The sequence below is a fragment of the Aegilops tauschii genome, chromosome 5, assembly GCF_002575655.3.
Source record: "Aegilops tauschii subsp. strangulata cultivar AL8/78 chromosome 5, Aet v6.0, whole genome shotgun sequence".
In the NCBI taxonomy this organism is placed as follows: Eukaryota; Viridiplantae; Streptophyta; class Magnoliopsida; order Poales; family Poaceae; genus Aegilops; species Aegilops tauschii.
The window spans coordinates 394,143,910-394,214,767 of NC_053039.3; the positions used below are offsets into that span (position 1 = coordinate 394,143,910).

The following is a 70,858-nucleotide window of genomic DNA, read 5'->3' on the forward strand; positions in this document are numbered from 1 at the left end:
TGTACTGTATGTTATACATTTTTCATATACGTTAGGAACATTCAGCGAGCCGGGCATACATCTTACTGTAAGCGAGATATAGCCCTGGCGCAAAAGAACCGGTTAGGCTATAGCGTTTTTACTTTTCGCGGCCCAGGCCCAAATTGAAATCACGCGCGGTCCAGTGCCTCCTAACCCTACCCCCATCCTGAAATTTTGCTCAGGAAAAAAACCATCCCGAAATCCACCACACAGGACAATGGCAATGGCGGCTGGCGTCGGCGGCTACGCAGGGACAGCGATGGCGGCCTGACGTGCCCCCCTTATCCCGGCGACACCCTTCTCCCCGAAACGCCCCTTCTCCGGCGGCCTCCCTCCCGGACAACTTCGACAAGGAAGGCAAGGATCGCACAGCTCACGGCCAAGGGCGGCGTCTTCGTCCTCCGGCAGACACCCGAAGCACTGAGCTACCGGCCGCCACTCCCGGCTCGGCATCTCCATGCCCACCATGAGCCAGCTGACTCAATCGCCAGGCAAGCTCTCTGTCGGGATCTCACTTTGTTTGTTCCTTTCATCGCTGTCTGTAATAATCACAGACCCGGTTGAAAGTATTTTTGGGCACAGGGCAATGTAAAATAATTGTTTTTCATACTAAACTTTTATACTTATTTTAAATTATGTGTACCACATTATAGTTGTAATTAATATTTTTTTCTATTACTTAGCCACATAAGAATGTATTTAAATAATAGTTATATTATTCATTGGTATTCAGTTGTAATGTGTTATACCATGAAAATTTTATCATGTACCAAAAGTTTTTCTTTATTGTTAAAATAATTTTCTGAATTATTTTCTAATATTGCATAAACAATGTAGTGTATACATATTTGCATATCTATGCTGTGTTCATATATATTTTAATATTATTGAATATTATGGTATAGATTTCTAAATTATATACACGCTAACAAATATTTTAATAGTGGTTTCTAGTTATATTAGACAGTCATATTCCTGGAAACTTCTAGGACATAGGAATTGTGACCTGCAATTTGGGTTCGATAATAGAATCATCGAAGAACTAAAAATGGTGTTGATTATACTTCTACATATGACTCGATTAACTAACATGTTCGTCCAGACTCACAAGGTTTGATTTGATGCAAATGACATATCCTACATGTTTATCGAATTAAAGATTGTGCATTGGTTTAAACATTGAGATCTAGTTATCATAATTTTTATTATGATATTAAGACATCCATCATAAAGAGAGACTAGTGCATTTGAATTCAACTCCGCCAGTCAGATTGGTTTGCATATGCGTGGTACAACTTATTAGTATGTGGTGTGAACTTAAGTTTTTGCGTATAGTGCTTACTAGTATAAGTTTTAGTTGGGGCCCTCCCCTGTTGGGGCCCGGGGCGGTCGCCCCTTTTGCCCGGCTTATGGGCCGGCCCTGACTAATCATAAAACTGATGTGTTGCAGAAGGATGGAACGCTGCTTCATCGTTATCTGAAAGAGACAGCCCACCCTGCCGATAGGATGTTAATTCCCATGGCAGCAAAGAAGCAAGATATCTGGATCCAGTCCTTCCAGAGGTATCTTCTGATATTGCCGCGAGGCTTCTATCAGTAGAATAGCTGCAAGCTTTGCTCTGTTCTGTTGTAGTTAACTTCAGCAGGAAAACTGTTACATTGATGTGAACTCCGAATTCAACATTGTTTAGGGAGCTGTGTTATTTGTTTTATTATATTGATGACGTGAACTCCGAATTTAACATTGTTTTTCCTTGTGCTTATGCCTACAAGAACATTTTGCAACTTGTTCCTAACCTTGGCTGAATCTTGCTGATTATGGCATCCTTTCCCATCTTTTACCTCTAATTCTCATGGTGCTTCTCTGCTCTTGCACGCAGGACATATGTTGTCGTATATATTCCTTCCTACAGATGCAAGATGCTGCCCGTGCTGCCTGCGTTTCTCGCTCCTTCCTAGGCTACTGGAGATGCCATCCCAATCTCACCTTCACCAAGAAACGATGTGCCCCAAAGAAAATTTGAAGACAGCGGGATCAAATGCTATTATAAGAGACTACAACACCAAAATTGACCGTGTTCCGACGAACCGCTCGGGCGCTGCCACCGTGACGGAACTCAGGCTTGACTACCATGTTCCTCCTGATGGTGCTGAATTGTATCATCGTCTCGATAGCTGGCTTCAGATGGCTGTTACGCTGAGGACCAAAGAACTCGAGCTTCAAGTATGGTCGAAAGAGGCGAGGTTTGATTTCCCATGCACACTACTATCTGACAGGTGTGGGGACTCGATTCAGAAGCTTTTCCTTTTCAGATGCGCCTTGCGTCCCACATTTCAACTTGGTTTGAGAAGCCTGAAAACACTGCATCTGCGCGATGTGCGTGTTACGGGGGAGGAGTTAGGGTGCCTTCTGTCCAGTTCCACTGCTTTGGAACACCTGGAGCTTGTATATTGCGATGATATTGTTCGCCTCGAGATACCTTGCCTGCTGCTGCGGCTCAGCTTTCTGGAGGTGGCTGGATGCATGAATATTAAGTGATAGAGAACAAAGCTCCAAATCTGTCCAGATTTTACCTTGAAGCAGGTGAACTGGTGCAAGTCTCGTTTGGAGAGTCGAAAGTGAAGAAAGTGCAGTTAATGCAGAGTCGTGCCATCAGTTATGCTACTGAAAACCTTCCTTCACGTGTGACAAATCTCGAGACTCTTACCATATATTCTACTCTCTCCGTCCGGAAATACTTGTCGACAAATGGATGTATCTAGATGTATTTTAGTTGTAGTTACATTCATTTTTATCCATTTCTCCGACAAGTAATTTGGGACGGAGGGAGTACTTGTGAGGTATGGTCTTACTCTTAAGTTGGCAAACATCCATATAAAGGTATCCAAGTGTTGGAATAATTGTCCTGAGACATCTTTATGCAGATAGTCAATTCTCCAATGGCATCCAGCAAATTCCTCCACCTCAAGTTCTTGAGTATTCTTCTTATGAGTGGATCTAATTTTGCCAAGGACTACGATTATTTATTGTTGGTTCCTGTTTTCCAAGCATCTCCTTCCCTGGAAACGTTTCGCTTGTTTGTAAGTTCGCCGTTCACCCTTTCCTCAAAAAAGGGGAAAAAAGCCACTGCATCCTGCAATGATTATCTGCTAACCATGTTTGGATCATCAATTAAATACCTTGGCTTTTGATCTTCAGGTATGGGAGCACTCCATGTATCACTGGTTTAAGGGAGATCCTGCCTCTCTGAGGCGACTGCCACAACACTGCCATGGGAACCTCAAGAGTGTGAAGATCATTGGTTTCTTCCCGCAAAAGAGCATGATTGAGCTGGCATGTCATCTTCTCGAGAATGCAACGTCACTTGAGTCCCTTACAGTGGATGCTAGTCCTGCTGATTACTGTTGTTCTGGCAGTAAACCGGGCAGGAAATGCTGTCCCCGGAAAGCTACAGCTATAGTGAAGGCACGTAAATCAGTCTTGGCTGTGAAAAATACATTGAGGGGAATGTTCCCTCTACAGTCAAGTTAAATGTTCCAGAGCCTTGCCGACGATGCCATCGCTTTGAGTAATTCAGGTGTCAAATTATTGTAGCTACCTGATTACTATTTAATGGTGATATGTTTTAGTTGTCTTGTGCTATGTTACATTCAAGTCACCAGATCTGTTTAGGAGTCTGTGATATTACCTTCCCGATAACTTTGTTTACCAGACTGTCCAATGTACTTAATATTACTATTGTCCATTAAATATTGTTGTGAACTTGTATTGTATAAAATTATATTTGCCATACTTTCTATATCTTGGAATGGTAATAGTGTAATACACAATTCATCTTTGCCTTGACCTGTATGCTACTGCAAGTGTGATCATTTGTAGCAGTCATGTTTCTGCTTGACCCTGACTGAACATACAAGAAATGTAAACAAGACAGATGAAGTGATGCAAATAAGTGTTAAACATATGCATCAAGGGAGAGCACCGTCTTTTCTAAAAAAGGGTAAAGCATCTTTGTTTGTACTTATATCAGTTTAAATGTGCAAAGGCCTTAGGGTTCCCCAGGCGCCACCCTTTTGGCGTGCCTCGGCAAAAGGGACACTTCTCCCCACCTTTCATTATTAATCTTCTCATGGAGAATTATGTGCTGGACTGAAAAATGGGAGTTCTAAACCTGCTATACTGCACTCGACACCTGCTTCGGTTTGCTGTACGGAACTGTATTCTTGCATTGTATTTCTGAAAGTTCTGATGCCAAGACACTGGTTGATTTGCTGTACCGAACTATATTCTGCGCTGCATTTCTTAAAGTTCTATTGCCGAGAGCAATGCAATGTACTCCCTCCGTTGCTAAATATAAGTCTTTGTAGAGATTCCACTATGAACCACATATGGATGTATATAGATGCATTTTAGAGTGTAAATTCATTCATTTTGCTCTGTATGTGGTCCATAGTGAAATCTCTCCAAAGACTTATATTTAGGAACGGAGGGAGTATGATGCAGCAGTTCATACTAGGCTTGTAAGATGCTGACATTTGGACCTAATTTGAATTCCATGTGTACATGGCCTGCTACCTCGTACATTGCACTTCTGAAACTGTTTAGACTGTTTTTGATTTACCAGATATTATCAGAACCAAACATCTTAGGCATCTGTGATGCTCAGTAATATTGGTGTTCTATAATTGATTTACAAGTGAAATACACACTTGCAGTATTGCAGTAAAGGGTCTCGCTTGATCACATCCCATCTAAAATCACATAAACATTCTTTGGTTTCTTTGTTTCTTTTCTCGGTTTTCACCGGGTATTTTTCCTTTTCTTTTTTTGTTTTTTTATTTCCTTTTTGGTTTTCTTCATTCTGGCTTCATTTTTTGTTTTCGTTGTTTTCATTATTTTTGCATTGGTTTTCATCGTTTTTATTTTTATTTTCTTTGTTTTATTTGTTATTTTTTGGCTTTCGTTGGTTTTCTTTGTTTCTTTTTGGATTTCATCACTTAATTTCTTTTCAACACGTGTCTACTTTTTTCAGTGTACATGTGAAACATCTTTGTTGACAAACGTTGAACATTTTTCAAATACACAATGTACATTTTTTTTTCTTAAATACAAGTTTTGAACACTTTTTTTAATAGCTGGTCAACATTTTTCAAATATACCGCGACAATTTTTAATTGCAATAACCATTTTGCACACACAATATACATTTTCCGTATATACATCTGGAACATTTTTATATGCATGTTTAATATTTTATAAATACAGAATTATTTTTTAAAATATATGTTTTTTATGTCTACTTTTTATTTGATCTATGTTGTACATTTTTCATATATATTAGAAACTTTTTTTTTGAGGATTATACATTAGGAACAATTCAGCGAGCCGGGCATAACCCTGGCGCAAAAGAACTGGAGCGCTAAATCCTGTGACCTCGTTTAGCTATGGGAAAAGCTTACCTTCAACCGGTTGATGCGTGCGTGAGGGTCCGCCGCTTGTGTAGCCGTTGGATTAATCCTGATCAAGCAGCCATGCTGGCCACAAGGCAGCCCCGCGCGACGAGTTGTTTTCTTGCAATAATGGTCTTGTTTCAGTTGATTTCTGCAACACAGGACTAGTTTCAGAAAGAAAGAAAAAACGATTCGATGATGGATGTTCTTTTTTCTGCAACTGGGGTCTTGTTTCAAAAGATTTCTGCAACATGTCTTTTGTTTCAGAAAGAAAAATGTTTCGGTTGTGAAGTTTTTTCTGCAACAAGGATCATGTTTTAGAAACATACCCCGAGTTGCAGTGCCACAGGAGCACCCGACATTAGAGAGTGAGTGGTCAGACATTGCAACGTGAGGCATGTTTCAGAAACATAGCTCCGGTTGCAAAAAAACGCCGAAAAAGCATCAGGCGTGAGAGGTCGCCCCCATCGTGCTCGATTGGAGCTAGCAGCTGCTCGCGGGGCTGAGACGGAGGAGGAGGAGCAACTCCGGCGAGCATGGCAAGGACTAGTTCCCCGGCGCGCCGGCGGCAGCGATTTTGCGATGGTGGCGACTGCCGCCGCACTCGGCAGAGCTGTGGCAAGGACGACGGTGAGGGGATTCTGTTTCCGAAACTGAGCGGCTGTTGCAGGAAGTAGGAAGGTGGTCACGCGTGTGCGGTGGTTAGATCAGGCGGCTGTCACACGCTCATCCAACGATGCTCCATGCGATAGATGTTTCTAATACATCCGCCGGAAGACGCGTAGCAGCGCCCTTTAGCTATAGCGTTTATTTTTCGCGGCCCGGGCCCAAATTGAAATCGCGCGCGGTCCAGTGCCTCCTAACCCTACCCCCATCCCGAAATCTTGCTCAGAAAAAAACCATCCCGAAATCCACCACACAGGACGACGGCGATGGCGGCAGGCGTCGGCGGCTATGCAGGGACGGCGATGGCGGGTTGACGCGCCCCCTTCTCCCGGCGCCCCTCCTTCTCCGGCGACACCCTTCTCCCCGGGACGCCCCTTCTCCGGCGCCCTCTCTCCCAGACAACTTCGACAAGGAAGGCAAGGACCGCACAGCTCATGGCCAAGGGCGGCGTCTTCGTCCTCCGGCAGACGCACCGGCCGCCACTCCCGGCTCGGCCTCCACATCCTCCATGCCCACCATGAGCTAGCAGGCTCAATCGCCAGTCAAGCTCTCTGTCGGACTCGGATCTCACTTTGTTTTGAACCTGCTTGTTCCTTTCATTGCTCTCTATACTGATCATAAAACCGATGTGTTGCAGGAAGATGGAATGCTGCTTCATCGGTATCTAGAAGAGACAGCCCACCCTGCCCACAGGATGTCAGCTCCCATGGCAGCAAAGGAGCAAGATATCTGGATCCAGTCCTTCCAGAGGTATGCTCTGATATTGCCACGAGGCTTCTGTCAGTAGAATAGCTGCAAGCTTTGCTTTGTTCTGCTGCAGTTAACTCCAGCAGAAAAACTGCTACAAATTTTATTACGGACTAGACTTTCTCCTTACTTGGTTAGGGACTAGATCTACTAGAACACTTTTCTGTGCGAGCTGTGTTGTTTGTTTTATTATATTGACGTGAACTCCGAATTTAACATTGTTTTTCCTTGTGTTTATGCCTACAAGAACATTTTGCAACTTGTTCCTAACCTTGGCTGGCTGAATCTTGCTGATTATGACATCCTTTCCCAGCTTTTACCTCTAATACTCATGGTGCTTCTCTGCTTTTGCACGCAGGACATATGGTGTCGTATATATTCCTTACTACAGATGCAAGATGCTGCACGGGCCGCCTGTGTTTCTCGCTCCTCCCTAGGCTACTGGAGATGCCATCCCAATCTCACCTTCACCAATGAAACGATGTGCCCGAAAGAAAATTTGAATACACCAGGATCAGACGCTATTATAAGAGACTACAACAACAATATCGACCGTGTTCTGACAAACTGCTCGGGAGCTGCCTCCGTGACGAAACTCAGGCTTGACTACCATGTTCCTCATGATGGCACTGAATCGTATCATCGTCTTGATAGCTGGCTTCAGATGGCTGTTACACCGAGAACCGAAGAACTCGAGCTTCTAGTATGGTTGAAAGAGGCGAGCTTTGATTTCACAGGTGTGGGGGCTCAATTCAGAAGCTTCTCCTTTTTAGATGCGCCTTGCGTCCCACATTTCAACTTGGTTTGAGAAGCCTGAAAACACCGCATCTGCGCGATGTGCGTGTTACGGGGGAGGAGTTAGGGTGCCTTCTGTCCAGTTCCACTGCTTTGGAACACCTGAAGCTTGTATACTGCGATGATATTGTTCGCCTCGAGATACCTTGCCTGCTACTGCGGCTCAGCTTTCTGGAGGTGGCTGGATGCATGAATCTTCAAGTGATAGAGAACGAAGCTCCAAATCTCTCCAGATTTTACCTTGAAGCAGGTGAACTGGTGCAAGTCTAGTTTGGAGAGTCGAAAGTGAAGAAAGTGCAGTTAATGCAGAGTTGTGCCATCAGTTATGCTATTGACAACCTTCCTTCCCGTGCGCAGAATCTTGAGACTCTTACCATATATTCTACTTGTGAGGTATGCTCTTACTCTTAAGTTGGCAAAAGTCCATATAAATAGTAGCCAAGTGTTGGAATAATTAACTTGAGACATCTTTATGCAGAGAGTCAATGCACCAATGGCATCCATCAAATTCCTCCACCTCAAGTTCTTGAGTATTCTTCTTGTTAGTGGATCTAATTTTGACCGGGACTATGATTATTTATCATTGCTTCCTTTTTTCGATGCTTCTCCTTCCCTGGAGACGTTTCGCTTGTTTGTAAGTTCACCGTTCATCCCTTCCTCAAACAAGGAAAAACTCACTTCATCCTGCAAAGATTATCTGATAACCATGTTTGGATCATCATTTTAAATACCTTGGCTTTTGATCTCCAGGTAGCGGAGCAATCCATGTCTGACTGGTTTGAGGGAGATCGCTCGTCTCTGAGGAGAATGCCACAACACTGCCATGGGAACCCCAAGAGTGTGAAGATCGTCGGTTTCTTTCCCCAAAAGAGCATGGTTGAGCTAACATGTCATATTCTTGAGAATGCAACGTCACTTGAGTCCCTTACAGTGGATGCTAGTCCTGCTAATTACCGGTGTTCTGGTAGGGGCAGGAAATGCTGTCCCCTGGAAGCTACAGCTATAGTGAAGGCACGTAAACCAGTCTTGGCTGTGAAAAAATACATCGAGGGGAATGTTTCCTCTACAGTCAAGTTAAATGTTCGGGAGCCTTGCAGACGATGCCATCGTTTGGTAAAATCAGGTGTCAAGCCATTCTATCTGATGTTTAATGATTAGATGTTTTAGTTGCCATGTTACTTTCAAGAGCTGTCCAACGTTTAGGGGTCTGTGATATTACATTCTTGTAAACTTTGTTTACCAGACTGTCCAATGTACTTAATATTGCTGTATCAGGTGCCCTTAAACATTTTATTAATCTTTATAGTTTCTTACATTTGGTATACTGTCTATCTTGGAATGGTTACACACTTGTGACATCTCATCTTTGCCTTGACCTGTATGCTACTGCAAGTGATCATTTATAGCAGACATGTTTCTGCCTGACTGAACATGTAGGAAAAGTGAACAAAACAGATGAAGTGGAAATAAGTGTTGACCATATCCATCAAGGTAGAGCACCTTATTTTGAAAAAATGGTAGAGCATCTTTGTTTGTTTGAAATATGTGTTTCAGTAGAGCAGCTCCTCCCACCCTCCCACCCTTACTTAAAAATGGTAACTCTGAACGTTTCGACTGTGCTATACTGCACACCTGTTTTGTTTGCTGTACTGAACTGTATTCCTGCATCGTACTTATCAAAGTTCTGATGCTAAGGCACTAGTTGATTTGCCACACTGAACTAGATTCTGTGCTGCGTTTCGGAATGTTCATACCAACTTAAAGGCTGCTGACAATTGTATTCCATCTGTACATGGCCCTGCTACCTCGTACATCGCATTTCTGAAACTGTTTTGCTGTTTTTGATTTATTATCTATTACTACCAAATATTATTATCAGAAGTAAACATCTTAAGCATCAGTGATGCACATTAATATCAGTGATGAAAAGCAAAAAAGACAGATGAAGTGGAAATAAGTGTTAAACAGATGCATCAAGGTAGAGCACCTTCCTTCCTAAAAAAAGAACTTTGTTTTCATCAGTTTAAAGATGCAAAGGCCCTAGGGTTCCCCAGGCAACGCCCTTTGGTGTCTCGGCAAAAGGGACACTCTCTCCCGCTTTCATTATTAATCTTGTGATTCTTGTCATGGGAAATTATATAATGTACTGATAAATAGCGGCTCTTAAGTCTGAACCTGCTATACTGCAGACCTGTTTTGGTTTGCGGTACCGAACTGTATTCCTGCACTGGATTTCTGAAAGTTCTGATGCCAAGACACAGTGTGATTTGCTGTACTGAAGTAGATTCTGCGCTGCATTTCTGAAAGTTCTAGTGCCAAGACCAATACAAACTGTTGCCTCCAGTTCATACCACCTTAAGGCTTACAAGGTGCTGACATTTGGAACAAATCTGAACTCCATCTGTACATGGCCTGCTACCTCATACTCCCTCCATCCGGAAATACTTGTCATCAAAATGAATAAAAGGGGATATATCGAGACGTATTTTAGTTCTAGATACATCTCTTTTTATCCATTTTGATGACAAGTATTTTCGGACGGAGGGAGTACATCACATTTCTGAAAACTGTTTGACTGTTTTTGATTTATTATTAATTACCAGATATTATCAGAACTGAACATCTAAAACGTCGGTAATAACCATTAATATTGTTGTTTCATAATTGATTTACAAGTGAGATACACACTTGTACTACTCCAGGTAAAGGGTCTCGCTCGATCACATCCCATCTAAAATCACATAAACATCATGCAAAATACCGATATAGCTTGACATCTAAAACTCAAGAAGCATTGCAGCAGCGGGCGCAAGGCTCCAGAACATCCAGCTTCACGGTGGACGGAACTATGCCCTCCACGTACCTTCGGATAGCAAAGAGCGCTCTAGGAACTTCCATGAGAGTACTCTGGCCCAAGGTAGAGCATCTCTCCGTCTCGCTGTCAGAACATCCAAGAGAACAATCAGCGGTATCCAATGTGAGGGACTCTAGTGACCCTGCATTCTCGATGATATGAACCGTTAGCTCGATCAAGCTCTTTGCAGAGTTGAAGCCGATGATCTTCACGCTCTTCAGCTTGTCATGGCGGTGTCCTGGCATCCGCCTCAGAGGCGAGGGATCTCTGAAAATCGAATCATGCTCCATGGGTTCTGCTACCTAAAGATGAAAAGCCAACTTAATTTAATGGTTCTGCCATTTATAATCACTAGATACCTTTGCAGGATGATTAACTTACTTGCAAGTAAAAAGACTCCAAGCAAGGAGAAGCATCCAGAAAAGGAACCAGGGAAATATAATCATTGATATGAGGAAATGAATATACATCAACAGTTATCCTCAGGTACTTGATGCGGAGGAATTGGCTATGCATCATGGGGGTATCAGTCTGTATAAAGAGATATCTCAGGTTAATTATCAAGCAAGATATAACATTTTCATATGCATGTATCTGTCAGATGAATATACCTTGAGACGCAAACTTATGTCAAGAGTTTCAAGATTCGGCATACTAGTTGGAAGCATGGCATGAGCATTATCGAGGGCACGTGGATGCGGCATTGTTAAGTTCTTCAATTGCTCTCCATGTGAGATTTGTCCTCGTTTACCACCAAAGTAAAAACTGGAGAGATTCAGAGCTTTGCTCTCTACCACTCGTAGGTCGTTGCATCCGACCACTTGTAGGTCGTTGAGGCGCTGCAGCATGTCGGGTATCTTCAGGCAAGTTATTTCATTGCAGTACCCAAATGAAAATAACTCCAGAGCAGAACAACTGGAAAGAAGGCATCCTAACTCATCCTCACTGATACGCAGATGATACAGGCGCAGATTCATCAGGCTTTTGAAACAGCTGAGTCTGACCACAGGACGGAAGACACAACCCGAGAGGTGTACATAACGAATCGAGTTCCCCCTCAGACCAGATAAAAGTGAGCACGGGAATCTGTATGTTGCCACCTCTGAAGACAGCACAAGGCTGAGTTCTTCAAGCTCCGATGTAATAGCAACCCGAAGCCAGCTATTGAGAGAAGAACAGTCGCTGGAGTTGTGGCCAAGGAATTCAAGCTTGATAGTCTTCAAGCCAATGCCAGAGTGGTTTTTCAGAACTTGGTTAACTTTGCTGGCGAATTTTCTTGATGTTTCAGCCTTTGTAAGAACTCCATTGCAGCCTACAGTCAAGTTACTAAATCCAATGTTGGGGTAGAACCTCCAACAACGTAGAAAGGCATGAGAGACACAGGCAGCACGAGCAGCATCTTGCATTGGTACTAGTGAGATTATATGACGCCAAATTTTCTGCATGCCAAAGCACTGAAGAGTTAAACACTGGATTTCCAAAGGATAATGATTACTTTTGACTATGGAAAGGAGAAGAAAAGAAGGACATGTGGTGCGATTCGTTGGGAAGAAAATAATGTGCAAAGAAAAAGCAACAAACATGTAACTTCTACATTGCACAAATACCATTTTAATATTTAATCAGCCAGAAAGCTCACGCAACAACTCTAGCAGCTACCCACAAAGATATGACACACAACATGGTAACTGAGACAAGAGATTGAAGAGACCAGATATTGATGTTCTACACACATAATAGAGGAATCAATACTCTACCCTGAACTGCACGCGGATCACATATAAAATTTGGTCTTGCAGGAACCTGATTATAGGAAACAATATTCAAGAGTGCAGCAAAGTCCCACTTGTGTTAAGTAGTATAGACGGATCATTTCCCCCAAATTTCTAGTCTGAATAAGCAAGTATGCATATTTGACATGGGACCAAGCTTGTGCTGCTCATGGTTTAATCATGTTACTTTGTTTCTGGGAAGCCTGAGCTCTGAGCCTAATTATAACTAGTAATGTTCGGGTCACAATCTGCCCGAAGGACAGATTTAATGGACGACAACAAGCACAACACCATCCAAACCTGAGCAGTCAACTGTATGCAAGCATGCACTGGTGAGGAAGATAGGGCATTCCTTTTTCCTACATGTTTATAATGGTTTTCCTAGAACACTGCTATAGATGGCAACTAAGAAATATACTCTTGAGTTAGTCATGGGGTAGCCAATAGTATCAGCTTCCTATGCGTCTCTGTAAACAAATTGCTTCGAATGGTGTCTACTGCACAATAGCATGTTATAGATAGGCCAATACAGCAAAGAAATAGCACGAACGTGCAGCTTCTACATGGTACAAATGACATTACAATTTTCAGCCAGTCTTGGACCTTCTACATGTTACAAATGACATTATAAGACTGTGGGACATCACAATAACATATCTACAGAGTTTGAGAAGCATATCGCCCACGAGGTGGGAGATCCTATCTTAAATGTATTTCGGTAGATATACACTCAGGCGCTAGACGGTAGCAAGAGTGGCCATATAACCAAGACATGTGCTATATGCAATAGATACTAGCGACAAGTCACACAATAAGAATCCGGGTAAGCATAAAATGCAGAGATTGTAGCTAAAAACGCATCAATCACAAATGAAGCACAAGGAACTGCTGATAAGGGCGTATAGGAATTCTATCCAACATCAAAGGTAGCAAGGCATCCAAGAATCATGACAGACAGTTTTCCAGAGAGTTAAAATCCCAACATTAAACACAGGAAATACATCTTTATTGAGCTAACACAGGTGCAATATTTGTGCAGCAGGGCAGTGATGGAGATATTTTATTTACTTGCAACCAAAGTCTTCCACTATTCATACCTGTGGAATGTCTGGTCCCGAGTATTTAACCCTTTTCCTACCCTCTGAACGATCATCTTGTTGCCAGGATGAGCGTCCTCTTTTCGCCAACAAAGGAACTGGATCATCTGCAACACATCATTGTCATAAGGACACATGCTAACAGAAGAAAGCAACAAAGGCACACACTTGCATAGAACAAAGGTCCAATTTCGACCTGGCATCCAACTTTTACACAAGAGCGCTGATGCATTTGTAAATCCAGTTCACTAGAGCATATGGTTTTTTCGGTTTTTTGTAGAACAGTAGAACCACTCCCCAGTCTCAAACATTTGTGCAAATCTGATGGAACAATTGATTTTACACATCAGCAAGTGAGATCCCCATCCTTCCGCAACATCTCACAGGTTTAACCCTCTATCAGTGCACCAGAACATTCAACCATCTGCGAGTGAGATCCTTATCATGTACACACACACACACACAAAAAAAAAATTGCTGGTCCTTGATCACAAGTTTAATTCCCAGCCTGCCTGAAAAAGGGTTTTAAACCCTAGCCTGCCTCATAAAAGGTTTAATCCCTAACCGCGTAGTTGCTACTCGAGGGGATTGGAGTTAACTCTAACATATGTCTCCTTTTACTTTTGTTCTTCTGGAAAAGGAACCCTAATCAGCAAACGCAACAGAAGAGATACTCTTCTACAGATGCCAGGACATGGTTACAAAAGTAGCAGGGACGAGCAGAGCAGAGAGAGAGGGAGGCCTCACCACGGGCTTGTGTCCGGCGACGCCGCTGCCGCTGCCGCTGCCGCCGCCGCTCCCGCTGCGCGGAGATGAGCCGCCCCAGCGCCAGCACCCCCATGGTACGCCGAGACGAGGAATCGAGGGGCCAGGCCAGGGGAGGAAATCGCTTCGGCGCCGCCACCCAAGCTACCTCGATGGATTTTATTGGGCCTTTTCGTTTAGACTGATTTTATTGGGCCTCGGAGTGGAAACACGGAAGCTATGTCTCGCTTATAACGCGCGAGACCCGTAGCTTATCTCTACTCCTAATAGAGCAGTTAGTAGGATTGCGTCCACGGTTATTATTCGTCTGGTTTATTTTCGTCCGTTTTATTTTTGTCCGGTTTATTTTCGTCTTACCTCCCACCATCCCCTTCCCACTATTTTTTTATTCCCACTAGGACATGGGCCCGTTTTCAATTAGAAGTTTGGCCCCCAAAACTTTTTCCAAAATTCTGCAAATTTTGGTGGAACTTCTTTTGTGGACATGCACGCCACAGGAAAAGTTTCATATTTTTCCTTGCAACCTAGCTAGCTATTTATTTTTTTATCACTGTCTCTTTTCCTAATTTTTATGTTTTTTTGAGGGGTCCTAATTTATGTAATGACAAGAGAGAGAATTTGGGAAAAAAGGCCAACTGGCCAGGCCGGCCCACTAAGGCAAACCTAAACCCTATTTCCGATCCCCGATCCCTCCATCCTATATCCTCCCAATCCCCAGCGCCGCCACACACGCTCACAAAGAGAGAGTCCCGCGCCCGGCGACGCATCTCGGCTGGCCACCGCTGGCGTTTGTCGTCCGTGCCGGACTGTCTCTCGCCAGCGGCCATCCCCGCCACCTGCGTCGCTCAGGGAGTCCCGCGCGCTACGCCTCCGCTTCCTTACCCCGGCGACGCCATCTCGGCCGGCCGCCGCCGCCCTTTGCGGCCATCTCCGCCCCCTGCCTCGCTCCGGGAGCCCCGCGCGCTGCGCCTCCACTTTCTCCCCCCGGCGAACAGCTTCGCGCCTGACTGCCGGTCATGTCTGCCGCCTCCCTTTTCTTTTTTTTCTTGATTCGATTCTTCGAATCCTCCTTCCTTGTACAGGTTCTGTGTTTGTTGTACAATTTCCCTTCGTTCTCGTTTCGTGTTTGTTGGTCCAAGAGGCTAGTTGTTGATATTATAGGCAATTTCCCTAGGTATATAAACTGGTAGGCTTTCATGTAAGCAATCAAGGTGGGATTACTGTGAGTATATGTGTGAAAATCAGGTAAGGTACAGAAGTGTGCATGCAGGCCGAAACGTGCGTGCAGGCCCAATAAGAGAATGTGGATGCGGACCAATTGGATGGACAAAATTTTTAGTACCGCCTCGCAATTGGACGGACAGCCGATCAAAACTAACGAAAAAAATAGGAAAATGCTTCTTTCCAACCGACTGATCTCTCGCTCTCGTAAATCTCCTCGCGCACCGTCCAATCGCGAGAGATCCGACGGACCCGGTGTAGCGCCCGACGCGAGAGATCTATCGGGTCGGCGTTTTCCCTCACCCGCACCCCCTTCCGAACACCGCAACATTTCCCCTTTCCCCTTCGTTCCTCTCGCCCTCGCTCCAAATCTCCGATGCGACGGTCGTCGCAGCGTCCAGCTCCCGGGGCGGCGAAGCTGACGCGAGGTCGACGAGGGGAGGCGCGCGAGGAGGTCCGCGAGGAGGCGGCTGAAGACATGGACGGCGACAATCTGCAGGACAGGTACCTCGGATCCTTCTCCAAAATAATACGGAAATCCGCAGCAGAAATTCGTAGTAGAAAGGCCAGACGATCTATTTTAGGGGAGGCGGATCGTCGGCTCGCCGGAGTTTTAGGGGCGGGCTCGTCGGCAGACATCTATTTTTGGGAGAGGCGGGGTGGTCTTTGTTCTGGATCTGGAGCAGGAGTTTTGCCAGAGCCCATACACTCTCTCCGGGATCTCGCGCTCGCAACTGCCTCTGTTTCAAGCTTGTTGCAATCTTCCACGTCTTTTGCACTGCACCTTGCTGAAGGTCATCAGTGATGGCATGTGTGTGTGTGTGCTACTGCTTTTTTGACAGGTTTCGGTGGTGCTCACGATTAATGCTGCAATGTCGTCGACTGCATGTGGATTTATGCAGACGGTTGCTGCTGTTTTTATGTGTGTAGTAGGTCTGATGATGCAGAGATATGATTAGACGGTTTTTTGCATTTGTAGTACTTGCGAGTTGTAGATTTTAGTGTAGTTTTCCCTGTTGTTGTGTTTGTTCAGGAGGTAGTTGTGTTGCATTGCAGTACATGTTACCCCAGGATTTTTACCCATATTGCATGGAAATTGCAGAAGTAGTTGTTTGTGTTTGTTTTTATTCGATATCTGTTAGTGATAGCTATATAAGTTTTCCCTTTCAGAAGTTAGTGAAGATGCTACATTGCATTTTTTATGTGGCCTCCTAAAATGAATGACCAACCAGCATTTTCATGCAATGACCAAGTACATTTCAATTTTTTTTCACGAGTTTCAGATTTTTCATGCATTCCTTCTCTATAGCTTTTAGTGTTGTTAATGGGTGTTCTGAACATTTCCTTTTTGTTCTTTTTTTTTTGCAGTGATCCAAAAATGGATGATGATGAATCTTCCGATGGGTCGTTTTCAACGCGCTTTTCAGCTAGCCGTTTGCGTGAGGTTGCAGAGAAGGAGCTGAATGCTAACAAGAGGGCAGTGCTAGAGAAGTCGAGTTTTGGTTCGTTGTTGAAGATCAGACCATTTTCTGTACCTCTTGAGCTGATTGACTGGGTAGTTATGAGAATTGACACTAAGCATTCTTTGTTCAGGTACCTTCAAATCACCCTCTGGCCCATTTCATTTTGTGTGTGTCTCTGTTGCAATGTTCTTTATTTGGAATTGCATAGCAATGTTCTTCGTCCTCAAATTTGACATGTGCCTTTTGGTCAGCCATAAAAAGAAGACTATATTGTTCACTAGAGACATGGTGCAAAAAAAATTTAATGTCCCATCCGGACCAAGGGTAGTGGAGTTGCTGAAGAGGAACGAACGTTGCGAGCTGCGCGACATATATCGAGAAGGCACAAGGGCTCCAATTAAGAAATCCATTTCTGTAATCAAGAAAGCATCGGATAATGATGTTGTTACTTTAGAGAGGACTTGGGTTCTTTTATGCCTTGCTCTCGTGCTAGTTCCTGGCACCGGCAACATGGTCTCGTTGGACTACCTTGCTAGCTTGAAGGACTTGGATGAACTGAATGAGTTTGCGTGGGACGAGCATGTGTTGGCAACTGCGTTGAGGGAGGCGAGGAATTACCAACTAAAGAGGGAGGCTGGGGCAAGTGGCTTCTGGATAGGGGGCTGTCTACTATGTTCGTGGTATGCCAAACGCAAATCATTTTTGTCTATGTTTTCATTGGTTCATATTTTTGCTTTACTTTATTTTATTTTATTCTGCTGGCAACAATCATATGTACGATACAACCTTCTGATTTGTTTTCTTTTTCAAAAATATATGTAGTTAATTTACATGGATTTCCTGGATGTGCCTGGGTCATTGATTAGTGAGGAGACGTTCAACTACTCGCTGCCCAGGGCTTGCTTTGTGTGCAATGCAGATTTTGAGCTTGTTAAAGAATTTGACAGGAACAAGCTCACCCTCGAGAAGGTTGATTTTGGAAAGCGCAATGTAAGAGCAGACCCAATCTTCCTTTTTTTAAAGATTTCTTCGGTGATAAACATCTTACTTTCTTCTTTTTGGTGATTGTTGTATGCAGCATCGTCCTTTGTCTCAAACGCCATATGCAGTACTGAAGGCGGACAAGCAATGTGAGGGTCAGAATCAACATCATCCGGCAAATATCACTAATAGAGCTGACAAAGCCAACACTCAAGTCAGTGTTGAGGGTGATTTAGGTGCCAAGTTTCGCGTCTCTCTGGATGAGTGGCTGCAGCCGCTCCCTTCCTGCCAAGAGTTAGAGGTAGAAATGCACTACCTTTTGTTAGTGCATGATTTTGCTTCTTTGTGTTCTTTTGATCTTCTTTTTTCATTTTTATTTATGCTTACCCCCATTTGTTTCTTTCTTATTTTCTGTGCCAGATACCTTTGCACTTGAAGCCTATATATGAGAAGCACAAAAATCTCTATACGGCAGAGTTGAAGAATGTTGTTACGTCTTTTGGGCAGGTCCTGCAGTCAACTTTCTGCAAGCGGTTGGGTCTCATGTTGATGGAAGCGCACTCCAATGCAGTGTCAAACCATGAGCACAGGAGTGAAGGTTTTGTCGCCCCAAGAGTCATTGCAACAAGCAGTGTCGAGCGCACGGGAGCGGTGACTTTTGGCACCCCAACAGCCACTGCAGCAGGCATTGCTATCCACTCTTCCAAGTGTCCATTATCGGATCCTGATTCCCGGGCAGAAGCAGGTGCTGATGATCAGAACAAGGCACAACCTGGTGGTGTAGTTGCTGCTCCCAAAGTAGTGGAGACCGGTGCATTAGCTGAGAAGGTTGGGGTGGAAGCGGAACAGGGGGCGGGTCAAAGCACAAGCGTTGCTAAGCGTTCCAGGGCTGCTGCATTCAACAAGGTGAGAGTAGCAATCATTCTCATGGGAAGGATTGTGTGGAGCAGGAGGAAGTTATACATCAGGGCGGAAAGGTGACCCCCAAAGATGCTTGCAACATGGATCCTTCGGGAGCTTCTGATAAGGTTGAAACACCAGTTCTTTCCCAGGGCACGGTGCAGGCAATGATGGTAACTGCCTTGGAGTGGGAAGATGGCCCATCTTGTGCTCTTTTCTCGGAGGGGACCGAAGACTATGAGTGGATGAATCAAAAAGTAGACATACCAGTCAAGCATGTGCAGACAGCAAATGCTTCTAGCTCTGATGTGCAGAATTCAATCCCATTAGTGCCAAACTTTGACAACACTCCTCAAGTTGAAAGGCCTAGCAACCTCCCAACCGCAACATTTGACACAGCTCCAAAGCTCCCTAGGGCAAACGACATTCCGGGGCCTGTGTTTGATGTGTCCCCCATCTCATTCAAAAACGCTTCCTCCGATGGACCTCGAGGTTTTTTCTTGCTTCAGAACACAAGCTCCTTTTTATCTAATAGTTTTCTCAGTGCGTTTCCTTTTTGCATTCTCATTTTTCTTTCTTTTTTTGTGTTGTTGCAATGTTGTGCAGTAGTAGTGGATTTGCACGAGACAACCGAGGCGAATGTTGAGGTCAGGGGTGAGTCCAACAGTCTTGGTAAACAGTCAAAGAAGAAAAGGGTGGCTGTCTCCCCAGACAATGTGCCAACGATGAAGAAGATTAAGGTTGATGCACACGGTGATGCCTTACACCATCAGTATGTAATGACCAGATACAAGACAAGAAAACCAAAGAAAAACGAGCTTCTGTGAGTCATATGATGATGCTTTTCTATTACTCATTTTTGCCTGAAATCTTTTTTTGTTGTGTTTCCATAGATGAAAGAGTTTGATATGTGAGCATATCTCTTGCTGTTTTTATCTAAAATCAACACAAATTTTCTTTTGCAGGCCCGACTTCATTGAAATAGATGGCTTCCATACATCTCTCGAGATTTTTCATGCATCTCTAAAGCCAAGAGCGGAGATTGACAATGAGGTCATGACCTTATACCTGAAGACATTCAACTATGATCAGTCAGTGAAGAAGAAGAAGCCAAAAAAATTTGTTTTCTCAGTGTTGATGAGTGTTAGTGTTCAAATCTGTTTTTTTCTATCTGTTTGTTTCAATGCTTTTTTGATTTATTATATAGTTGTGGTCTGCCCTCTAATATTTTTGTTTTGTTTTGTGATTTTCTCCATCAGTTGAAACTCAGTGCTGAGCCAGATGTGTTTGATCCGAAGGTGTGCGAAAAAGAATTTAAGAATGCTTGCTTACAAAATCACATTTCAAAATCTGACCTGGTAAGTTCTTATCTTGTTCCATCTTGCATTCTTTTTCTATTCTTTTACATTTTTTTCTAAATGGATTTTCTGGTTCTGCTTTGTTTTGATGCATTGCAGCTATTCTTCATGGTTGTACACAAAAGGCACTGGGCAGTAGTAGTTGTTAACATCACCCAAAAGGAGTTCAATATCTTTGACTCCATTAGGAACTCGGAAGACCTTTTTGAGATGGACAGGATCACTAAGAATGTGGTAATGCTCCTGTTGGAGTTTGGCGCAACAAATCTTTTCCTTCTTTTTGCTTTTCCACACCGCACACTTATGCATTTTGTTTGTCCATGTTTTATCGGGTTTGATCAGGTCGCAAACATCAAGAGTGTTGCAATGAGGGAGCCACTTTTTAAGCACAATCTCGAGTCTTACTCGCTATTCACCCCACTTGATTACCCTCAACAAAAAACTTAGTAAGCATTTTTATCCCAGTAGAATATGTGTTTATTTTGCATTTAGAGACATTTTTCTCTTTTTTCACCTAAAGCTGCTTTTGCATTTTATAACTATATACCTTCTATTTTTTCAGCTATAACTGTGGCTACTATAGTATTTTATACGTGGAGAATTGGGATGGCCTTGTTATGCTGTCATTTGGCGAGGTATTTTCTTTAGATAGCAAACCATATTTTTTTGTGTGTAATTCTTCTCAACTTGATTGGGATCTGTTTCATGACTAAATTTTTACTTGTTTCCTGTCTTATTGCTTCCTAGGATTACATCCCAAACCTTCGGAAACGCATTGCAGCAGATCTGTTGAGACACCCAAGCAACAAGTTGGACCCCGCGCATCAGCTGAAGCTGCTTCTTCAGCGTTAGATGGGTGTTTTCGAGCTTCTGCAACAGGAGGAGTCATGGCGGCGGTGGCCTAGTACTGCTGACGCGAGTTATTGTAGCTAGCTAGAGTGTAGTTGGGAGCATGTTCTTGTCGCCAGCTCGAGTGTAGTTGAGAGCTTGTTCTTCTAGCCAGCTCAACTGAACTTTTTTCACAATGCAACTCTGAATGAAGCACATGAATGTTTCAGTGTGTGACTGCATGCAAGGATTTGTTTTTTGTGAAGCCTATTCAAGATTGTTTGTCAGCTTATGCAAGGATTATTTGTTTTTTACTTGCCTTTTCAAGAAGATTGTTGATATACTTTGACTGTACCTGGCTTGAGATCTTTTTTTTTCTCACAAGTAGTTACAGTGTATCTGCTAGTATCTCTATTACTCATATGGAATTAGTAATTACAGTGAATATACACCTTTTTTATATGGATTTAGTAATTACAGTGAAGTTCGACATCATCAATGAAAGTCAATACACTGTACTCACACATGTAATCGTGTGTGAAGTTGAATAATCGCAACAATAGGGTGGGGTTGGGGCGATTGTCGGGCTGTTGTTTCTCTTCATCTTCATAACTTTTCAATCTCACTAAAACAAAAGGAAATGTAATGCAATATCCTTTCTATGTGGCAACGGGCATGTTAAAAGTTTTTGTTGCAGTTTCTCCAGTGTGTTTTTTATGGAAAAGTTTTTAAAACAGGATGCTTCAATGTACTTGTATGTTTAAGTAGCCAGCAACAACATCATGCATTGTTGTCCCAAGGAAACCTTTCAAAATAAAAGCTACAATGGTGGAAGTACAATGAGCCAACAACAATATCATAAGCAACAAGGGGAATTGTAATTTCAGAAAAAGAAGAACATTATATCAGGCGCAACTCAATGCATGATGAAATAACTACTTTTTGTCCTCTAATGTAAATTGCACCATTCTCTTTGTCAAGAAACTAATCTATGTAACCAATATTACAAATGTGTAGTAGCAAGAGAGTTTTCTTTTTCTTTTTCTGGTCGAAGTTGATCACAGCCTAAGCTCTGTTGCTCTAGCCATGCTAGCATCTGTCTTCATTGCAGCTTTTAGGTAGGGACATTCTTGCACAACATGACCTTGCTCTTCACAGTAGGGACATTTTTTGACCCCCATTGCAGCCTTCAACTACTGGCATGTTTGGACACCGTGACCTTCTTCGTTGCAGTACGAACAAGGAGGCGCTTTCTTCTTTGGTCCAAGTTTTCCTCTGGGCTTGGTTTGCTTCTTTTCATCTTTCTTAGCTTTATTCTTATGTGCATCTTCTCGTTGCTCAAGCAGAGTCTTTCTCCTCTTTGATTTTTCAGTCGGACGCCCTTTTTTTGGAACACGTGCGGGGTTCTGAAGCATGGCATCGCCATCAGGTTGCGGCACAGTGGTTGGCTCGGGGGGTTTGTTGTTGCTGTTGCATTGCTTGCGGCTGATTTGCTTCCTGTTGTTCTGGGAGCGCCCCTTGCTTTGCTGCAGCTATGAGGGGCTCAAGTTGGTGAGCTGCATCATTCATTATTTTGTAGGCAAGATCGTTGCTGCAAGCTTGTGAAGCCAACCATGTATACTTTCTGCACAAGGCGTTGTACTTGAGAGTGTTGGTTGCAGGGTGCCCAAAATCTAGGAGACATCCACCATCGCTCATTGCCGTTGTCGCAGCTTCTGACCACCTCTCTAGCATGTATCTTTGTGGAATTTTTTGGACATTGAGATGCACCATTACCCTTATGATGTGTGCACAAATAATCCCATTCATCTCAAAACAGTTGCAGCTGCATTCAAACTTCTCCTCTGCCAACACAACATTCACTGAAAATATTCGGGGGTTCTCAAAGTAATTTGAGTGCAGCTCAAACCTCACGCTTGCATTGTCAAGAGCAGGGGCCAGGTTCATGATGAAGCCTGTTGATGCCATGACCTCTTTTTGAAACTTGAGAAACACGCTTCGGGTATAGAAGTGAACTGCTTGGCGCTCAAAGTTGTACCTGAATGTTGCAATGAAAAGGTCAATGATTTCGAGTTTTTCAAGTTCCCTGTTCTAACTTTTTCTCTCTACAAAGCACACACATACCTTGAGTAAAGTGGTGCAGTTGTTGCGTGGCCTATGAAAGCTTGATTGTCTTCACGGTCCAATATTGTTTCTTGAAGCACCTCATATTGTTGTACAAATCTCCAGACAGAGTCTTGAGGGTTGACAAATGTCTTGAAGTAGGAGTTGAGACCCTCAGACCGCCCTGTAGTGCTTGTAAATGGGAAGAAGTTCTTTCAGAAGTATGCTGGAGCCCATGTCTCTCGCTTACGCCACATGTTGCTTAGATGTCTGTTGTCAACCAATTCAAAGCAATGCAGCATATGCTGCCAATTCTCCTCGAACTCATCCACCGTCTCCGAATCATTGATAACCCCATAGAAAACCTGCTCAAAATTTTCATCCATGCTCAGGATCCTACCCAACTTTTCCCTTGCTTTTCGCTGGACGTGCCATTTGCAGCACCTATGCACTGTGTTTGGGAAGACATCTTTTATTGCTGTTTCCATTGCCTTGTCCTGGTTAGTCATTAGGTTCAACGGGTGCTCATTATTCATTGCAATCATCCAATGTTGAAACACCCACTTGAAAGTTTCTATTTGTTCATTTGGCACCAAGGCACAACCTAGCAGCACGGTTTGCAAGTGGTTGTTCACACCAACAATAGGAGCGAAAGGCAGATTGTACCGATTTGTGCAAAATGTTGTGTCAAAGAACACACAATCTTTGTACTTTGGGTACAATGCTCTTGTCCTTCCATCCACCCAAACCAGAGCTGTCACTTCGTTTGTTTCTTTGTCAACTTCTGTTGCGTAGTAGAATTGAGCATTCTCAGCTTGACGCCTCTTAAAGTAAGCAACCGTCATATCCATGTCCTGAAATGACTGATTTTGTCGCAGCTTGGAACGCGCATTTGAAACATCCCTCTTCACATATGGCAGTTTCCTCCGGTCTCCGCCATGGACCATTCCAAGCATTCCCATGCAATTTGTAGTTGACAAGTTTACATCATGCATTGTCATCAGTAGTTGGTAATCTTCTTCTGGAATTTTGCGGTGTGAGCGGTAGAACCTCACAATCTCCTCATGCTGCATCAAAGGGTGTGTATGCTGTGCAACAAAGTAGGTAACAACCCACTTATTGCCCCTGAGGCCAACAATCATATGAGCTTTGCAATCATAACGCATAATCCAATTCCTCTGACGCTTGACTGTCACATCCATTTCAACCCCGGCCTGCTTGCTTGATGAGCTTCCCCCTGCTGCAATTCCTTCCGAGTGGCTGCTTGTCTCACATGTAGTCTCCGGTTTGCCAGCATGCACACATTGGAAGACCCTCTTGATAAGTTGTTGTGGACCTTTCTTCTGGTTGTTCTTTGAGGAAGCTATGCGTGAGCCAAAACCCGTTCCAAATGCGTAGTCATTATAGAACTTTTGGGCATCTTCAATTGAGTCAAATTCCATGCCAACATAGGGCAGAAGTGGCTGAGATGAAATATCATCATCCTCATCTGCATCATGCATTCCACCGTGAGTGTTTAGGACACCACCTGAATCCCCACCACCATGACTTGTGAAAGGTTGCTGAACAAAACTCTCCTCATTTGCCGCCCCCTCTTCGGTATGCTACATCATTGCAACAACAGTAGAACAACACCATCAGTAGCAGTTGAACAGTATTTGAGGTCAACATTTCTTTGCAAGAGAAACATTTTTTATAGATGAAACATCAACATGTATATCAGTAGTATATTTTTTCATTGCAGCATGTTTATAAGATCTATAGGTAGTACTGTAGTAGTACATTTTACGACATTTTTTGGTGCTGCATAACTTTTTTATCAACTTCAAATAACATTTTTTTTCATCATAGAGTTTTTGTGCTTGCTGAAATCCATAGACTAACACCACTATAACATGCATAAGGTCTCTAATCTACTACTGTTTTTTGCTATTTTCAGCAGCAAAAATATTTTTCTGAAGCTGAATTTTCAACATTTTTTTGCAATATCTGAAATCTAAAGCAAAGCAAACATTCAGTAGTCTTACATCCTCTGAATTTAAAGCAAGCAAACATGCAGTGCTGTTGCATTCTCTGAATCAAAGCAACATTCAGGGTCACTGAAAGTAACCTTTTCCAATTTTACACAACCTTTTTTTCTTGTTACTGAACTGAACCAAAGCAACATAATGTGTAGTTTCAAACATTTTTGTTTTTTCTACTTTTTGTGAATTAAAACCAATTAGCATAGCAACATCCAGTGAGCATAACTGGCAAATGTCAATGCAACACATAAACAAGTGGAGGATTTCAGAGGATTTGGCAGCAGGGGAAGCTCACCCAATTTGCAGCGGATCCAGCCGGAGGAGCATCAGAGAAAACAATTGGAGGATCTCGGTACATGCGCGTAGCAGAACTTTGTCGCCTGAGATCGAAGGCGCTCGCCGGAGCTGAAGTCGTCCGCCGGGGAACAGCTGAACCCTCGCCGGAGCTACCACCTATGGCGGAGTAGGCCATGTCTCTGGCGATGTGGTGCGCCATCGCGGGCAGGGGGTGGGGCTGGGGTTGGGGAAGAGGTGGAGGGAAGGGGAGGCGGCCGCCGGATCGCGACCAATCCCCGGTGGGGCGAAAGCGCCCGCGATCTGCGGGTGGGGATCGACCTATCCCCGTTTCATTACAACCGCTCGCGTGGAGGTGGGAGCGTGCGCGTGGTTCAGCTCGCGTGGATCAGGCGGACCAGCGTTGTTCGATCGGACGGACGCGAGCGCGGTTTACAAATCCAGCGTATCACCCGACCTACGCCTAGCTGCGGCCAAAAAACTAATCACGGCACGAAACAAAGAATATCACCTTACTTTAATAGTAGGTATAGATATAGATATACCGAAAACCGAACGGATCAAAACTTTACATGTGGACACAAATTATTTAGTAATGTATTTATGGGAGAGAATCAATCACGGTTAATCTCTAATCAATATTTAAAAATCAAATGTAAATTAATTAACTTACCATAAGTCGGTCAATCATTGATTAATCTGTCCATACGTAGTCATATTACATCAAAGGAAATGTTTCGATTATAGCAGTACCCCTGCTACAAACCGAGCGAGGCGGCCTTTCACCCCGCACCGCACGACTCTTCTCTCCCCCCTCGCCGCCTCCCGCCTCCGGTCACCCGCCGTTCGTCTTCCCGGGGGACGCAGCCGCACCACCGCGCATAGCTGCACCCCCCGGCGTCCTCAACCATAGGATGCCGCCGCACCTCTCCTCTGCATCTCCCTGTTGGCGGGATCCAGGTCACGGGGCTGACAACCTCATCGTCTCTGACGGCGGATCTGGTCGTCGGTGAGGAGGCCGAGCCTCCTGCTCCAGCCACAGCCACCCCGACCTCGTTGTATGTTCGCCTCCTCATCCACCCCCTCTCCTGTCCAATTTTGCTTTATTTTGGTTCGTCTTTCATCCTGTCCGAGCCGTACTTTTTACCTTACGATGCCCCGCCTCCAATGTTTCTGCATTAACTAACACGGCGTTGCGTGATCTTGGAGTAGCGGGATTGAGAGGATGGATCTCGGTGACGGGAGGATGGCGTTCGTCCTGTGAGCAAAGATAGTATGTAACTCATGGAGTGCAAGCTGTTGTGCGGCTGCGTGGCGACGCTCGACTGTAGCGTTGAGATGTAGGGCACGTGCGCCATGATGTCGTGCTTCACCATCGCCTCCCCTAGCTTTCTCGCAAGGCGTCGTGGTCTCGATGGGTTGGGGCTCGCCTCCCGCACTCCTCTTTGTCGTGCACAACAACCATGGTGACCCCTAGGTACTCTCAACGCTTGGTCTAGAAATCCCTCGAATTCGTTGCCCAAACCGAGTGCTGTGATCTCACGGTCGGTCATCGTGCAGGTGTCGAATTATTGAGGGAGGCTTTAGATCGTCCTGGGCATGGAGATGAGGCTGGCCATTAAGGATCTGGGTGAAGGTCACGTCGTCTCTTCTCCTGGCTCCAATATCCAGTACTTCCACTGCTGATATTTTGAGTTCTTTGATCTGAGAAAGAACCATGGGAACGTAAGGTTTTTAACCCAACATGATTTAATTACCCCTTTTCACTTTGGTATTTTATAAGTACATAAGCATTCAGTTGTTCTATCCTTTGTAGGAGGATGCAATTCACTCCTTACATGTAAACAGTGTCACATCTTACAGAAGCTTCTAATTATTTACAATGAGTATGGGACATAAACCAATGTGCTTGGTCTGTGCTTTGTGTTTCTGTCATGCCTTGTCTTTAGAAGGCACCGTCATGAATGCTAATTTAATAGAGGAGAATCAAGCAAGCGACGTGCAATGATTTTAATGACCATATTCTAAACTTAATGATGATTGATAGCCGATTTATGGTTTCTTCCACTTCAGTAAGAAAGATGCGGTGTACAAAATCTTGCAAAAATGGAGGATATGGATTTGGTGGGCGAACTGTCCCGATAACGGCGGTGCAGCCTACCAACACCATGTCCAAGACCGCCTGACTTGACCTCTATCTTAATGGTAAGTTTCTCTCTTTTTCTATCTCGTGGTCTCCTTGATTTGGCTTTTGAGAAAGGATTGAAAGTAGTTTGGGTGGTTCAGTTAATTCAATGCCCAACAATATCAACAGTTGTCAGCAAGAAGTTACTCCAAATTCCATCGCCCAACAATATCATCAGTTGTAAGCAAGAAGTTAGGTGTTTGGTATGTACCCCAGTGCAAGAGACCATGGATGCAAAAGGTACTTCTGCTAGAGTAAGATTAGATAGTCAAATTGTAGACAAGCAACAGTGTGTATTGGCATTGCAACTTCTGACATGGGATTTTTGTGTAGTCAGATAATTAGGAACTTGAACTACAAGGGCAAATGGGAGGCACCTTTGATCGACATTCAGCCCAGGGAACCTCAACTTTCCCACTGTTGTACATTCATACTACTGTCCATGTATCACTTCTGCTCAACTATAATACACGGAAACATGAAAGCTCATATTTTCCCCTTGTTTGTGCAGAGTACAAGGATGATTCCTACATCTATGCACTGATATGCTGAAGCACATTGGAATTGAGCCAAGGCAGGTTAGTGCTTCAAAAATTCCGCGAAATGTTGTTGACACTTTAACTATGTATGTTCGATTGTTATCCTAGGATGCTTATCTCTTCTCTATTCCTAATGGAGCAGTTGGTAGGATTGCATCCACGGTTATTATTCGTCTGGTTTATTTCCGTTCGTTTTATTTTCGTCCGGTTTATTTTCATCTTACCTCCCACCATCCCCTTCCCACTAATTTTTTATTCCCATATACCGAAAACCGAACGGATCAAAACTTTCCATGTGGACACAAATTATTTAGTAATGTATTTATGGGAGAGAGTCAACCACGGTTAATCTCTAATCAATATTTAAAAATCAAATGTAAATTAATTAACTTACCATAAGTCGGCCAATCACTAATTAATCTGTCCATACGTAGTCATATTACATCAAAGGAAATTTTCGATTATAGCAGTACCCCTGCTACAAACCGAGCGAGTCGGCCTTTCACCCCGCACCGCACGACTCTTCTCTCCCCCCTCGCCGCCTCCCGCCTCCGGTCGCCCACCGTTCGTCTTCCCGGGGGACGCAGCCGCACCACCGCGGTCAGCTGCACCCCCTGCCGTCCTCAACCGTAGGATGCCGCCGCACCTCTCCTCTGCATCTCCCTGTTGACGGGATCCAGGTCACGGGGCTGACAACCTCATCGTCTCTGACGGCGGATCTGGTCGTCGGTGAGGAGGCCGAGCCTCCTGCTCCGGCCACAGCCACCCCGACCTCGTTGTATGTTCGCCGCCTCATCCACCCCCTCTCCTGTCCAATTTTGCTTTATTTTGGTTCGTCTTTCATCCTGTCCAAGCTGTACTTTTTACCTTACGATGCCCCGCCTCCTATGTTTCTGCATTAACTAACACGGCGTCGCGTGATCTTGGAGCAGCGGGATTGAGAGGATGGATCTCGGTGACGGGAGGATGGCGTTCGTCGTGTGAGCGAAGATAGTATGTAACTCATGGAGTGCAAGCTGTTGTGCGGCTGCGTGGCGACGCTCGACTATAGCGTTGAGATGTAGGGCACGTGCGCCATGATGTCGTGCTTCACCATCGCCTCCCCTAGCTTTCTCGCAAGGCATCGTGGTCTTGATGGGTTGGGGCTCGCCTCCCGCACTCCTCTTTGTCGTGCACAACAACCATGGTGACCCCTAGGTACTCTCAACGATTGGTCTAGAAATCCCTCGAATTCGTTGCCCAAGCCGAGTGTTGTGATCTCACGGTCGGTCATCGTGCAGGTGTCGAATTATTGAGGGAGGCTTTAGATCGTCCTGGGCATGGAGATGAGGCTGGCCATTAAGGATCTGGGTGAAGGTCACGTCGTCTCTTCTCCTGGCTCCAATATCCACTACTTCCACTGCTGATATTTTGAGTTCTTTGATCTGAGAAAGAACCATGGGAACATAAGGTTTTTAACCCAACATGATTTAATTACCCCTTTTCACTTTGGTATTTTATAAGTACATAAGCAATGAGTTGTTCTATCCTTTGTAAGAGGATGCAATTCACTCCTTACATGTAAACAGTGTCACATCTTACAAAAGCTTCTAATTATTTACAATGAGTATGGGACATAAATCAATGTGCTTGGTCTGTGCTTTGTGTTTCTGTCATGCCTTGTCTTTAGAAGGCACCGTCATGAATGCTAATTCAATATAGGAGAATCAAGCAAGCGACGTGCAATGATTTTAATGACCATATTCTAAACTTAATGATGATTGATAGCCGATTTATGGTTTCTTCCACTTCAGTAAGAAAGATGCGGTGTACAAAATCTTGCAAAAATGGAGGATATGGATTTGGTGCACGAATTGTCCCGACAACGGCGGTGCTGCCTACCAACACCATGTGCAAGACCGCCTGACTTGACCTCTATCTTAATGGTAAGTTTATCTCTTTTTCTATCTCGTGGTCTCCTTGATTTGGCTTTTGAGAAAGGATTGAAAGTAGTTTGGGTGGTTCAGTTAATTCAATGCCCAACAATATCAACAGTTGTCAGCAAGAAGTTACTCCAAATTCCATCGCCCAACAATATCATCAGTTGTAAGCAAGAAGTTAGGTGTTTGGTATGTACCCCAGTGCAAGAGACCATGGATGCAAAAGGTACTTCTGCTAGAGTAAGATTAGATAGTCAAATTGTAGACAAGCAGCAGTGTGTATTGGCATTGCAACTTCTGACATGGGATTTTTGTGTAGTCAGATAATTAGGAACTTGAACTACAAGGGCAAATGGGAGGCACCTTTGATCGACATTCAGCCCAGGCAACCTCAACTTTCCCACTGTTGTACATTCATACTACTGTCCATGTATCACTTCTGCTCAACTATAATACACGGAAACATGAAAGCTCATATTTTTCCCTTGTTTGTGCAGAGTACAAGGATGATTCCTACATCTATGCATTGATATGCTGAAGCACAATGGAATTGAGCCAAGGCAGGTTACTGCTTCAAAAATTCTGCGAAATGTTGTTGACACTTTAACTATGTATGTTTGATTGTTATCCTAGGATGCTTATCACTACTCCTAATGGAGCAGTTGGTAGGATTGCGTCCACGGTTATTATTTTTCTGGTTTATTTTCGTCGTTTTAATTTCGTCCGGTTTATTTTCGTCTTACCTCCCACCATCCCCTTCCCACTAATTTTTTATTCCCATATACCGAAAACCGAACGGATCAAAACTTTCCATGTGGACACAAATTATTTAGTAATGTATTTATGGGAGAGAATAAATCACGGTTAATCTCTAATCAATATTTAAAAATCAAATGTAAATTAATTAACTTACCATAAGTCGGTCAATCACTAATTAATCTTTCCATACGTAGTCATATTACATCAAAGGAAAGGTTTCGATTATAGCAGTACCCCTGCTACAAACCGAGCGAGTCGGCCTTTCACCCCGCACCGCACGACTCTTCTCTCCCCCCTCGCCGCCTCCCGCCTCCGGTCGCCCGCCGTTCGTCTTCCCGGGGGATGCAGCCGCACCACCGCGCTCAGCTGCACCCCCCCGCCGTCCTCAACCGTAGGATGCCGCCGCACCTCTCCTCTTCATGTCCCTGTTGGCGGGACCCAAGTCACGGGGCTGACAACCTCATCATCTCTGATGGCGGATCTGGTCGTCGGTGAGGAGGCCGAGCCTCTTGCTCCGGCCAAAGCCACCCCGACCTCGTTGTATGTTCGCCTCCTCATCCACCCCCTCTCCTGTCCAATTTTGCTTTATTTTGGTTCGTCTTTCATCCTGTCCAAGCCGTACTTTTTACCTTATGATGCCCCGCCTCCTATGTTTCTGCATTAACTAACACGGCGTCGCGTGATCTTGGAGTAGCGGGGTTGAGAGGATGGATCTCGGTGACGGGAGGATGGTGTTCGTCGTGTGAGCGAAGATAGTATGTAACTCATGGAGTTCAAGCTGTTGTGCGGCTGCGTGACGACGCTCGACTGTAGCGTTGAGATGTGGGGCACGTGCGCCATGATGTCGTGCTTCACCATTGATAACCCACAAGTATAGGGGATCGCAACAGTTTTCGAGGGTAGAGTATTCAACCCAAATTTATTGATTCGACACAAGGGGAGCCAAAGAATATTCTTGAGTATTTGCAGTTGAGTTGTCAATTCAACCACACCTGGATAACTTAGTATCTGCAGCAAAGTATTTAGTAGCAAAGTAATATGGAAGTAACGATAACAGTAGCAAAGTAATATTTTTGGGTTTTGTAACGATTGTAACAGTAGCAACGGAAAAGTAAATAAGCGAAGAACAATATGTGAAAAGCTCGTAGGCATTGGATCAGTGATGGAGAATTATGCCGGATGCGGTTCATCATGTAACAGTCATAACATAGGGTGACACAGAACTAGCTCCAATTCATCAATGTAATGTAGGCATGTATTCCGAATATAGTCATACGTGCTTATGGAAAAGAACTTGCATGACATCTTTTGTACTACCCTCCCGTGGTAGCGGGGTCCTAATGGAAACTAAGGGATATTAAGGCCTCCTTTTAATAGAGTACCGGACCAAAGCATTAACACATAGTGAATACATGAACTCCTCAAACTATGGTCATCACCGGGAGTGGTCCCGATTATTGTCACTTCGGGGTTGCCGGATCATAACACATAGTAGGTGACTATAGACTTGCAAGATAGGATCAAGAACTCACATATATTCATGAAAACATAATAGGTTCAGATCTGAAATCATGGCACTCGGGCCCTAGTGACAAGCATTAAGCATAGCAAAGTCATAGCAACATTAATCTCAGAACATAGTGTACACTAGGGATCAAACCCTAACAAAACTAACTCGATTACATGATAAATCTCATCCAACCCATCACCGTCCAGCAAGCCTACGATGGAATTACTCACGCACGGCGGTGAGCATCATGAAATTGGTGATGGAGGATGGTTGATGATGACGACGGCGATGAATCCCCCTCTCCGGAGCCCCGAACGGACTCCAGATCAGCCCTCCCGAGAGGTTTTAGGGCTTGGCGGCGGCTCCGTATCGTAAAACGCGATGAATCCTTCTCCTTGATTTTTTTTCTCCCCGAACACGAATATATGGAGTTGGAGTTGAGGTCGGTGGAGCGTCAGGGGGCCCACGAGGCAGGGGCGCGCCCTGGGGGGGCAGGCGCGCTTCCCACCCTCATGGACAGGTGGTGGACCCCCTCACGTGGATTCTTCTTCCAGTATTTTAAATATTTTCCAAAAATATGTTCCGTGGAGTTTCAGGTCATTCCGAGAACTTTTGTTTCTGCACATAAATAACACCATGGCAATTCTGCTGAAAACAGCGTCAGTCCGGTTAGTTCCATTCAAATCATGCAAGTTAGAGTCCAAAACAAGGGCAAAAGTGTTTGGAAAAGTAGATACGATGGAGCAGCGGGATTGAGAGGATGGATCTCGGTGACGGGAGGATGGCGTTCGTCGTGTGAGCGAAGATAGTATGTAACTCATGGAGTGCAAGCTGTTGTGCGGCTGCGTGGCGACACTCGACTGTAGCGTTGAGATGTAGGGCACGTGCGCCATGATGTCGTGCTTCACCATCGCCTCCACTAGCTTTCTCGCAAGGCATCGTGGTCTCGATGGTTTGGGGCTCGCCTCCCGCACTCGTCTTTGTCGTGTAGAACAACCATGGTGACCCCTAGGTACTCTCAACGCTTGGTCTAGAAATCCCTCGAATTCGTTGCCCAAGCCGAGTGCTGTGATCTCACGGTCGGTCATCGTATAGGTGTCGAATTATTGAGGGAGGCTTTAGATCGCCTGGGCATGGAGATGAGGCTGGCCATTAAGGATCTGGGTGAAGGTCACGTCATCTCTTCTCCTGGCTCCAATATCCATTGCTAATATTTTGAGTTCTTTGATCTGAGAAAGAACCATGGGAACGTAAGGTTTTTAACCCAACGTGATTTAATTACCCTTTTTCACTTTGGTATTTTATAAGTACATAAGCATTCAGTTGTTCTATCCTTTGTACGAGGTTGCAATTCACTCCTTACATGTAAACAGTGTCACATCTTACAGAAGCTTCTAATTATTTACAATGAGTATGGGACATAAACCAATGTGCTTGGTCTGTGCTTTGTGTTTCTGTCATGCCTTGTCTTTAGAAGGCACCGTCATGAATGCTAATTTAATAGAGGAGAATCAAGCAAGCGACGTGCAATGATTTTAATGACCATATTTTAAACTTAATGTATTGATAGCCGATTTATGGTTTCTTCCACTTCAGTAAGAAAGATGCGGTGTACAAAATCTTGCAAAAATGGAGGATATGGATTTGGTGCGCGAACTGTCCCGACAACGGCGGTGCTGCCTACCAACACCATGTGCAAGACCGCCTGACTTGACCTCTATCTTAATGGTAAGTTTCTCTCTTTTTCTATCTCGTGGTCTCCTTGATTTGGCTTTTGAGAAAGGATTGAAAGTAGTTTGGGTGGTTCAGTTAATTCAATGCCCAACAATATCAACAGTTGTCAGCAAGAAGTTGCTCCAAATTCCATCGCCCAACAATATCATCAGTTGTAAGCAAGAAGTTAGGTGTTTGGTATGTACCCCAGTGCAAGAGACCATGGATGCAAAAGGTACTTCTGCTAGAGTAAGATTAGATAGTCAAATTGTAGACAAGCAGCAGTGTGTATTGGCATTGCAACTTCTGACATGGGATTTTTGTGTAGTCAGATAATTAGGAACTTGAACTACAAGGGCAAATGGGAGGCACCTTTGATCGACATTCAGCCCAGGGAACCTCAACTTTCCCACTGTTGTACATTCATACTACTGTCCATGTATCACTTCTGCTCAACTATAATACACGGAAACATGAAAGCTCATATTTTTCCCTAGTTTGTGCAGAGTACAAGGATGATTCCTACATCTATGCAGTGATATGCTGAAGCACATTGGAATTGAACCAAGGCAGGTTAGTGCTTCAAAAATTCTGCGAAATGTTGTTGACACTTTAACTATGTATGTTTGATTGTTATCCTAGGATGCTTATCTCTACTCCTAATGGAGCAGTTGGTAGGATTGCGTCCACGGTTATTATTTGTCTTGTTTATTTTTGTCCGTTTTATTTTCGTCCTGTTTATTTTCATCTTACCTCCCACCATCCCCTTCCCGCTAATTTTTTATTCCCATATACCGAAAACCGAACGGATCAAAACTTTCCATGTGGACACAAATTATTTAGTAATGTATTTATGGGAGAGAATAAATCACGGTTAATCTCTAATCAATATTTGAAAATCATTTGTAAATTAATTAACTTACCATAAGTCGGTCAATCACTAATTAATCTTTCCATACGTAGTCATATTACATCAAAGGAAAGGTTTCGATTATAGCAGTACCCCTGCTACAAACCGAGCGAGTCGGCCTTTCACCCCGCACCGCACGACTCTTCTCTCCCCCCTCGCTGCCTCCCGCCTCCGGTCACCCGCCGTTCGTCTTCCCGGGGGACGCAGCCGCACCACCGCGCTCAGCTGCACCCCCCCCGCCGTCCTCAACCGTAGGATGCCGCCGCACCTCTCCTCTGCATCTCCCTATTGGCGGGACCCAGGTCACGGGGCTGACAACCTCATCATCTCTGACGGCGGATCTGGTCATTGGTGAGGAGGCCGAGCCTCCTGCTCCGGCCACAGCCACCCCGACCTCGTTGTATGTTCGCCTCCTCATCCACCCCCTCTCCTGTCCAATTTTGCTTTATTTTGGTTCGTCTTTCATCCTGTCCAAGCCATACTTTTTACCTTACGATGCCCCGCCTCCTATGTTTCTGCATTAACTAACACGGCGTCCCGTGATCTTGGAGCAGCGGGATTGAGAGGATGGATCTCGGTGACGGGAGGATGGTGTTCGTCGTGTGAGCGAAGATAGTATGTAACTCATGGAGTGCAAGCTGTTGTGCAGCTGCGTGGCGACGCTCGACTGTAGCGTTGAGATGTAGGGCACGTGCGCCATGATGTCGTGCTTCACCATTGATAACCCACAAGTATAGGGGATCGCAACAGTTTTCGAGGGTAGAGTATTCAACCCAAATTTATTGATTCGACACAAGGGGAGCCAAAGAATATTCTTGAGTATTCGCAGTTTAGTTGTCAATTCAACCACACCTGGATAACTTAGTATCTGCAGCAAAGTATTTAGTAGCAAAGTAATATGGAAGTAACGGTAACAGTAGCAAAGTAATATTTTTGGGTTTTGTAATGATTGTAACAGTAGCAACGGAAAAGTAAATAAGCGAAGAACAATATGTGAAAAGCTCGTAGGCATTGGATCAGTGATGGAGAATTATGCCGTATGCGGTTCATCATGTAACAGTCATAACATAGGGTGACACAGAACTAGCTCCAATCCATCAATGTAATGTAGGCATGTATTCCGAATATAGTCATACGTGCTTATGGAAAAGAACTTGCATGACATCTTTTGTCCTACCCTCCCGTGGCAGCGGGGTCCTAATGGAAACTAAGGGATATTAAGGCCTCCTTTTAATAGAGTACCGGACCAAAGCATTAACACATAGTGAATACATGAACTCCTCAAACTATGGTCATCACCGGGAGTGGTCCCGATTATTGTCACTTCGGGGTTGCCGGATCATAACACATAGTAGGTGACTATAGACTTGCAAGATAGGATCAAGAACTCACATATATTCATGAAAACATAATAGGTTCAGATCTGAAATCATGGCACTCGGGCCCTAGTGACAAGCATTAAGCATAGCAAAGTCATAGCAACATTAATCTCAGAACATAGTGGATACTAGGGATCAAACTCTAACAAAACTAACTCGATTACATGATAAATCTCATCCAACCCATCACCGTCCAGCAAGCCTACGATGGAATTACTCACGCACGGCGGTGAGCATCATGAAATTGGTGATGGAGGATGGTTGATGATGACGACGGCGACGAATCCCCCTCTCCGGAGCCCCGAACGGACTCCAGACCAGCCCTCCCGAGAGGTTTTAGGGCTTGGCGGCGGCTCCATATCGTAAAACGCGATGAATCCTTCTCCTTGATTTTTTTCTCCCCGAGCACGAATATATGGAGTTGGAGTTGAGGTCGGTGGAGCGTCAGGGGGCCCACGAGGCAGGGGGCGCGCCCTGCGGGGGCAGGCGCGCCCCCACCCTCGTGGACAGGTGGTGGACCCCCTGACGTGGATTCTTCTTCTAGTATTTTTAATATTTTCCAAAAATATGTTCCATGGAGTTTCAGGTCATTCCGAGAACTTTTGTTTCTGCACATAAATAACACCATGGCAATTCTGCTGAAAACAACGTCAGTCCGGGTTAGTTCCATTCAAATCATGCAAGTTAGAGTCCAAAACAAGGGCAAAAGTGTTTGGAAAAGTTGATACGATGGAGACGTATCAACTCCCCCAAGCTTAAACCTTTGCTTGTCCTGAAGCAATTCAGTTGATAAACTGAAAGTGATAAAGAAAAACTTTTACAAACTCTGTTTGCTCTTGTTGTTGTAAATATGTAAAGCCAGCATTCAAGTTTTCAGCAAAGATTATGACTAACCACATTCACAATAACTCTTAGGTCTCATGATTACTCATGTCAATGGCATAATCAACTAGCGAGCAATAATAATAAATCTCGGATGACAATACTTTCTCAAAACAATCATGATATGATATAACAAGATGGTATCTCGCTATCCCTTTCTGAGACCGCAAAACATAAATGCAGAGCACCTTTAAAGATCAAGGACTGACTAGACATTGGAATTCATGGTAAAAGAGATCCAGTCATACCCAATATAAATTAATAGTAATGGATGCAAATGACAGCAGTGCTCTCCAGCTGGTGCTTTTTAATAAGAGGGTGATGACTCAACATAAAAGTAAATAGATAGGCCTTTCGCAGAGGGAAGCAGGGATTTGTAGAGGTGCCAGAGCTCGGTTTTGAAATAGAGATAAATGATATTTTGAGAGGCATACTTTCATTGTCAACATAACAACCAAGAGATGGCGATATCTTCCATGCTACACACATTATAGGCGGTTCCCAAACAGAATGGTAAAGTTTATACTCCCCCTCCACCAACAAGCATCAATCCATGGCTTGCTCGAAACAACGAGTGCCTCCAACTAGCAACAGCCCCGGGGGAGTTTTGTTTGCAATTATTTTGATTTAGTTTGCATAAAGCATGGGACTGGGCATCCCGGTGACCAGCCATTTTCTCGTGAGTGAGGAGCGGAGTCCACTCCTCTTGAGAATAACCCGCCTAGCATGGAAGATACGAACAGCCATAGTTGATACATGAGCTATTCGAGCATACAAAACAGAATTTCATTTGAAGGTTTAGAGTTTGGCACATACAAATTTACTTGGAACGGCAGGTAGATACCGCATATAGGAAGGTATAGTGGACTCATAAGGAATAACTTTGGGGTTTAAAGGGATTGGATGCACAAGCAGTATTCCCGCTTAGTACAAGTGAAGGCTAGCAAAAGACTGGGAAGCGACCAACTAGAGAGCGACAACAGTCATGAACATGCATTAAAATTAATAAACATTGAGTACAAGCATAAGTAGGATATAATCCACCATGAACATAAATATCGTGAAGGCTATGTTGATTTGTTTCAACTACATGTGTGAACATGTGCCAAGTCGAGTCACTTAAATCATTCAAAGGAGGATACCACCCCACTATACCACATCACAACCATTTTAATAGCATGTTGGCACGCAAGGTAAACCATTATAACTCATAGCTAATCAAGCATGGCATGAGCAACTATGATCTCTAATTGTCATTGCAAACATGTCTATTCATAATAGGCTGAATCAGGAACGATGAACTAATCATATTTACAAAAACAAGAGAGGTCGAGTTCATACCAGCTTCTCTCATCTCAGTCAGTCCATCATATATCGTCATAATTGCCTTTCACTTGCACGACCGAACGATGTGAATAATAATAAGAGTGCACGTGCATTGGACTAAGCCGGAATCTGCAAGCATTCAATTCAAGGGAGAAGACAAGGTAATATGGGCTCTTGGTTAAATCAACAATAATGCATATAAGAGCCACTTCAACAATTTAATCATGGTCTTCTCCTATCGACCCCCAAAGAAAAGAAAAGAAATAAAACTATTTACACGGGAAAGCTCCCAACAGGCAAAAGAAGAACGTGAAATCTTTTTGGGTTTTCTTTTAATTATTACTACTACAGCAATAAAGTAAACTAGCTTAAAGCTACACTAATTTTTTTTGGTTTTTCTTAAGCTTTATCAAACACACAAGAAGAAAGCAAGAAAAAGAAAATAAACTAGCATGGATATTACAGTGAAAGAGTATGAGCACCGACATCTAGCAATGAGTGTGTGAACATGAATGTAATGTCGGTGGGAAATACGTACTCCCCCAAGCTTAGGCTTTTGGCCTAAGTTGGTTTATTGCCACGGATGGCCTGGCGGATATCCATAGTTGTAGCTGGGGTCGTACTGCGATGCGGCAGTTATTGCCTCCTGAGCTGCAGCGTGGCGGCGAGCTGCCTCCGCCCTCCTCTCGTACTCATTTGCCTCCTCTCTGGTAATAAAATGTCTTCCTTTTGCCTGATAATCAAAGAAGGCAGGAGCAGGGAGAGTAATACGGACAACACGACGTCTGTCAAAGATTAAGCGATACCGGAGAGGTGATTCATTCCTCTCGACAAACTGGTGGTGAACCATAGCATTAAAGTCTAAATAAGTAGGAGGCAATTCAATATCATCATTGCGTATGGTTACACCGAGAAAATCAGCTAAGCGGGTTGCATAAATTCCGCCAAAGAAATCTCCATTAAATCTATTATGATGCAACCTACGTGCAACAATGGCTCCTAAATTATAAGATTTGTCTCCTAGCACAGCACTCCTAAGAATACTGAGGTCGGGGACACACATATGACATGCTTCATCTTTACCATTTATGCACCTACCTATGAAGAGAGCAAAATAATGTATAGCAGGAAAATGAATGCTCCCTATGGTAGCTTGTGCTATATCTCTAGATTCCCCCACAGTTATACTAGCAAGAAAATTTCTAAATTCAGATTTGCGAGGTTCACTAGCACTACCCCATTGTGGAAGTTTGCAAGCAGTGGTAAAATCCTCTAAGTCCATCGTATAAGATTTTTCATAAAGATCAAACAGGACAGTTGGAGAATTGCGTGAAGATTAAAATTCAAACCTCCTCACAAAGGAACTAGTGAGATAGTGGTACTGGCGGCACTTTCCTCCTCGAAGCTCACAAGATCAGCGTTACACAAATATGCGTTAAATTCTTCCTTGATTCTCGCTCGATCCATAAAGTTTTCTGAAGGCCATTCACAAGGCTGCACTGGAGCGTCCCTTGGCGGCTCATCATCAGCATCACGCATTGCAAGCTTGGGTCCTTGCTTCCTTGAAGGACCACCTTGGTACATTTTCCTAAACATATTTCTTCCTCTGAAAAATTTCTGAAATTTTTAGTAACTTCAAATAAAGGTGAACCAAGCTCAACAAAATTGATAGCAACTACTCCTACAAGTTCCTAGAGCCTATATCATGCATTAGAACTACTTAGAACCATATAAATTTGACATGCAAGCTCAAGAACATGGTCACCTAGGCAGCACAAATTTGCAATGAATAAAGCACTAGAACAAAAACTAATTGGACCAATGGAGGAGTCACATACCAAGGAACAATCCCCCCAAGTAGTTTTGTGAGAGGTGCTTTGAGCAAGGAGATCGAAAATCGCAGCAAAATGAGCTAGAACTCGTGCTTGAGCTGGATGGTGATTTTTTGGGAAGAAGAAGAAGTGTGTGGGTGCAGGAATAAGTGGAGGGGAGCCACCGTGGGCCCACCAGGCAGGGGGCGCGCCCTGTAGGGGTGGGCGCGCCCTGGACCCTCGTGGCCAGGTGCCTGCTCCCCCTGCTGTGTTCTCAGTGCCAGATATTCTCAAATATTCCAGAAAAATCATATTCCATTTTCAGGGCATTTGGAGAACTTTTATTTTCGGGGTATTTTTATATTGCACGGATAAATCAGAAAACAGACAGAAAAATACTATTTTTACTTTATTTCAACTAAATAACAGAAAGTAGAGGGATGGTACAGAAGGTTGTGCTTTCTAGTTTCATCCATCTCATGCTCATCAAAAGGAATCCACTAACAAGGTTGATCAAGTCTTGTTAACAAACTCATTCCGAATAACATGGAACCGGAGAAATTTCGAATAACACTATGTTACCTCAACGGGGATATGCACATCCCCAATAATAAGAATATCATATTTCTTCTTGACAGTAGGAAGAGGAAATTCAAAACCTCCAAAAATAATCGATGGAATTTTTCCAATAGAGTTTATACTATGAACTTGAGGTTGTTTCCTCGGAAAGTGTACCGTATGTTCATTACCATTAACATGAAAAGTGACATTGCCTTTGTTTGCAATCAATAACAGTCCCTGCAGTATTCAAAAAAGGTCTTCCAAGAATAATAGACATACTATCATCCTCGGGAATATCAAGAATAACAAAGTCCGTTGAAATAGTAACGTTTGCAACAACAACAGGCACATCCTCACAAATACCGACAGGTATAGCAGTTGATTTATCAGCCATTTGCAAAGATATTTCAGTAGGTGTCAACTTATTCAAGTCAAGTCTACGATAGAAAGAGAGAGGCATAACACTAACACCGACTCCAAGATCACATAAAGCAGTTTTAACATAGTTTCTTTTAATGGAGTATGGTATAGTAGGTACTCCTGGATCTCCAAGTTTCTTTGGTATTCCACCTTTAAAAGTATAATTAGCAAGCATGGTGGAAATTTCAGCTTCCGGTATCTTTCTTTTATTAGTGACAATTTCTTTCATATACTTAGCATAAGGATTCATTTTGAGCATATCAGTTAATCACATACGCAAAAAGATAGGTCTAATCATTTCAGCAAAGCGCTCAAAATCCTCATCATCCTTTTTCTTGGATGGTTTGGGAGGAAAAGGCATGGGTTTCTGAACCCATGGTTCTCTTTCTTTACCATGGTTCCTAGCAACAAAGTCTCTCTTATCATAACGTTGATTCTTTGATTGTGGGTTATCAAGATCAACAACAGGTTCAATTTCTACATCATTATCATTACTAGGTTGAGCATCATCATGAACATTATCATTAACATTATTACTAGGTTCATGTTCATTACCAGATTGTGTTTCAGCATCAGAAATAGAAATATCATTGGGATTCTCAGGTGGTTCAGTAATAGGTTCACTAGAAGCATGCAAAGTCCTATCATTTTTCTTTTTCTTCTTTTTAGAAGGACTAGGTGCATCTAAATTATTTCTCTGAGAATCTTGCTCAATTATCTTAGGATGGCCTTCAGGATACAAAGGTTCCTGAGTCATTTTACCAGTTCTAGTAGCCACTCTAACAGCATAATCATTTTTCTTACTATTTAGTTCATTGAGCAAATCATTTTGAGCTTTAAGTACTTGTTCTACTTGAGTGGTAACCATAGAAGCATGTTTACTAATAAGTTTAAGTTCACCTTTAACTCTAGACATATAATCACCCAAGTGTTCAATCATATACGCATTTTGTTTTAATTGTCTACCAAAATAAGCATTAAAATCTTCTTGCTTAACCATAAAGTTATCAAACTCATCCAAACATTGGCTAGCAAACTTAGTAGGAGGGATTTCAGCTTTATCATATCTATAGAGAGAATTTACCTTTACTACCTGTGTCTGGTTATCAAGACCATGAGTTTCTTCAATAGGTGATGAATTAAGATCATATGTTTCTTCAACAGGCGGTAAATTAAGACCATGTATTTCTTTAATAGGAGGTAAATTCTTAACATCTTCAGCTTTTATACCCTTTTCTTTCATAGATTTCTTTGCCTCTTGCATATCTTCAGGACTGAGAAATAGAACACCCCTTTTCTTCGGAGTTGGTTTAGGAATAGGCTCAGGAATTGGCTCAGGAGCTGGCTCAGGAAGTGTCCAATTATTTTCATTTGTCAACATATTATTCAATAGAATCTCAGCTTCATCCGGTGTTCTTTCCCTGAAAACAGAACCAGCACAACTATTCAGGTAATCTCTGGAAGCATCGGTTAGTCCATTATAAAAGATATCAAGTATTTCATTTTTCTTGAGAGGATGATCAGGCAAAACATTAAGTAATTGGAGAAGCCTCCCCCAAACTTGTGGGAGACTCTCTTCTTCAATTTGCACAAAGTTGTATATATCCCTTAAAGCAGCTTGTTTCTTATGAGCAGGGAAATATTTAGCAGAGAAGTAATAAATCATATCCTGGGGACTACGCACACAACCAGGATCAAGAGAATTAAACCATATCTTAGCATCACCCTTTAATGAGAACGGAAATATTTTAAGGATATAAAGGTAGCGAGATTTCTCATCATTAGTGAACAGGGTGGCTATATCATTTAATTTAGTAAGATGTGCCACAACAGTTTCAGATTCATAGCCATAAAAAGGATCAGATTCAACCAAAGTAATTATATCAGGATCAACAGAGAATTCATAATCCTTATCAGTAACACAGATAGGTGAAGTAGCAAAAGCAGGGTCAGGTTTCATTCTAGCATTAAGAGATTGCTGCTTCCATTTAGCTAATAACCTCTTTAGATCATATCTATCATTGCAAGCTAAAATAGCTCTAGCAGATTCTTCATCCAAAACATAACCCTCAGGAACAACAGGCAATTCATATTTATTAGGGGGAGAGTCTTCATCATCACTTTCTTCAATATTATCAGTTTCAATAATTTCATTCTCTCCAGCCCTAGCAATTTGTTCATCAAGAAATTCACCAAGTGGCATAGTAGTATCAAGCATAGAAGTATTTTCATCATAAGTATCATGCATAGCAGAAGTGGGATCATCAATAACATGCGACATATCAGAATGAATAACAGAAGCAAGTTTAGGTGTCGCAAGCTTACTCAAAACAGAAGGTGAATCAAGTGCAGAGCTAGATGGCAGTTCCTTACCTCCCCTCGTAGTTGAGGGATAATTTTTTGTTTTCTCGTCTTTCAAGTTCTTCATAGTGACCAGCAGATATAAATCCCAAGTGACTCAAAGAATAGAGCTATGCTCCCCGGCAACAGCGCCAGAAAATAGTCTTGATAACCCACAAGTATAGGGGATCGCAACAGTTTTCGAGGGTAGAGTATTCAACCCAAATTTATTGATTCGACACAAGGAGAGCCAAAGAATATTCTTGAGTATTTGAAGTTGAGTTGCCAATTCAACCACACCTGGATAACTTAGTATCTGCAGCAAAGTATTTAGTAGCAAAGTAATATGGAAGTAACGGTAACAGTAGCAAAGTAATATTTTTGGGTTTTGTAATGATTGTAACAGTAGCAACGGAAAGGTAAATAAGCGAAGAACAATATGTGAAAAGCTCGTAGGCATTGGATCAGTGATGGAGAATTATGCCGGATGCGGTTCATCATGTAACAGTCATAACATAGGGTGACACAGAACTAGCTCCAATTCATCAATGTAATGTAGGCATGTATTCCGAATATAGTCATACGTGCTTATGGAAAAGAACTTGCATGACATCTTTTGTACTACCCTCCCTGGGGGGGGCAGGCGCGCCCCCCACCCTCGTGGACAGGTGGTGGAACCCCTTACATGGATTCTTCTTCTAGTATTTTTAATATTTTCCAAAAATATGTTCCGTGGAGTTTCAGGTCATTCCGAGAACTTTTGTTTCTGCACATAAATAACACCATGGCAATTCTGCAGAAAACAGCGTCAGTCTAGGTTAGTTCCATTCAAATCATGCAAGTTAGGGTCCAAAACAAGGGCAAAAGTGTTTGGAAAAGTAGATACGACGGAGACGTATCAACCATCGCCTCCCCTAGCTTTCTCGCAAGGCATCGTGGTCTCGATGGGTTGGGGCTCGCCTCCCGCACTCCTCTTTGTCGTGTACAACAACCATGGTGACCCCTAGGTACTCTCAACGCTTGGTCTAGAAATCCCTCGAATTCGTTGCCCAAGCCGAGTGCTGTGATCTCACGGTCGGTCATCGTGCAGGTGTCGAATTATTGAGGGAGGCTTTAGATCGTCCTGGGCATGGAGATGAGGCTGGCCATTAAGGATCTGGGTGAAGGTCACGTCGTCTCTTCTCCTGGCTCCAATATCCACTACTTCCACTGCTGATATTTTGTGTTCTTTGATGTGAGAAAGAACCATAGGAACGTAAGGTTTTTAACCCAACATGATTTAATTACCCTTTTTCACTTTGGCATTTTATAAGTACATAAGCATTCAGTTGTTCTATCCTTTGTACGAGGATGCAATTCACTCCTTACATGTAAACAGTGTCACATCTTACAGAAGCTTCTAATTATTTACAATGAGTATGGGACATAAACCAATGTGCTTGGTCTGTGCTTTGTGTTTCTGTCATGCCTTGTCTTTAGAAGGCACCGTCATGAATGCTAATTTAATAGAGGAGAATCAAGCAAGCGACGTGCAATGATTTTAATGACCATATTCTAAACTTAATGTATTGATAGCCGATTTATGGTTTCTTCCACTTCAGTAAGAAAGATGCGGTGTACAAAATCTTGCAAAAATGGAGGATATGGATTTGGTGCGCGAACTTTCCCGACAACAGCGGTGCTGCCTACCAACACCATGTGCAAGACCGCCTGACTTGACCTCTATCTTAATGGTAAGTTTCTCTCTTTTTCTATCTCGTGGTCTCCTTGATTTGGCTTTTGAGAAAGGATTGAAAGTAGTTTGGGTGGTTCAGTTAATTCAATGCCCAACAATATCAACAGTTGTCAGCAAGAAGTTGCTCCAAATTCCATCGCCCAACAATATCATCAGTTGTAAGCAAGAAGTTAGGTGTTTGGTATGTACCCCAGTGCAAGAGACCATGGATGCAAAAGGTACTTCTGCTAGAGTAAGATTAGATAGTCAAATTGTAGACAAGCAATAGTGTGTATTGGCATTGCAACTTCTGACATGGGATTTTTGTGTAGTCAGATAATTAGGAACTTGAACTACAAGGGCAAATGAGAGGCACCTTTGATCGACATTCAGCCCAGGGAACCTCAACTTTCAAACTGTTGTACATTCATACTACTGTCCGTGTATCACTTCTGCTTAACTATAATACACGAAAACATGAAAGCTCATATTTTCCCCTTGTTTGTGTAGAGTACAAGGATGATTCCTACATCTATGCATTGATATGCTGAAGCACATTAGAATTGAGCCAAGGCAGGTTAGTGCTTCAAAAATTCTGTGAAATGTTGTTGACACTTTAACTATGTATGTTTGATTGTTATCCTATGAAGCACAATTAAAGTGTTGACTCTGTTTGACATTACGATGTATTACATCTAATTAGTAGCATTTGACTTTTGTTTCATTTCAGATGTCTGATGTAGACAACTAAGGCAATGGCTATTGCATTGTAGGATGAAAACGTCCAACGTGGTGGCGGCGGGTACATGCCCAACGCGGCGACCCGTGGGCGCACCGGTTCTAGGGGCTTGAGAGCTGGGGCCGGCATCGAAGCGGTGAAGATGGATGGTGGCGTGTGGAAGTGGGCGGTGGTGGGCAGGGAACAACGTGGCCCTGTCATCGTCCTCTCCGTTCAGCTTGACATGATCGTCGTTCAGCTGAAAACAAGATTACCTGAGGGAGATTAAGACTAGAACATGAGTGCACAATACTTCTCCGATGTGATTTTTTGTAAATGTAATTAACTTTGTAGAGTTGGCATGACATGCGCCTTCACTAGCGTTAATAATAGACCCTGCCTCCTTCCCAAATTCCTGACCAATCATTGTTTTGTAAGGATCCTTCTCAACCTTTGTTAGTTGTTCATCTATGATTGAATTTAACCATGTGGTCTAACTGATTGGTCATATGAACTTATGAAGTAGTTGTTGTGTGTACTAATTGCGACAAATGGATTCCTTTGCTTTTTGCATTGTTCACTAATATCATTAATAGATGTGCATGTGTTACCGATATTTCTTAATTTGGCTGACTGAGCATTCTGATTAGTTGTGTCAGCTAATGCACCATAGTACCAGAAGGAAGGCTCTATTGATATTCTGATTATGCTTGAGCAGTAATATCACGCAATGGTTTTATTCGCTCCTTACATTTTTCCTATGCTTTCCTTCTGTCCTTAAATGATTGCTCGATTAGTATGTATGTGTGGATCAAATTTCTTCTGCCTTTGCGAATGTGTGTCAAAAATTTCTCACTACAAGTTAGTATGTATTACTACATCATATATACTGAGCACAAAATGACTCCTTCACTTGTACCTTCTGTTTGAATGTCTCGTTCACACTCTTTTGTTGTCGATTACTAGGCTATAATTCTTTGTGACTTTCGATTCTGTTTGTTGTTCTGATCCTATGTCGAAGCAATCTCGATCCATGGGGAAGAAGATACGAGGACCGACCACTGAGTCGATGCTGTCGACGATCGAGGACGGCAGACATAACCATGTTGATGTCATTGGTTCATTGGAGCTGATGTCGCCACCTCCTCGCCCCTTGGTCTCGGAGGTTGCGATGGCCAGGTCAGCGACATGGCCACGTAGTATGCCTCATTTTCTCCTATTGCGTTGTTTCTTTTTTATCATGTGGTTTCTCTTTCGTTTTTGTTAGCAATAATTACATCTCCATGAAGCAAAAGAAAGCTTGAGAAAAAAGTTGTGTTTATACTCAAAGGCTTAGCTACCAACGGCAGTTATTGACTCCCTACCAAAAGTTGTGTTTATACTCAAAGGCTTATGCATGCTTTCTAAAAAATATGTGGCACAATCATTGTAATTATGGTGTTATATGAGCTAGAAGATTTCAAAAGTGCATCAATTGAGAAATACACATATTTATACATTGGATAGGGAAGCATGTATTTGATATTTCCTGCTGAAAATCAGCGTTTTCTATCGGAGGTCTAAATTTTCATATGCCGGAGTTTAAGTTAGATGGTGTGTATTATAATGATTTTTTATTGGATGTTGTGCTGTATATTTGGGTCTATGTAATATTTGTTAGGCAATTGCATAACACAATTAAGGTTCTGGTTGCAGCATCTTGGAATATTTGTTTAAAGGTAACAAAATGCTCCATCTGTTGTCTTTAATTAATGGTTAATAACAATGGAAATGCCTTCGTGAGATGATTGGTCTTAAGCATAAAAAGTCATGTAGGGTGCTATCTAGCTTTTGTAATATAATGCACAATAAAGAGTACTATGTTGCTGTACCACTTTCTTTATCTTGTGCATCACATGTCTTTCTATGCATATATTATCGAATTACATTTTGTATCGAAGAATATTTTGTGTGATGTGGATTTCAATTAAGTTTACACGTAAAACTTGATATGCATTATGTTTATATATGCATACGGTACAAATATTTAAAAGCCCGTGGTAACGCACGGGCATTCTACTAGTCTTGCATAGCAACTGAGCTGGCCCGTTTATCTTTTTTTCTTCAACGCTGGCACCCGACGCTCACTCTGGAGCGATGGACTGCTTCGCTGGTTCGAATTTGTTTTTCCCTATTTTTTATTTTTTCTCAAGTTTTTTAGGTTTTTCTTTTTCTTTTCTTTTTTCATCGTTTTCCTTTGTTTTATTTATGGTTTTCTCTGCCTTTTTCTGTTTTCTTTGCTTTTTATTGGTCTTCTTCATTGTTTTTCTTGGTTTCACCATTTTTCTGCTTTTTCTTTATTTCACTTGTTTCTTTCTCGGTTTTCATTGGTTTTTTCTTTCTTTCTCGGTTATTTTTATTTTTTCTTTCTTTCTTGGTTTCATTATCTTGCATTGGTTTCTTTGGTTTTTCATCTATTTTGTTTCCTTTTCTTTGTTTTCCATTTTGGTATTTGTTCGTTTTTTATTTTTCTTTGTTATTTTTTCTCGATTTTCTTCAATTCCTCTTTTGTTCAACACGTGCTAACATTTTTTCAGTACACATTCAACATTTTTTCTTGTACATAAAAAACATTTTCATATACATGTTTAACATTTTGAAATACATGATTAATATTTTTTTGAGAAACTTTATTTTTTTATGTCTACTTTGTTTTCATAAATATTTTACATTCCAAGTATATTTCTAATACACGTTTAACATCTATCAAATACAAGTTCAACATTTTTTGTATACATGATCAGTATTTTCATATACAAAATAACTTTTCAAATTCTTGATTAGCATTTTTCAAGTACCAGATTAGCATTTTTTCAATACATGGTGTACATTTTTTCTATACACATTTCACATTTTTCAAGTGCTTGATTAACATTTCTCATATACTCCCTCCATTCCTAAATATTTGTCTTTTTAGAGATTTTAAACGGACTACCACGTACGGATGTATATAGACATATTTTAGAGTGTAGATTCACTCATTTTGCTCCGTATGTAGTCACTTGTTAAAAATTTTAGAAAGACAAATATTTAGAAACGGAGGGAGTACAAGATTAACATTTTTTTTATACGTGGTCAACCTTTTTTCTATACACATTAACATTTTTCAAATGCTTGATTAACATTTTTCAAACACTTGTTTAACATTTTTCAAATTCTTGATTAGTTTTTTAAAAACATATGATCAACTTTTTCACATAGATCTTATTTTTTGTATACATGTTTCGTATACATGAGAAACTATTTCTAAATTCACATTTAACTTTTTCAAATGCTTGGACAACATTTTTTTTAAAGTTAAAGTGTTTTCTGTAATATATTTATTTAGAGTATCTGACAGTATAAGCAAAAGTAAAGAAAAAGGTAAAAAATGATGCTTTGGCTCCGGCGCGCCTGGGTGTGCCCATCTTGCGCTTGGCTTCACGCGAGAGTCCCCTACGTCTCGCGTGAAGCGACACATAGGGACCCCTTATGGGGAGATATACGTGCCCTCGTCTCAAAGCTTTTTTTCCCATGTGTATACATTGGGCCGCCCAGTTTGTTTGTTTGTTTTTGTTCAATCGGGTTTTGATCGAGACGCTCGAGGGTGATTGTGTTCGCTCTAGTTGCTTCTTTTTTTGCATTTTTAGTGTTGTTTTATTTTGTTTCTTGAACAATTTTTCTTTGATTTTTTTATTTTCTTTGTGTTTAAACCGGTTTTCTTCGTTTCTTTCTCAATTTCATGTCTTTCCTTTTCTTTTGATTTATTTTGCATTTTCGTTTGTTTCCTTGGTTTTTTTTGTTTCGTTTTTTGCACCGATTTTTCTTCGGTTTCCTTTTTCTTTTTGAGGTGGGTGTATAAATGGGGCTTTCTTCCTCCTCCAAACCTAACCTTCAAAGCCTTGTGAGCATCCACCAGTGTCAAACCTCCATTTTGCTCAATACTCTCAATCCCACCACCCAAAACACTTCAATACTTTGGGATTTGAGAGAACAAGACCCGATCTACACTTCCACCTAACCGATTTGTGTTCCCCGCTAGATTTCTTCATCAACACATGTTACTTTTGGAGCTTGGGCTCCTAGACAGTTAGAGGTTCCTCTAGAAGCTTCCTTGCACGAGGTGTGCTCTGGAGACGTATGTAAAGGTGTGATGGTTGCCTTCAAGACCAAACCCGAGTGAATCGAGGCTCATTAGTTAGGGGTGTCTGGAAAGGATAATATTGTTGGAAATATGCCCTAGAGGCAATAATAAATAGGTTATTATTATATTTCCTTGTTCATGATAATCATTTATTATCCATGCTAGAATTGTATTGATGGGAAACTCAGATACATGTGTGGATACATAGACAACACCATGTCCCTAGTAAGCCTCTAGTTGACTAGCTCGTTGATCAATAGATGGTTACAGTTTCCTGACCATGGACATTGGATGTCGTTGATAACGGGATCACATCATTAGGAGAATGATGTGATGGACAAGACCCAATCCTAAGCCTAGCACAAGATCGTGTAGTTCGTTTGCTCAGAGCTTTTCTAATGTCAAGTATCAGTTCCTTAGACCATGAGATTGTGCAACTCCCGGATACCGTAGGAATGCTTTGGGTGTACCAAACGTCACAACGTAACTGGGTGGCTATAAAGGTGCACTACAGGTATCTCCGAAAGTGTCTGTTGGGTTGGCACGAATCGAGACTGGGATTTGTCACTCCGTGTAAACGGAGAGGTATCTCTGGGCCCACTCGGTAGGACATCATCATAATGTGCACAATGTGACCAAGGAGTTGATCACGGGATGATGTGAGTTACGGAACGAGTAAAGAGACTTGCCGGTAACGAGATTGAACAAGGTATAGGGATACCGACGATCGAATCTCGGGCAAGTAACATACCGATAGACAAAGGGAATTGAATACGGGATTGATTGAATCCCCGACATCGTGGTTCATCCGATGAGATCATCGTGGAACATGTGGGAGCCAACATGGGTATCCAGATCCCGCTGTTGGTTATTGACCAGAGAACGTCTCGGTCATGTCTGCATGGTTCCCGAACCCGTAGGGTCTACACACTTAAGGTTCGATGACGCTAGGGTTATAGGGAAAGTATGTACGTGGTTACCGAATGTTGTTCGGAGTCCCGGATGAGATCCCGGACGTCACGAGGAGTTCCGGAATGGTTCGGAGGTAAAGATTTATATATGGGAAGTCCTGTTTTGGTCACCGGAAAAGTTTCGGGTGCTATCGGTAATGTACCGGGACCACCGGGAGGGTCCCGGGGTCGACCGGGTGGGGCCACGGGCCCCAGAGGGCTGCGTGGGCCAAGTGTGGGAGGGGACCAGCCCCAGGTGGGCTGGTGCGCACCCCCACAAGAGGCCCAGGGCGCAGGAAAGGGGGAAGGGGGAAACCCTAGGCACAGATGGGCCTAAGGCCCATCTAGTGGGGCGCCCCCCTTCTCTCTCCCCCCTTGGCCGCCCCCCAAGCCCCATCTAGGGCTGGCCGCACCCCTTGGGGGGGGAACCCTAGATGGGGGCGCAGCCCTCCCCCTCCCCTATATATATTGGGGTTTTGGGGCTGCCATACATATGAGAACGTCTTTCTTTCGGCGTAGCCCTACCCCTCTCCCTCCTTCTCCTCTCCTACGGTGCTTGGCGAAGCCCTGCAGGATTGCCAAGCTCCTCCATCACCACCACGCCGTCGTGCTGCTGCTGGATGGAGTCTTCCCCAACCTCTCCCTCTCACCTTGCTGGATCAAGGCGTGGGAGACGTCACCGGGCTGCACGTGTGTTGAACGCGGAGGCGCCGTGGTTCGGCGCTTAGATGGGAATCAACCGCGATCTGAATCGCTACGAGTACGACTCCCTCATCCGCGTTCTTGCAACGCTTCCGCATCCCGATCTACAAGGGTATGTAGATGCACTCCCCTTCCCCTCGTTGCTAGATTACTCCATAGATTGATCTTGGTGATGCGTAGAAAATTTTGAATTTCTGCCTCCAACAGTGGCATCATGAGCTATGCACGAGTAGAACACAAAGTAGTTGTGGGCGTCGATGTTGCCAATTCTTCTTGCCTCTACTAGTCTTATCTTGTTTCGGCGGTATTGTGGGATGAAGCGGCCCGGACCGACCTTACACGTACGCTTACGTGAGACAGGTTCCACCGACTGACATGCACTAGTTGCATAAGGTGGCTAGCGGGTATCTGTCTATCCCACTTTAGTCGGAACGGATTCGATGAAAAGGGTCCTTATGAAGGGTAAATAGAAATTGGCATATCACGTTGTGGTTTTACGTAGGTAAGAAACGTTCTTGCTAGAAACCTATACAAGCCACGTAAAAACTTGCAACAACAATTAGAGGACGTCTAACTTGTTTTTGCAGCATATGCTATGTGATGTGATATGGCCAAAAGGATGTGATGAATGATATATGTGATGTATGAGATTGATCATGTTCTTGTAATAGGAATCACGACTTGCATGTCGATGAGTATGACAACCGGCAGGAGCCATAGGAGTTGTCTTAATTTATTGTATGACCTGCGTGTCAATGAAAACGCCATGTAATTACTTTACTTTATTGCTAACCGTTAGCCATAGTAGTAGAAGTAATAGTTGGCGAGACAACTTCATGAAGACACGATGATGGAGATCATGGTGTCATGCCGGTGACGAAGGTGATCATGCCGCGCCTCGAAGATGGAGATCAAAAGGCGCAAGATGATATTGGCCATATCACGTCACTTTATGATTTGCATGTGATGTTTATCATGTTTACATCTTATTTGCTTAGAACGACGGTAGCATAAATAAGATGATCCCTCACTAAAATTTCAAGAGACGTGTTCCCCCTAACTATGCACCGTTGCGAAGGTTCGTTGTTTCGAAGCACCACGTGATGATCGGGTGTGATAGATTCTAACGTTCGAATACAACGGGTGTTGACGAGCCTAGCATGTACAGACATGGCCTCGGAACACATGCGAAACACTTAGGTTGACTTGACGAGCCTAGCATGTACAGACATGGCCTCGGAACACAAGAGATCGAAAGGTCGAACATGAGTCATATAGTAGATGCGATCAACATGGAGATGTTCACCGATGATGACTAGTCCGTCTCACGTGATGATCGGACACGGCCTAGTTTGACTCGGATCATGTATCACTTAGATGACTAGAGGGATGTCTATCTGAGTGGGAGTTCTATAATCAGATGAACTTCATTATCATGAACATAGTCAAAAGGTTTTGCAAATTATGTCATAGCTTGCGCTTTAGTTCTACTGTTTAAGATATGTTCCTAGAGAAAATTTAGTTGAAAGTTGGTAGTAGCAATTATGCGGACTGGGTCCGTAAACTGAGGATTGTCCTCATTGCTGCACAGAAGGCTTATGTCCTTAATGCACCGCTCGGTGTGCTGAACCTCAGCGTCGTCTGTAGATGTTGCGAAACATCTGACATACACGTTTTGATGACTACGTGATAGTTCTAATGGTTTAGAATTGTGGCACCAAAGACGTTTGTGAAACGTCGCAGAACATATGAGATGTTCCGAAGACTGAAATTGGGATTTCAGACTAGTGCCCACGTCAAGAGGTATGAGACCTCTGACAAGTTTCTTAAGCCTGCAAACTAAGGGAGAAAAGCTCAATCATTGAGCATGTGCTCAGATTGTCTGAGTACCACAATCGCTTGAATCGAGTGGGAGTTAATCTCCCGGATGAGATAGTGATAGTTCTCCATAGTCACTGCCACCAAGCTAGTAGAGCTTCGTGATGAACTATAACATATCAGGGATAGTTATGATGATCCTTGAGCTATTCGCGATGTTTGACACCGCGAGAGTAGAAATCAAGAAGGAGCATCAATTGTTGATGGTTAGTAAAACCACTAGTTTAATAAGGGGAAGGGCAAAAGGGATACTTCATGAAACAGCAAGTCGTTTGCTACTCCAGTGAAGAATCCCAAGGTTGAACCCAAACCCGAGGCTAAGTGCTTCTGTAATGAGGGGAACGGTCACTGAAGCAGTACTACCCTAAATACTTGGTAGATGAGAAGGCGGGCAAGGTCGACAGAAGTATATTGGATATACGTTATATGAATGTGTACTTTACTAGTACTCCTAGCAGCACCAGGGTATTAGATACCGGTTCGGTTGCTAAGTGTTAGTAACTTGAAATAAAAGCTGCGGAATAAACGGAGACTAGCTAAAGGTGAGATGACGATATGTGTTGGAAGTGTTTCCAAGGTTGATGTGATCAAGCATCGCATGCTCCCTCTACCATCGAGATTTGGTGTTTGCGTTGAGCATGATTGGATTATGTTTATCGCAATACGGTTATTCATTTAAGGAGAATAATGGTTACTCTGTTTATTTGAATAATATCTTCAATGGTCTTGCACCTAAAATGAATCTCGATCGTAGTGATACACATGTTCATGCCAAAAGTAATGATAGTACCACATACTTGTGGCACTGCTATTTGAGTCATATTGGTATAGAACGCATGAAGAAGCTCCATGTAGATGGATCTTTGGACTCACTCGTTTTTGAAAAGAATGAGACATGCGAACCATGTCTATTGGTATATATGCATGAAGAAACTCCATGCAGATGGATCGTTTGGACTCACTTGATTTTGAATCACTTGAGACATGCAAATCATACCACATGGGCAAGATGACTCAAAGGCCTCGTTTTCAGCAAGATGGAACAAGAGAGCAACTTATTGGAAGTAATACATTTTGATGTATGCAGTCCAATGAGTGCTGAGGCATGCAGTGGATATCGTTATGTTCTTACTTCACAGATGATTTGAGTAGATGCTGAGTGTATTTACTTGATGAAACACAAGTCTGAATTATTGAAAGGTTCAAGTAATTTCAGAGTGAAGTTGAAGATCGTCGTGACAAGAGGATAAAATGTCCGTGATATGATCATAGAGATGAGTATCTGAGTTACGAGTTTGGCACACACTTAAGACATTGTGGAAAGTGTTTCACAATTAATACCGCCTAGAATACCATAGCGTGATGGTGTGTCCGAACATCATAACTGCACCCTATTGGATATGGTGCATACCATGATGTCTCTTATCGAATTACCACTATCGTTTATGGGTTAGGCATTAGAGACAACAGCATTCACTTTAAAAGGGGCACCACGCAATTCCGTTGAGACGACACCGTTTAGAGAAACCTAAGTTGTCATTTCTTAAAAGTTTGGGGCTGCGATGCTTATGTGAAAAAGTTTCAGGCTGATAAGCTCGAACCCAAAGCGGATAAATGCGTCTTCATAGAATACCCAAAACAGTTGGGTATACCTCCTATTTCAAATCTGGAAGCAAAAGTAATTGCTTCTAGAAACAGGTCCTTTCTCGAGGAAAAGTTTCTCTCGAAAGAATTGAGTGGGAGGATGGTGGAGACTTGATAAGGTTATTGAACCGTCACTACAACTAGTGTGTAGCAGGGCACGGGAAGTTGTTCCTGTGGCACCTACACCAATTGAAGTGGAAGCTTATGATAGTGATCATGAAACTTCGGATCAAGTCACTACCAAACCTCGTAGGACGACGAGGATGCGTGCTACTTCAGAGTGGTACGTGATCCTGTCTTGAAAGTCATGTTGTTAGACAACAATGAACCTACGAGCTATGGAGAAGCGATGGTGGGCCCATATTCCGACAAATGGTTAGAAGCCATGAAATCCGAGATAAATGGATCTTTAAGAAGAAGACGGACATGGACGGTAATGTTACCGTCTATGAAGCTCGACTTGTGGCTAAGAGTATTTCCACAAGTTCAAGGAGTTGACTACGATGAGATTTTTCTCATCCGTAGCGATGCTTAAGTCCGTCGGAATCATGTTAGCATTAGCTGCATTTATGAAATCTTGCAGATGGATGTCAAAACAAGTTTCCTTACCAGTTTTCGTAAGGAAAGGTTGTATGTGATACAATCAGAAAGGTTTTGTCGATCCTAAGGATGCTAAAAGGTATGCTAGCTCCAGCGATCCTTCCATGGACTAGAGCAAGCATCTCGGAGTCAGAATACACGCTTTGATGGAGTGATCAAAGTTTTTGGGTTTATACAAAGTTTGTTGGAAACTTGTATTTACAATAAAGTGAGTGGGAGCGCTACAACATTTCTGATAAGTATATGTGAATGACATATTGTTGATCCGAAATGATGTAAAATTTCTGGAAAGCATAAAGGGTTGTTTGAAAGGAGTTTTTCAAAGAAAGACCTGGATAAAGCTGCTTACATATTGGGCATCAAGATCTATAGAGATAGATCAAGATGCCCGATGATACTTTCAAAGAACGCACACCTTGACATGATTTTGAAAGAGTTCAAAATAGGTCAGCAAAGAAGGAGTTCTTGGCTGTGTTACAAGGTGTGAGTATTGAGTAAGACTCAAGACCTGACCACAGCAGAAGAGAGAGAAAGGACGAAGTTCGTCCCCTATGCTTCAGACGTAGGCTCTACAGTATGCTATGCTGTGTACCGCACATGAAGTGTGCCTTGCCATGAGTTGGTCAAGGGGTACAATAGTGATCCGGGAATGGATCACATGACAGCGGTCGAACGAATCCTTAGTATCTAGTGGACTAAGGAATTTTCTCGATTATGGAGGTGAAAAGGAGTTCGTCGTAAAGGGTTACGTCGATGCGAACTTTGACACTAATCCGGATGACTCTGAGTAGTAAACCGGATTCGTATAGTAGAGCAATTATTTGAAATGGCTCCAAATAGCGCGTGGTAGCATCCACAAGATGACATAGATATTCGTAAAGCACACACGGATCTGAAAGGTTCAGACCCGTTGACTAATAACCTCTCTCACAAGCATAACATGATCAAACCAGAACTCATTGAGTGTTAATCACATAGTGATGTGAACTAGATTGTTGACTCTAGTAAACTCTTTGGATGTTGGTCACATGGTGATGTGACCTATGAGTGTTAATCACATGGTGATGTGAACTAGATTATTGACTCTAGTGCAAGTGGGAGACTGTTGGAAATATGCCCTAGAGGCAATAATAAATAGGTTATTACTATATTTCCTTGTTCATGATAATCGTTTATTATCCATGCTAGAATTGTATTGATGGGAAACTCAGATACATGTGTGGATACATAGACAACACCATGTCCCTAGTAAGCCTCTAGTTGACTAGCTCGTTGATCAATAGATGGTTACGGTTTCCTGACCATGGACATTGGATGTCGTTGATAACGGGATCACATCATTAGGAGAATGATGTGATGGACAAGACCCAATCCTAAGCCTAGCACAAGATCGTGTAGTTCGTTTGCTCAGAGCTTTTTCTAATGTCAAGTATCAGTTCCTTAGACCATGAGATTGTGCAACTCCCGGATACCGTAGGAATGCTTTGGGTGTACCAAACGTCACAACGTAACTGGGTGGCTATAAAGGTGCACTACAGGTATCTCCGAAAGTGTCTGTTGGGTTGGCACGAATCGAGACTGGGATTTGTCACTTCGTGTAAACGGAGAGGTATCTCTGGGCCCACTCGGTAGGACATCATCATAATGTGCACAATGTGACCAAGGAGTTGATCACGGGATGATGTGAGTTACGGAACGAGTAAAGAGACTTGCCGGTAACGAGATTGAACAAGGTATAGGGATACCGACGATCGAATCTCGGGCAAGTAACATACCGATAGACAAAGGGAATTGAATACGGGATTGATTGAATCCCCGACATCGTGGTTCATCCGATGAGATCATCGTGGAACATGTGGGAGCCAACATGGGTATCCAGATCCCGCTGTTGGTTATTGACCGGAGAACGTCTCGGTCATGTCTGCATGGTTCCCGAACCCGTAGGGTCTACACACTTAAGGTTCGATGACGCTAGGGTTATAGGGAAAGTATGTACGTGGTTACCGAATGTTGTTCGGAGTCCCGGATGAGATCCCGAACGTCACGAGGAGTTCCGGAATGGTCCGGAGGTAAAGATTTATATGTGGGAAGTCCTGTTTTGGTCACCGGAAAAGTTTCGGGTGCTATCGGTAATGTACCGGGACCACCGGGAGGGTCCCGGGGTCGACCGGGTGGGGCCACGGGCCCCAGAGGGCTGCGTGGGCCAAGTGTGGGAGGGGACCAGCCCCAGGTGGGCTGGTGCGCCCCCCCACAAGAGGCCCAGGGCGCAGGAAAGGGGGAAACCCTAGGCACAGATGGGCCTAAGGCCCATCTAGTGGGGCGCCCCCCCTTCTCTCTCCCCCCTTGGCCGCCCCCAAGCCCCATCTAGGGCTGGCCGCACCCCTTGGGGGGGGGGGAACCCTAGATGGGGGCGCAGCCCTCCCCCTCCCCTATATATATTGGGGTTTTGGGGCTGCCATACATATGAGAACGTCTCTCTTTCGGCGTAGCCCTACCCCTCTCCCTCCTTCTCCTCTCCTACGGTGCTTGGCGAAGCCCTGCAGGATTGCCAAGCTCCTCCATCACCACCACGCCGTCGTGCTTCTGCTGGATGGAGTCTTCCCCAACCTCTCCCTCTCACCTTGCTGGATCAAGGCGTGGGAGACGTCACCGGGCTGCACGTGTGTTGAACGCGGAGGCGCCGTGGTTCGGCGCTTAGATCGGAATCAACCGCGATCTGAATCGCTACGAGTACGACTCCCTCATCCGCGTTCTTGCAACGCTTCCGCATCGCGATCTACAAGGGTATGTAGATGCACTCCCCTTCCCCTCATTGCTAGATTACTCCATAGATTGATCTTGGTGATGCGTAGAAAATTTTGAATTTCTGCTACGTTCTCCAACAAATATATATGGTGAGCTACTTGGTGGCATTCCAAAGCTTTGGTTTTGGCACTGCTCCAAGGGAAATTAGCACTTCTCCAAAGGAGTGTAAGCTTTGGGATAAAATTTGCACCCCTGATTCACTTTTGGTTAATCCTTTCCCGTGCCTTTACTTTGCTTTGTATGCTTGTTGTCTTGCTAGATTGTTGCCTATTATACTTTGTTCTAAGCTTGCTCGTCATATAGGTTGTGTTCATCTAATTGCACATCTAAAGAAACTACTTTAACCGCAACTCCCTAAATTTGGTAAGTAAAACTAAATTTGTAGTCTCCTAATCACCCTCTCTTGACTGTATTGATCCTTTCAAGCACGGTGCCCAAAAACCTTCTCTCTCTCCTCTCCTGCTCTATATTTGTTTTTAGGGCACCATGTTTTACATCAACTATTGGAAATGCTCTAAAACACATTTATGCATTTAAACTTAATAAAGTATGCAATTAGTATCAATGTAGCACAAAATAAACTGGGCATAGCTGGCATTTGGGATTCACGCAGGCAGTGTTACGTGCCACTTTCTAGTTGGGTGGAGCTTTATTCACGCAGGTTGACCATTCGCGCCATTCGATCAACCAGAGTCGTGGACGGACGTTTTACATCCTGAAATGCGGCGCTTGTTGATTAGATGGACGTGTGCTCACTTGGATCGACCGGTTTCATTGTATGATCATCCGAAGATTGACAGTCCTACACTTGTGCACCCGAATCACGTGATCATGGAGACTAAACAAGATGGGATGGAGAGCATACTTCATACTAAACTTTTCTATTTATGTAACATATGTTTCATTATACTACAATCTTTAACAAATATAGTTTTCTATTATGGAGTGGACATAGTTAACCATAGAGTGATGTTGCTAAATATTAATTACAATATTAGCTCTTATACCATTGTAATGTATGTCATTTAAAATTTGTGTTGTGCTAGATTAAATTGTATGATGTGACAAAGGTTCTCCTTGAATCATTTTTGGGAAGTTGTATAACCTATATGGTGTGTCTATATTTGTGTGTATGTGGTTTTTGTTATCTTCTAATACCCTTAAATCTCGTGATATATATCTCAAAAGTGTACAATCTAACAAATATCTTGATAATGGTTTCTAGTAAGACTTGGTGGATATATTTATAAAGGATATAAAGTATAAACTATTGGTAAATGTGTCTTTCAAGTTGGGCTCAATATGTTGATTGTCGACATTCTGGGATCGGGGGTACCCAGACATGCCTGCCTACGGCCCAGCGCGTGACCCCGTCGACGGCCTGGTGCAGCCCAACTACAAGACCCTCATGAGCCCCCCCCCCCGCACCCCTCACGAGGCAAACGACGCCAAGACCTCCCGAGGAGCAGCTCCCCAAGCTTGCCTCCCGATGAGCGTAGATCTCTATGCAGGCACCCCACTACACGAGGCTTGCCATGACGTGAGCCATGACGACCAAGGCCAGGCGGGCGCCAGCGGGCGTAGTGAAGGACAGTTTCCTCTATGGTGCTAAGGAGGCAAGGACAAGCGCGGATTCCCGAGGAATCCCCCAAAGGTTTCCGTTCCGGTGCAGCAAGACCAAGGCCACGGGCTCAGCAGGACAGAGGTCATCACTGAGCCCACAGATGTGTCACGACCAGAAGCTTTGCAGGCGAATCCCACCTTTTGTCGGGATAAGATGTACTCTTGCCCCCCTTCAAAATTGGCCACTGTGGTATTCCTTCCCGCCTAAGTTATGAGGGAAGAGAATCGGGCCTAGTATAAATATAGGCTAGTCTCCACCGTAGAGAGGGGACGTATCCATTCTCACCCTCTGAGCCCTCGCGAGGCTGCTCACCCACTGTACTAGTTCATCCTCAACCTCCTCACGAGGCCAATCCAACACAAAGCAAGAGTAGGGTTTTACACCGCAAGGTGGCCCGAACCTGGGTAAACCATCGTGTCCACTTATTCTTCCCGCTCGCGCGTACTCGACGAGATTAGGCCTTGAGGGCGGCGAGCAGTGAGACATCGTGAAGCGGGATCCTTCATACACGCCCCAGAGTTCGAACCTAGTTTGGGTCCACGGAACCCCGATTCCGAAATTTGGCGCGCCAGGTAGGGGCGTGTTGAAGCCGATGTTTCTTCATCAACCACTCTCCGTCCTCACTCCGCCGCACCCATGGCCGACGCCCGCCGAGTTCGCGCCGAGCGTCGGGCCGCTCGCGTCGCCCAGACGGCGCCCGTGGGCCGCGGCGTTCCTCGCTGCTCCACCTCTCTCGCGGCAAACGCCGCCACCGACCCCGCTGCTCATGAGCAGCAGGACTCTTTGTTGCCACCTCCATGCAGCATGACGGCCGCACCGCCACACCTTCCCCCACTCCCTCCACACCATCGTCCTCCCATGCTCGTCGCGGGCCAGTGAACGCACAGGCTGCGCTGCTCATGGCGCGCGTGTTGCTGCGCTACCGCCCTGCCAACGAAGGCTATGCCGCCTGGCTTGGTCGCATCACCGAGCTCGTCAACGCTGCCGGCGAGGGCCCGGCACCCTCCCACTCGCTCCGTCCCCCCGCCCTCCCGTGCGGATGACGTAGCTCATGGCGCACCTCCTCCTCCTCTGCGCAGTGCCAACGCCGAGCCCAGGCGCGACGCGTGTCTGCGCGACCCGCCGCGGGGCGCCGGCACCGGGACGGGACGAGGCCAGCTGCCAGGTGGTGCAGTAGCTGCAGTACGACGCGCGTGCGCTCCTCGCACCGCCACGCCAGCACCAAGACCGGGAAGCTCCGGGGGCTGCAGCGCATGAGCGTCAGGACCATGCTCCCCCCATGCGGGCCGCACCCGTGAGCGTGGCGGACTGCCGCGCCTTCACCCGTGAGATGCGCCGCGTCGTTTGGCCCGACAAGTTCAAGCTAGGCCTGCCCCCGCGGTACGACGACACCCCCGACCCTACGGAGTTCCTCCAGCTCTACTCGCTGAGCATCGAGGCGGTGAACGGTGACGACAAGGTCATGGCGAACTGGTTCCCCATGGCTCTCAAGGACGGCGCGCACTCCTGGCTATTGCACCTCCCGGAAGGGTCAATCTCCTCTTGGGATGAGCTTCGCGAGCGTTTCATCCCCAACTTCCAAGGCACCCGTGACCGCGCCCTCACCGTCAACGACTTGAGGTGTGTGAAGCAGCAGCCGGGTGAGACCCTCCACAAGTACATTCAACGCTTCACCAACATTCGCCTCAAGATCCCAAAAGCCTCAGACGAAGCCATATCTCGGCATTCACCGAGGGCATCATGGAAGTCCAGATGAGCGAGGAGCTCACCATCCATGATGACCTGTGCTCAGCCCTGGAGATGTTCAACCTGGCGGACAGATGTGCCAGGGCGTGATACGTCTCCAACGTATCTATACTTTTTGATTGTTCCATGCTATCATATTATCTGTTTTGGATGTTTTATATGCATTAATATGCTATTTTATATTATTTTTGGGACTAACCTATTAACCTAGAGCCCAGTGCCAGTTTCTGTTTGTTTTTGAGCTTCGCAGAAAAGGAATACCAAACAGAGTCCAAACGGATAAAACCTTCGCGATGATTTTTCTTGGACTAGAAGACACCTGTGGGACTTGGACTCCAAGTTAGAAGACCTTGGAGTAGACGACAAGCCACGGGGGCGCGCCCCCTGCCTTGTGGCCTACTCCAACACCCCCTGACCTAGATCTTCCTCCTATAAATTCACATATATTCCCAAACCACCAGAAGCATCCACGAAAACACTTTTCCACTGCCGCAACCTTCTGTTCCCGTGAGATCCCATCTTGGAGCCTTTTTCGGCATCCTGCCGGAGGGGGATTCGATCACGGAGGGCTTCTACATCAACTCTATTGCCCTTGTGATGAAGCGTGAGTAGTTTACCACAGACCTACGGGTCCATAGCTGTTGGGGAACGTAGTAATTCAAAAAAATTCCTACGATCATGCAAGATCTATCTAGGAGAAGCATAGCAATGAGCAGGGAGAGTGTGTCCACGTACCCTCATAGACCGAAAGCGGAAGTGTTTGGTAACGCGGTTGATGTAGTCGAACGTCTTCACGATCCAACCGATCAAAGTACCGAACGTATGACACCTCCGTGTTCAGCACACGTTCAGCAGGATGATGTCCCTCGAGCTCTTGATCCAGTAGAGGGTCGAGGGAGAGTTTCGTCAGGACGACGACGTGGCAACAGTTGTCGGTGTCAAAATCGGCGGATCTCGGGTAGGGGGTCCCGAACTGTGCGTCTAAGGTCGATGGTAACAGGAGACGGGGGACACAATGTTTACCCAGGTTCGGGCCCTCTCTATGGTGGTAATACCCTACTTCCTGCTTGATTGATCTTGATGAATATGAGTATTACAAGAGTTGATCTACCACGAGATCGTAATGGCTAAAACCCTAGAAGTCTAGCATGTATGACTATATCTGTTTCCAGACTACGCCCTCTGGTTTATATAGACACCGGAGGGGACTAGGGTTGTACAAAGTCGGTTACAGAAAAAATAATCTTCATATCTGGATGCCAAGCTTGCATTCCACGCCAAGGAGAGTCCCATCCGGACACGGGAGAGTGTCTTCGGTCTTGTATCTTCACAGCCCATTAGTCCGGCCCATGTCCAACAGGCCTGACGCCTGAGGACCCCTTAGTCCAGGACTCCCTCAGTAGCTCCTGAACCAAGCTTCAATGACGAGGTGTCCGGTGCGCAGATTGTCTTTGACATTGCAAGGCGGGTTCCCCTTTCTGAATACTCCAAGATAGTCTTCGGACGTAACGAACGCGTCCGGATCTGCAACACAAGTACCACACACAAAACTGTAGAGAGTATAACATTTCACGAGTCCAATCCGCTGACAACTTTTTGTAATGTGACATCACATCTGCCCGGTCATTATTTCAAACCGTTTTTGTCTGCCATTCCACGTTTCAAGACGCGGTTTTCATTGGCACGTCTTGTCAAAGCAGAGATCGTGTCCCCTTATTGAGGGATTCTCATCAATACGGGCGTGGGTAATCCAACCGTCTCGTTTGCACAGCCCTTGGGAATAGGCGAGGTTTAAGGCGAGTGGGGAGGTGCTTGATATTCACTGCCTTTATAAGGAGATAAGGATTCCCCTTCTTCACCCACGCCTTCTCTTTCTCTGCCCCTCCATTCTCGAGCTCCAGTGCCCAAGTCCTCATACTTTTCAATTCAAGAAAGCACTCAACCATGTCCGGATCTAGAGGGCAAGGCAAGTGGATCTGCCTCCTCCGTCAAGGAGAAGGACATCACTGAGCTTCGGGCGGCCGGGTATCTGGCGAAGGAAATCGCCCACTGTCTTCCAGCAAAGGGGCAAGTCATACCCGCCCCGAAGCCCAATGAGAGGGTGGTGTTCATCCCCCATTTCGTCCCCGGGTTAGGGTTTCCCCTCCACCCTTTCGTCCGTGGACTTATGTTCTATTACGGGCTAGATTTCCATGATCTAGCCCCCAAACTCCTTCCTCAACATCTCGGCATTCATTGTCGTGTGCGAGGCCTTCCTCCACATTCCTCCCCACTTCGGACTATGGCTCAAGATCTTCAATGTGAAGCCGAAGGTGGTGGATGGCCAACACGCGGAGTGCGGAGGAGCCATGGTGAGCAAGATGCCCAACGTCACATGGCCCAAAGGCATGTTTGTGGAGACTGTCAAGGAGTGGCAGAAGCCGTGGTTCTATATCACAGAGCCTCGCAAGGCCACCTGGGCCGCAGCTCCCGAGTTCAAATCCGGAGCTCCAATGCGGCTCACCTCCCGGATAGAGAAGGGCCCAAATTGGTCTTCGTCGGACGAGCTGATAGCGTTGCAAACGCGCATCCAAAGCATGGTGGATAAAAACATCAAGCTCGTCCACGTGATCCAGGTGATGCTAGTTCACCAGATCCTACCATGCCAGAGCCGAACATGCCCTTTATGGGAATTTGATTCGGAGAAGCACCAGACCTTGGAAAGGCTCTTCGGAACTACCCACGAAGATGTCTGGAAGTTGCTCTTTAAGGGCAACGAGACGCCGCCGGCCATAGACTCGGACCGCGGGTGAGGAAGTCCTGGATTAGGGGGTCCTCGGACAGCCGGACTATATACTTTGGCCGGACTGTTGGACTATGAAGATACAAGATTGAAGGCTTCGTCCCGTGTCCGGTTGGGACTCTCCTTTGCGTGGAAGGCAAGCTTGGCAATTCGGATGTGTATATCTCCTCCCTTGTAACCGACTCTGTGTAACCCTAGCCCCCTCCGGTGTCTATATAAACCGGAGGGTTTAGTCCGTAGGACAACAACAATCATAATCATAGGCTAGCTTCTAGGGTTGAGCCTCTACGATCTCGTGGTAGATCAACTCTTGTAATACTCATATCATCAAGATCAATCAAGCAGGAAGTAGGGTATTACCTCCATCGAGAGGGCCCGAACCTGGGTAAACATTGTGTCCCCCGCCTCCTGTTACCATCCGCCTTAGACGCACAGTTCGGGACCCCCTACCCGAGATCCGCCGGTTTTGACACCGACATTGGTGCTTTCATTGAGAGTTCCACTGTGCCGTCACGATAAGGCTTGATGGCTCGTCTTATTATCAAGGACAACATTACCTCTGGGGGAGCCCTGGCTGTAGGCCAAACTCTCCGACTAGGCGGCTTCGTCATGACCGCCCATTCGGCCGTCGCGCCGACAATGACTTCTCGGGTCATCAAAAACAGCCTCCACGTCGGCTCGGGATTCACCGAGCAGATGGATCCAATGGAGCTCTCTTCCTTGAACGAGCTCTTGGATCGCATCGCCGCCCTGGGAGTCGCTACGGACTATGATCGGATCGGGCTTAAACCCGACCAAAGGGAGATCAACTCTCCGCCAGTCACCCATCAGATAGCGGTGGTGGAGGAGCAATGTAGCGATTCTTCCTCTATTTTGAGGACAAACTATGTCCGGATTCCCAAGCTCTACGAGCCGGATACCCGTCTACGGGAGGATATGGCCCAAGCTTCGAACCTAGAATCAGACAGCGGGCCAGAACTATTGGGCAACATCCCGGAGCCCGAACTGTCAAGCTCGGAAACTCCTCCGCCCCTGTCTCAGATCGTGTCAGGGTTTGGACCTAAATCTACCCACCCACCCAGACATAAGTGATCTTTCCCACATTAGACAAGAGCCCCAAGAGACAGTACATCACTATTGGGCCAGATTCCTCCTTGTAATGAGCAAGGTCAAGGACTGTCGCGAGGAAGACGCAATTTCATTCTTTTGCAAAAATTGCTCGGACAAGGGAATCCTCAATGCCATAAGTCGCCGTGACATAGCACACTTCGCTGACTTGGCGGCCATAGTACAGAAGTACTGTGCGATGGAAAGCGCCTGGAAAACCCAAACAAAATTCTGGGATCCCCTGGCTCTCGCTAAACCCCCCCCCCCCCGTCCGAACTAAAAGGGTGTACTCTCGTAAGTCACCTGATCTAATTATAAAGAAACGAAAGCCCACTACAGGGCGTGGAACTATATTGGAAGGATGGCTCAATGGGCCATGCAAAATTCACAGTACACCGGATATCATGCCAACACACAGCCTTAGAGCATGTTGGATACTCCGGCAGGTGGCCAAGAGCGGCGAGGATCTCCTCATGAACAATACCACAGAGCACCGTCCCGTGGAAAATAACAATACAATATTGACAGTCTTCGAGACCTTCGCCTCAAATAATAGGCGCAAGCGAGCACTCCGCAGCCTTGCCGAAGTCTGCCACGCTGCAGCAATAAATCCATGGAACGATATGGCCATAACCTTCAATGCCAGTGACGAACCCTCAATTCCGAACAGCCCGAGCACCAGCCGCTTTGGTCCTTAGTCCAATTGTGGACGGCTTCCGGCTTACTAAAGTGCTCATGGACGGTGGCAGCGGATTAAACCTCATCTACGAGGAGACTCTTAGCAAAATGGAAATAGACAAGAGCCGCATTGAGCAAAGCAGCACGACCTTCAGAGGAATCATCCCCAGTAGGAAGGCATGATGTGCGGGAAAAATCACACTGGATGTGGTATTCGGCACGCCGGAGAATTATAGGTCCGAAGAAATCACATTCCAAGTGGCCCCGTTCAGTAGCGGATACCACGCCCTTTTAGGGCAGGAGGCATTCACGATCTTCCAAGCTATACCCCATTACGGGTACATGAAGCTCAAAATGCCCGGGGCCAGTGGAATCATCACTCTAGCTAGTGATCCGGACATAGCACTCCGCGCCGAAAATAAAACCGCCGCACTGGCCCTCGAGGCGTTATCCGAAGCCCTTGCGGCCGAAGAACTAACTGCGCTGTGCTCCACAGTGGACAGGGACGACATGATACTCGACAAAAGACCCAAGTCCACCTCTTTTAAACCAGCGGACGAAATAATCAAATTCCAGGTCCACCCAACGGACCCTACAAAAACAGCTTCCATCGGGGCACAACTGAACCCCACAACAAACGCCGCACTGCGGGAGTTCTTGCGCGAGAATTAGGACATCTTTGCCTGGCATCCTTCAGACATGCCAGGAATCCCACACAGGCTGGCCGAGCATAGCCTTAACATTCTAAAGGGGTTCAAGCCGGTCAAGCAGATTCTTCGGCGTTTCTCTGAGCCTAAGCGACAAGCCATGGGAGAAGAGCTAGCTAAGTTACTCGAGGCCAGATTCAATAAAACATCCGGACTGGCTAGCAAACCTGGTGATGGTATCAAAGAAGGACAAATCCTGGCGCCTATGTGTCGATTTCAAGGACCTTAACAAGGCTTGACCCAAGGATCCCTTCCCCCTCCCCCGCATCGATCAAATTATCGACGCTACCGCAGGACACGACTCATTGTGTTTCCTTGACGCATACTCCGGATACCATCAAATTAAGATGGTGGAGTCCGATCAAGCCGCAACGGCATTTATCACTCCACACGGCCCCTTCTGTTTTAACACCATGCCTTTCGGGTTCAAAAACGCTGGTGCAACCTATCAACGCATGATCAGACATGCCTGGAAACACAAATCGGCAAAACAGTGGAGGCATACATAGACGATGTGGTCATCAAAACTAGACACGTCGAATCTTTAATAGACGACTTGAGGCTTACGTTCGACAATCTCCGAACATATGACATCAAGCTCAATCCGGAAAAATGCGTTTTCGGCGTGCCCGCCGGAAAGCTCTTGGGCTTCATCGTTTCCAATAGAGGAATTGAAGCAAATCCGGCTAAAATCCGAGCTCTGTCACAGTTGGCTATCCCAACAGACCTCAAGCAAATCCAGAAATTAACTGGATGCGTGGCTGCCTTAAGCCGCTTTATCTCCCGATTGGGAGAAAAGGCACTACCTCTTTATCGCCTTCTTCGACGCACTGAACACTTCGAGTGGACGGATGCGGCCATGGCCGGATTGGAAGAAATAAAAGCCGTCTTGGCCAGCAACCCAATCTTGGCCGCGCCAAATGTCGGCGAACCAATGCTGTTATATATAGCGGCAACACACCAAGTTGTAAGCGCAGTGCTCGTCATCGAACGAGAGACGGACGGACATAAGTTCCCGCTTGAAAAGCCGGTATACTACGTATCCACTGTCCTCACTCCATGCAAATCACGGTACCCACATTATCAAAAGATAGCATACGCGGTCTTCATGGCATCCCGGAAACTACGACACTACTTTCAAGAGTGTTCAATTACTGTGGCATCTGAAGTACCACTCAATGACATAATAAATAACCGCAATGCCACGGGCCGGATTGCTAAATGGGCTATTGAGCTCCTCTCGTTCGACATAACATACAAACCACGGCGAGACATTAAGTCACAAGTACTGGCTGATTTCGTCGCCGAATGGACGGAAGCCGAACTCCCTAAAGAGTACGGCGAGTACTATAATTGGATCATGCACTTTGACGGCTCTAAGATGCTGGCTGGTCTGGGGGCAGGCGTCGTCCGGACATCCCCCACCGGAGATACAGTCCAATACGTACTCCCAATATTATACACAGACTCCAACAATGCAGCAGAATATGAGGCCCTGTTGCATGGTCTCCGGATGGTAGTCTCCATGGGCATTCAACGCCTAGAGGTGCGTGGGGATTCGAACCTTGCAATATCTCAAATAAATGGAGACTTTGACGCCAAGGACCCAAAAATGGCGGCTTACCGCAACGCCGTCCTCAAAATGTCAGCTCGGTTCGAGGGGCTCAAATTCCACCATGTGGTCCGAGAAAACAATCAAGCGGCGGATATCCTCGCCCGCATCGGCGCTAAGCGCGACCCTGTCCCACCTAATATTTTCTTGGAAAGGCTGTTTAAGTCATCTGTGGTGTGGGAAGGGGAGACCGGCAACAACAGTCCGGATCCGGCCACAACGCCAGATCCCGAACACTCTGACGTAATCGGAGGCTCTGCCACCGAAATAACACCTTCGGCCCACGTGTGATTATGGCTATCATCGCCCCGTGGACAGAACCCTTCTTGGCTTACCTAACTAGGCAAGAACTCCCTGCGGACCCAAATGAGGCACGTTGCATTGTGCGGCGGTCTAAAGCCTACAAGGTCCATGAGGGAGAGCTTTATAAGAAAAGCTCTACCGGAGTACTTCAAAGGTGCATCTCCGAAGAGGAAGGACGGCAACTTTTGGCAGAAATTCATGCTGGACTCGGCGGCCACCACGCCGCAGCTCGGGCCCTTGTAAGCAAGGCCTTCCGTACAGGTTTTCACTTGCCGACGGCCCGAGCAGACGCACAGGACCTTGTCCAACATTGCGTCGGTTGCCAGCTTTTTGCAAACAAAAGCCATATGCCACCTACCGCTCTCCAAACAATCCCCATTACTTGGCCCTTTGCGGTCTGGGGGCTTGATATGGTCAGACCCCTTAAAGGGGGAAGCCATAAGAAAAAGTACCTATTGGTCATGGTGGATAAATTCACCAAATGGATAGAAGCCAAACCAGTTAAAACGGCCGAGTCCGGACCAGTGATAGACTTCATATCCGGGGTTGTACACCGTTACGGTGTCCCCCACAACATCATCACCGATAACGGCTCGAGCTTTACAGCCGACGAGGTAAAAACTTGGTGCAGCAACATGGGCATTAAGCTCGATTATGCCTCCGTCTATCACCCCCAAACAAACGGTCAAGTCGAGCGAGCAAATGGTCTTATTATGAGCGGCATTAAACCTAGATTAGTGCGATCCTTGAAGGAATCAGATATGCACTGGGTCGAGGAGCTCGACTCCGTACTATGGGGGCTGCGGACCACGCCGAATCGCACTACCGGATACACACCTTTTTTATGGTGTACGGCGCAGAGGCGGTACTGCCCTGCGACATCATTCATGACTCACCTCGAGTGCGCATGTACGAAGAGAAAGAAGCCGAGCTTGATCGGCAGGATAGTTTGGACGCTCTGGAGGAGGAGCGTGACGTGTCAAAAGCTCGCTCCGCATTCTATCAGCAGCAGGCTCGACGGTATCAAAGCAGAGAAGTACGGGCCAAAACTTATAACGTCGGCGAACTCGTTCTACGCCTACCAAAGAAGAAAAAGGACAAGCTCAAGCCCAAATGGGAAGGTCCCTTCATTATTGACAAAGTTCTGACCGGTGGAGCGTACCGTCTGCGGGATGCATCGGACAATCAACTCGAGCCAAACCCATGGAACGCGGCCAGACTCCGAAGGTTCTACGCCTAGTGCCGGACTCTGTGTTCGTCTCCTTACCTCCGTCAATTTCTTACATATATATCAGTTATTTGTCTTTTCTTTCTTTCTTTCTTCCCTTTTTCTTCACGGCCTTAAAAGGTTAAAATGTGTGTTGACTACACAATCTTGACGCGCTAGACCTGCTCATTATACCTGGGGGCTTCTTATACAGAAGCTTAATATAACTATGTTCCGGGCTCTATGCCCCCCGCACATGTGTTACTTTTCCACATGTACCTTTTCTTCGCCATTATATGCATCGATATGACTTAAGTTTTGGCCA

General features: G+C 44.7%; 3 protein-coding genes and 3 long non-coding RNA genes across 22 annotated transcripts; 4 read left to right on the forward strand and 2 right to left on the reverse strand.

Annotated features, from left to right (window-relative positions):
- Window positions 1–10,304: 10,304 nt before the first annotated feature.
- On the reverse strand, window positions 10,305–14,320 carry LOC109783162 (putative F-box/FBD/LRR-repeat protein At5g56810). The gene is made up of 5 exons (XM_020341765.4): window positions 14,151–14,320; window positions 13,404–13,510; window positions 11,146–11,973; window positions 10,916–11,065; window positions 10,305–10,836 (listed from the first exon to the last, which is right to left on the reverse strand). Exons 1-5 carry the CDS (start codon window positions 14,242–14,244, stop codon window positions 10,465–10,467), a joined length of 1,551 nt encoding a protein of 516 aa, XP_020197354.1. The 5' UTR covers window positions 14,245–14,320; the 3' UTR covers window positions 10,305–10,464.
- A 211-nt stretch (window positions 14,321–14,531) lies between these two features.
- On the forward strand, window positions 14,532–21,268 carry LOC109783152 (uncharacterized). Of its 3 annotated transcripts, none has more exons than XM_045229011.2 (12): window positions 14,532–16,982; window positions 17,104–17,532; window positions 17,675–17,842; window positions 17,931–18,134; window positions 18,254–19,225; window positions 19,340–19,556; window positions 19,699–19,876; window positions 19,993–20,091; window positions 20,191–20,325; window positions 20,434–20,537; window positions 20,654–20,726; window positions 20,839–21,268. In XM_045229011.2, exons 5-12 carry the CDS (start codon window positions 18,835–18,837, stop codon window positions 20,941–20,943), a joined length of 1,302 nt encoding a protein of 433 aa, XP_045084946.1. In that variant the 5' UTR covers window positions 14,532–16,982; window positions 17,104–17,532; window positions 17,675–17,842; window positions 17,931–18,134; window positions 18,254–18,834; the 3' UTR covers window positions 20,944–21,268. The 3 variants fall into 3 exon arrangements, with proteins under 3 accessions (XP_045084946.1, XP_045084945.1, XP_073356582.1); XM_073500481.1 differs by having other exon boundaries at window positions 14,863–15,893; window positions 16,758–16,982; window positions 20,191–20,537; XM_045229010.2 differs by having other exon boundaries at window positions 20,191–20,537.
- Window positions 21,269–21,843: 575 nt separating this feature from the next.
- On the reverse strand, window positions 21,844–24,608 carry LOC109783157 (protein FAR1-RELATED SEQUENCE 5-like). Its single transcript, XM_073498648.1, has 2 exons — window positions 23,044–24,608; window positions 21,844–22,957 (listed from the first exon to the last, which is right to left on the reverse strand). The coding sequence occupies exon 1, from the start codon at window positions 24,522–24,524 to the stop codon at window positions 23,238–23,240; it is 1,287 nt and encodes a 428-aa protein (XP_073354749.1). The 5' UTR covers window positions 24,525–24,608; the 3' UTR covers window positions 21,844–22,957; window positions 23,044–23,237.
- A 1,507-nt stretch (window positions 24,609–26,115) lies between these two features.
- LOC120965197 (uncharacterized) lies at window positions 26,116–30,700 on the forward strand. Of its 13 annotated transcripts, XR_006664327.2 has the most exons (12): window positions 26,116–26,398; window positions 26,553–26,817; window positions 26,901–27,065; window positions 27,157–27,545; window positions 27,655–27,765; window positions 27,859–27,944; window positions 28,037–28,103; window positions 28,997–29,261; window positions 29,345–29,514; window positions 29,858–29,989; window positions 30,099–30,209; window positions 30,303–30,700. It is a non-coding gene; the product is annotated as an uncharacterized lncRNA (long non-coding RNA). The 13 variants fall into 13 exon arrangements; XR_005757605.3 differs by having other exon boundaries at window positions 27,627–27,765; window positions 27,859–28,103; XR_006664328.2 differs by having other exon boundaries at window positions 27,627–27,765; window positions 27,863–28,103.
- A 2,299-nt stretch (window positions 30,701–32,999) lies between these two features.
- LOC141023456 (uncharacterized) lies at window positions 33,000–34,538 on the forward strand. The gene is made up of 5 exons (XR_012184971.1): window positions 33,000–33,264; window positions 33,348–33,502; window positions 33,849–33,980; window positions 34,062–34,200; window positions 34,294–34,538. It is a non-coding gene; the product is annotated as an uncharacterized lncRNA (long non-coding RNA).
- Window positions 34,539–44,472: 9,934 nt separating this feature from the next.
- On the forward strand, window positions 44,473–46,534 carry LOC123493883 (uncharacterized). 3 transcript variants are annotated; one of them, XR_012184972.1, is made up of 6 exons: window positions 44,473–44,601; window positions 44,685–44,849; window positions 45,196–45,327; window positions 45,409–45,547; window positions 45,641–45,885; window positions 46,039–46,534. It is a non-coding gene; the product is annotated as an uncharacterized lncRNA (long non-coding RNA). The 3 variants fall into 3 exon arrangements; XR_006663290.2 differs by having other exon boundaries at window positions 45,437–45,547; XR_006663289.2 differs by having other exon boundaries at window positions 45,437–45,547; window positions 46,082–46,534.
- Window positions 46,535–70,858: the final 24,324 nt, after the last annotated feature.

Coding starts and splice junctions, on each gene's coding strand:
- LOC109783162 (XM_020341765.4), bottom strand. CDS start 14,244: ATGGGGGTGCTGGCGCTGGGGCGGCTCATCTCCGCGCAGCGGGAGCGG. Junction 13,511..14,150: donor TCGCCGGACACAAGCCCGTG/GTGAGGCCTCCC, acceptor GATGTGTTGCAG/ATGATCCAGTTCCTTTGTTG. Junction 11,974..13,403: donor CGGGACCAGACATTCCACAG/GTATGAATAGTG, acceptor TTTGGCATGCAG/AAAATTTGGCGTCATATAAT.
- LOC109783152 (XM_045229010.2), top strand. CDS start 18,835: ATGGATCCTTCGGGAGCTTCTGATAAGGTTGAAACACCAGTTCTTTCC. Junction 19,877..19,992: donor TTTTCTCAGTGTTGATGAGT/GTTAGTGTTCAA, acceptor TTTCTCCATCAG/TTGAAACTCAGTGCTGAGCC. Junction 20,727..20,838: donor TTATGCTGTCATTTGGCGAG/GTATTTTCTTTA, acceptor ATTGCTTCCTAG/GATTACATCCCAAACCTTCG.
- LOC109783157 (XM_073498648.1), bottom strand. CDS start 24,524: ATGCATGATGCAGATGAGGATGATGATATTTCATCTCAGCCACTTCTG.